The sequence below is a fragment of the Aquarana catesbeiana genome, linkage group LG03 (genome assembly GCF_042186555.1).
Source record: "Aquarana catesbeiana isolate 2022-GZ linkage group LG03, ASM4218655v1, whole genome shotgun sequence".
Lineage (NCBI taxonomy): Eukaryota > Metazoa > Chordata > Amphibia > Anura > Ranidae > Aquarana > Aquarana catesbeiana.
In genome coordinates, this window is record NC_133326.1 from 701,076,051 (window position 1) to 701,148,139 (window position 72,089).

The following is a 72,089-nucleotide window of genomic DNA, read 5'->3' on the forward strand; positions in this document are numbered from 1 at the left end:
CCTCCGGTTCAGAGTCTGATGTGACTGGCTCAGTGTTCTCTGTACAGCACTGCGGTATATGTAAGAGCTCTATAAATGTATAATAGTGTGTGATTATGGGGGGACATTAGAGTGTAAGCTCCTCTGGTACAGAGACTGATGTGACTGGCTCAGTGTTCTCTGTACAGTACTACGGTATATGTCAGAGCTATATAAATGTAAAATAGTGTTTGATTATGGGGCACATCAGAGTGTAAGCTCCTCTGGTGCAGAGACTGATGTGATTGGCTCAGTGTTCTCTGTACAGCACTGCGGTATATGTCAGAGCTATATAAATGTATAATAATAATAGTGTGTGACTGTGGGGGGGGGGGCATTAGAGTGTAAGCTCCTCTGGTTCAGAGACTGATGTGACTGGCTCAGTGTTCTCTGTACAGCACTGCGGTATATGTCAGAGCTATATAAATGTATAATAATAATAGTGTGTGACTGTGGGGGGGGGGGGGGGGCATTAGAGTGTAAGCTCCTCTGGCACAGAGACAGATGTGATTGGCTCAGTGTTCTCTGTACAGCACTGCGGTATATGTCAGAGCTATATAAATGTATAATAATAATAGTGTGTGACTGTGGGGAGACATTAGAGTGTAAGCTCCTCTGGCACAGAGACTGATGTGATTGGCTCAGTGTTCTCTGTACAGCACTGCGGTATATGTCAGAGCTATATAAATGTATAATAGTGTGTGACTGTGGGGGGGGGGGGGGGGGGACATTAGAGTGTAAGCTCTGGTTCAGAGACTGATGTGACTGGCTTAGTGTTTTCTGTACAGCACTGCGGTATATGTCAGAGCTATATAAAACTGGAAACCAATGATTAGTCAGAAGTGGAATGGAAGGGGGTGATTTGTTCTCACATGTCAATGCAGGAGTTCGGCTTGACCAGTCCTTCAGCATCCACTACTGTGTAGCGTAGGGGGGCCGTGGAGAGAACTGCCAGAGACAAGAGAAGAGCATTATGGGAGGATGGAGAACACACACACACACAATTCCTTAAAGGAAAACTCCACTTGTGTTAGAAATATGTATAAGGTTGCTACAAGACACAATTTTTTTTTTGACCTTGTAGTGTATATATATATATATACCCTGCTGTGATTGCTCCGGTAGGGACTTAGTGTCAGTTTGGTCTGTTTGCAGAACCCGGTCGCAGATTATTATCGCAATCTGTCACAATGTTGCAGATGTTACTGCGGATCAAATGCCCTGATCTGCAAAATTTTCAGTAATAGGAGGCGTGGCCTGTCGTGGCGTGGAGACGATCCGGAGCTGTAAACCTGGGAGCCGCCTACCACTGTGTTTAGCCAATCAGAACGCGTTTGGGAAGCAGGGCCACGCCTCCTTCATCGGACACTAACTCAAAGGGGTTCAAACCCTCTCCCCCTCCAGAACATTTTATCAAGATTTACTCTTTTTCATTATAACTTTTTTTTTCTACATCATTTATTCCTTTTATGTCTTTTTTTTATATTACTGACAAGACTGATGATTGTCTGTACACTATTGCTGCAACTATTAGTTTTTTAGCGCTGAATTCCACACTATCTTTGCGTGTGTTTTTTATCTTTATGCCAAATCGAAAACCCTGTAGTTTTGCATTGTAACACCTGGCCCATCCAATAGGGGTACACGGCTGCTAGTCCTAAAGTGCTTAAAGCGGAGTCCTACCCAAAAGTGGAAGCTTCACTTATCTGACTCCCCCCCTGCCACATTTGGCACCTTTCGGTGGGGAGGAGCAGGTACCCATCCCCACAGCCCAGCAGTGGACTGTTCCTAGTCTATGAAGTGTGCTCTGGCCGTGATGACATCCGGGACAGTCCACTATTCAAGACTGCTAGAGCTGGGGGGTGCCAGACCCGTTTTGTGCTGGGAGGATTGGAGGATTAGGTAAGTATATCTCTGCTCTCCTTTCATTGCATGGGGCAAAAAAAAAATTCTGCCCGGAGTTTAGCTTTAAAAACCTAGCTCTGGGCTCCATGCCCCAGGCACTCGCAGGCATCCAAACTAAGGCTGGGGGGTAAAAATCAATTTGAATCTTGAATCGAGTTGAGAGGTCAAATCGATTCAAAATTTCAGCAAATCGATTTTTTTTTTTGTTTTTTTTCAGCAGGACAGGCGCGGTGTCACCGCGCCGGTCCTGAGGAGCTGCGGGCAGGAGTTTTTAGGCGAGGCCTCGCCTAAAAACTCCTGCCCACAGCTTCTCAGGACCGGCGCGGTGTCCATCAAAAAAAAAACAAAAAAACTTGATTTGAATCGTGAATCTAGTTTTTTTTTTAAATAAAATCGCAGATTTTTTTTTTTTTTTGGAGAAAATCGCCCAGCTCTAATCGAAACGGAGCGGCACTGGGTGTTGCTTCCACCTGGAAGACTGAGGACATCAGTATGGCCAAGAAGAGGTATTGGGGGGAGGGTGTCATCAGCCATACGACATTACCCCCCCAAAAAAAAGCCGTGTTAAGAAACAAGATCTTCCTGGAGAGCACTGGTGGTGATGTAGTCTTCCCAGGATGCATCTGTGAATGCTACGTCACCAGTGCCTCACTCTACCAGGGAACGTGAAAAAAAGTTAAATGTAAAGAAAAACTCCAATAAAAAAAAAAAAATAAGCATTGACATACAGGGGGTTAAGAAAAACACAGATATATAGCGCAATTCCAGGTATAAAATAACAAAAACTCCCAAATTAGTCCATGTATTATAATAAGGGCTTAATCAGTCCATAATAATAGGTCCATCCTATTATTATTATTATTAGGGCCTACATCCTCTCACCCTGACCATTCACAGAACTCTTTGGATTGTGTGAATCAGTTCACAGGATGCAAAGTGCTCTGTGATTGGGCAAAGGAAGAGGAGGGGAAAACCACACCATGGCTGCCATGTAGGAGACCCATAGCTGGCGTGTCGGAGCACCAGAAGTAAGCAATGGCAACATCGGCACCCGGTGAAACAAAAAGGCTCCGTTCCCATGAGTGCAACTCCAAAGTTGAACGATTTGGGGTGTGACTTTGGTGCAACGCTACACTCTCCGGCACTCAAATCGCAAGAAAGTCGCATCAAAGTAGTGCAGGAACCCTTTCAAAGTCACTGCAACTTTAGGCCACATAGACTGGAACGGGTGCCATTGAGTTCAATGGACTGTGACTTGTCATGCGACCTCAGGTGTCCAAAGTTGCATGAGAAGTTGCACTAGTGCTCCCTAAATTGTAAATTTGTTGGCGGGAAAGTCAGACAACAATTATCCGATGGAGCGTAAAATCCGATCGTGAATACGGGGCTTAACAGCGGCCCTGTGTGGAGGTAGGAGCCTGGCTGACCACATCTTCCCCAGCATGTGGTAGATAGAGGCCAGCTTCTAGGAACCTCATATCATCTGGTGAGTATTTTTTAGATGGTCTCTTGTGTTTTTTTGAGCTGGTGGTGGAGGTGTGCGTGAGATTGAGGGTCGGACAGAGTGTACCCCAGCTCCCTCTCCCATTTCTTGAAGAAGCAGAGGCCTGCATCTTCTTGTTGGCCACAAATGTGTGTGCCCTTGCCATGAGACCTCTGGTGACTGAAGAGAAAGGGTTTCAAATCAGGTGAGAGGGTCTGCTGGTCTTATATCTGTCAAACAGATAAGTGTAAAATATTGTAGTCGCCCCATGTCCATGCACCCAATGTCCCATATGTGTTCCCCAGATTGTGTAACGATCGTAGCTCTCCACCATGGATCAATTGTCCCTACCGCCATCTGTTGTCCAAGATTGAAAAAATGAGGGATGTGCACTGAAGGGAAACCAATGGAACCCCCCCCCAATCGTCTTATGCCCCGTACACACGATCGGACATTCCTACAACAAAATCCATGGATTTTTTCCAACGGATGTTGGCTCAAACTTGTCTTTCTTGCATACACACAAAGTTGGTCGGAAATTCCGAACGTCAAGAACGCGGTGATGTACAACACGTACGACGAGCCGAGAAAAACGAAGTTCAATAGCCAGTGAGGCTCTTCTGCTTGATTCCGAGCATGCGTGGAACTTTGTGCGTCGGAATTGTCTACACACGATGGGAATATTACACGAACGGATTTTGTTGTCGGAAAATTTAAGAACCAGCTCTCAAACTTTGTGTGTCGGAAATTCCGATGGAAAAAGTCCGATGGAGCCCACACACGGTCGGAATTTCCGACAACTAGCTCCGATCGCACATTTTCCGCCGGAAATTCCAACCGTGCGTATGGGGCATTAGCTCTGAGAAAGGGGGTGCGCCCCCGAAACGCGTTAGCTGTACCCCGATTTTCTGTGCATGTCCATGCATTGTTTTTATGGCTTTTTGTCAGTTGCCTTTTGCGAGTACCCACTTTTATATAAAACATTTTTATTATTCAATTATCTTTGGTAATGCACTATGTGTGCGCGCCTTCCTATTCTGTTTTTTTTTTTTTTTTAATAAGAAAATTCCTATTCTGTTTTTTTTTTTTTTTTTTTTTTTTAACAAGAAAATTCCTATTCTGTTTTTCATCTCCGAAATGTGCCTGTGGGCTGGAGGGATTTAGGCGGCATGGAGCAGATTACATCTCGCCATGGTTTTCTCTAAAGCTACCGCTACATACGGGTGTATTTATAAAAAAAAAAAAAAAAAAAAACTGCATCAAATCCATCAAAACTGCAATGGTGCAAATGCAAAATTGAATATTCTCAGGCTATATTCCCTGTGGTGCGAATGTGTGAATAGGGAAAAAAAAAGGGCATTAAGGCCACTAGATGGCGCTATCATACGAAATAAGTGTGCTCCTCAGCTCCATCTAATGGCCATAATGCAGTATTTTCCCCATTCAATTTTTTTTCTTCACTAAATAACATTCGACCTGCAGAGAATAAAACCAGATAACCTTCAATTTTACCCCATTCACACAGAATTAATTTTACAAGAAGTTTCGATTGATGAACAGCTATCAGCTATTCTATCCTTTTTTTTTTTTTTTATATACGCCAGTTGAGTGTTCTTGAAAGTGCCACCAGCCAGCTCCCATATTAATTGAGGCTGATATTACTCGACAAAGGTCAGTGACACAAAAATGATATCTGTGATGGATACGGGGGATTGCACAGACCTGACAGTCTCATGTTTCAAGCAGTGGGGGAGGGGTTTACCTAGCACAGAGTTCAGGCGTGTGTCAGGTGCAGAGGCGATAAATAACCAGGGACATGCGTTACGGAGCAAGAACCTCACGGCATGGGGGGGGGAACACAAAAAAAGAGTCTACGGAGTCTCACCTTTGTAGCGGAGCACCCGGGGGAAGGGGTTGTACAGGGTCAGCACCTGCTTGTGGCTGGCCTGGTCATCGGCATAGAAGTCCAGAGCGGGTGGGAAGATGAAGACGGGGAGGGGGGAGCGGCTGCCGGAAGGCAAAGAGGCCTCGGGGGTCGTCCTCCTTTCATCTTCTTCCCCTCGGGCGGGAACCCTGTGCATGGCCGGCTACATACGCTGCACATTGGTCACATCACATCCCCGCTACCGGAGAGACGGGAGTGGCGGCTCACAGACAGGACACTGTACAGGAGAGAGAGAGGGGGGACAATCATTTAGTCACTGTACCAGAGGAGCTTGCACTCTAATGTCCCCCCAACAAGTCTCACACTATTATTATTATACCTGTTGAATGGGCTGCGTTAATCGTGACGCAGTGGGAACCGCGCAAAAAACACACGTGAGCGCCGTTGCGCCTGCATAGGTGCGAAAGAAGCCTAAAACACACGGTCGCTAAATGGGGAAAAAAAGGTGACCTCTGACCCACATCAACCCCCGATCTTGCTAATCTAATTTATTATTATATATTATTTTTATGTTTTTTATTATTATTAGATATATTATTATTATTTATATATATTATTATTACTATTAATTAATATGTATATATATTATTAAATATATATATATATATATATATATATATATATATATATATATATATATATATATATATATTTTTTTATGTATACACATTTCTGTAAATATTTTCTTCTATCTTTTCATGTGACAACACTGAAGAAATGACACTTGTCTACAATGTAAAGTAGTGAGTGTACAGCTTGTATAACAGTGTAAATTTGCTGTCCCCTCAAAATAACTCAACACACAGCCATTAATGTCTAAACCGCTGGCAACAAAAGTGAGTACACCCCTAAGTGAAAATGTCCAAATTGGGCCCAAAGTGTCAATATTTTGTGTGGCCACCATTATTTTCCAGCACTGCCTTAACCCTCTTGGGCATGGAGTTCACCAGAGCTTCACAGGTTGTCACTGGAGTCCTCTTCCACTCCTCCATGATGACATCACAGAGCTGGTGGGTGTTAGAGACCTTGCGCTTCTCCACCTTCTGTTTGAGGATGTCCTACAGATGCTCAATAGGGTTTAGGTCTGGAGAAATGCTTGGCCAGTCCATCACCTTTACCCTCAGCTACTTTAGCAAGGCAGTGGTTGTCTTGGAGGTGTGTTTGGGGTCGCTATCATGTTGGATTTTTTCCCTGCGGCCCAGTCTCCGAAGGGAGGGGATCATGCTCTGCTTCAGTATATCACAGTACATGTTGGCATTCATGGTTCCCTCAATGATCTGTAGCTCCCCAGTGCCGGCAGCACTCATGCAGCCCCAGACCATGACATTCCCACCACCATGCTTGACTGTAGACAAGACACACTTGTCTTTGTACTCCTCACCTGGTTGCCCCCACACACGCCTGACACCATCTGAACCAAATAAGTTTATCTTGGTCTCATCGGACCACAGGACATGGTTCCAGTAATCCATGTCCTTAGTCTGCTTGTCTTCACAAACTGTTTTTCGGCTTTCTTGTGCATCATCTTTAGAAGAGGCTTCCTTCTGGGACAACAGCCATGCAGACCAATTTGATGCAGCGTGCGGCGTATGGTCTGAGCACTGACAGGCTGACCCCCCACCCCTTCAACCTCTGCAGCAATGCTGGCAGCACTCATACGTCTATTTCCCAAAGACAACCTCTGGATATGACACTGAGCACGTGAACTCAACTTCTTTGGTCGACAATAGCGAGGCCTGTTCTGAGTGGAACTTGTCCTGTTAAACCGCTGTATGGTCTTGTCCACCATGCTGCAGCTCAGTTTCAGGGTCTTGGCAATCTTCTTATAGCCTAGGCCAGTGATGGCGAACTTTGGCACCCCAGATGTTTTGGAACTACATTTCCCATGATGCTCTACTACACTGGAGAGTGCCTGAGCATCATGGGCAATGTAGTTCCAAAACATCTGGGGTGCCAAAGTTCACCATCACTGGCCTAGGCCATCTTTATGTAGAGCAACAATTCTTTTTTTCAGCTCCTCAGAGAGTTCTTTGCCATAAGGTGCCATGTTGAACTTCCAGTGACCAGTATGAGAGAGTGAGAGCGATAGCACCAAATTTAACAAGCCTGCTCCCCATTCACACCTGAGACCTTGTAACACTAACGAGTCACATGACACCGGGGAGGGAAAATGGCTAATTGGGCCCAATTTGGACATTTTCACTTAGGGGTGTACTCACTTTTGTTGCCAGCGGTTTAGACATTAATGGCTGTGTGTTGAGTTATTTTGAGGGGACAGCAAATTTACACTGTTATACAAGCTGTACACTCACTACTTTACATTGTAGCAAAGTGTCATTTCTTCAGTGTTGTCACATGAAAAGATAGAATAAAATATGTACAAAAATGTGAGGGGTGTACTCACTTTTGTGAGATACTGTATATATATTATTTATTATTAGAAATATTATTATTTTTAATTATTATTTATATATATATATATATATATATAATAATTATATATATATATATATATATATATATATATATAAAATTTATATATTATTAGATATAATATTATTATATATTTTTATTTATTATTAGATATATTATTATTTATATATTATAATTTTTGGAGCAGACCTTTAAGCTCCGCCCACACCCTCAGCGTTTGGCCCCGCCCCTCCTGTGTAAGAGGGAGGGGACAGGGAGTGGTATTTGTAGGTGGAGGTCCCCTTTAAGTGATGACAAAGTGCTGGGTGAGAAGCCTCTGCTGGAAGCTGCCTGCTCCATGCTGTGATGGATACAGATGTTTATCAGGAAGTCCAGTTTAATGAGACTCCCCGGGTTGTGGGCGGAGCTGGGAACACTAACACAATAATAATAACCCCTCCACGCCCCGCCCACAGGTGGCAGACCATCAAGGAAGGTCTCTCTACACATGCCGGGATATGGGGTGACGTCACCGAGCTGACTCCCAGCATGCCCCGGGGCTATCACCCTAGTAGGGGAAGGTGTCGGGTCGGGGGTCCTCGCACTGTTACCTGCACCCTCCGCCGCCTCTTCCTGCTCTTCCTGCACTGTTTGCTGATTGGACACAGCGCTTGTCCGTCAGCGGCGGCACGGCAGGGGGCGGGGAGGAATACGAACATCTGATTGGAACAGGCCTCTCCTATCGGAGAGCGAAAAGCACCGCCCCTGTCGTGTCATGTGATCGGTCCTGGCTCGGTGGAAGACTTTTTTTTTTCCCGGAGACCAAACAGTAGAGGGCGAAGTGTGAAGGTCTCCAACAAAATGGAGGACAGTGCAGATACATTCTTGTCTTAGAGCGATCAGAGCTGGCTACATGATGTAATAATCCCCCTCATAGCTAGTCAGTGTCTCCCCCCCATAACATAATAGAGGAATGTCATCCAATGGTGTGACTACAGCATGTTATTCATGTGACTTTCCCCTATATTTGTAACATGTCAGTAAAATATTGTGCCTGTATCCTCACCCAACACCTCTGAATGTAATGTCAGTAAATCGTGGGCCCCTCCTCCATGTTTTCAGCATATCAGTAAATCATAGGATCCTTCTCAGTGTTTTCAGTATGTCAGTAAATCATTTTACCATCATCACATTTTTTGCACGTCAGTAAATCATAGCACCCTCTTTCATGTTTTCATGATGTCAGTAGATCTGGGGACCCGCACCCATTTTTTTTAGCGTGTCAGTAATTCTTGGGACCTTTGTCCAGGTTTTGAGCATGTCAACAACCCTTGTGACCATCCTCAATGTTTTTAGCATGTCAGTAAATCATGGGACCCTCCTCCATGACTTCAACTTGTCAGTAAATCATGAGATCATCCTTGATGTTTTAAGCATGTCAGTAAAGCATGTGACCTTCCTTCATGTTTTCAGCATGTCAGTAAATCACCTGATCCTCCTCCATATTTTCACTAGGTCAGTAAATCATGGTACCCTCCCTCCATATTTTCAGCATGTCAGCAAACATGGGATCCTTCTCATGTTTTCAGCATGTCAGTAAATCTTGTAACCCACCTTAATATTTTCAGTATGTCAGTACATCATGGGACCCTCCCCCCATATCTTCAGCATGTCAGCAACCATGGGACCCTCCTCTAATATTTTCAGTATGTCAGTAAATCATGTGACCCTCCTCCATGTTTTCAGCATGCCATTAAATCTTGGGATCCTTCTCATGTTTTCAGCATGTCAGTAAATCATCTTATCCTCCTCCATATTTTCACAATATCCGTAAATCGTGGTACCCTCCCTCCATATTTTCAGCATGTCAGTAAACCATGGAGTTCTTCACCATGTTTTCATTTTGTCAATAAATCTTGGAACTCTCCCTCAGATTTTCAGCAAGTTGGTAAATCATGGGATCCCCCTCCATGTTTTCAACATGTCAGTAAATCATGGGATCCTCCCCATATTTTCAGTATGTCAGTAAATCACGGGACCCTCCCCCATATTTTCAGGTTGTCAACAAACCATGGAATCCTTCTATATGTTTTTAACATGTCAGTAAATCACAGAACCCTCTCCCCATATTTTCAGCATGCCAAATCCATAGGCTCCTTCTCCATGTTTTAATTTTGTTAATAAATCATGGGATCCTTTTTCATGTTTTTCAGAGTGTCAGTAAATTGTGCGACCTGTCTCCATGTTTTCATCATATGTAAATCATGCGATCATCCTCCATATTTTCAGCATGTCAGTAAATCATGGGATCCTCCTTACTTTTTTCAGCATGTCTGTAAACCGTGGGACCCTCTCCTAATATTTTCAGTATGTCAGTAAATCATGTGACCCACCTCCATGTTTCCAGCATGCCATTAAATCTTGGGATCCTCCTCCATAATTTCAGTATGTCAGTAAATCATGGGACCCCCCATATTTTCAACATGTCAGCAAACCATGGAATCCTTCTAAATGGTTTCAGTATGTCAGTAAATCATTTGACCCTCCCCCATGTTTTCAGCATGTCAGTAAATTATGTGACTCCTGCTTCATGTTTTCAGCATGAAAGTAAATCATGGTATCCTCCTCCATATTTTCAGTATGTCTGTAAATCATGAGACTCTCCCCCTATATTTTCATGATATCCGCAAAACCATGGGATCCTTCTCCATGTTTTCAGCATGTCAGTAAATCATGTAACCCTCCTTCATGTTTTCAGCATGTTAGTAAATCATGGGATCCTCTTTCATGTTTTTAACATGTCAGTAAATCATGGCATCCTCCCCCATATTTTCATATGTCAGTAAATAATGGGGCCCTCCCCCTTGTTTTCAGCAAGTCAGTAAATCATGTGACCCACCTTCGTGTTTTCAGCATGTTAGTAAATCATGGGATCCTCCTCCATATTTTCAGTATGTTAGTAAATCATGGGACACCCCCCCATATTTTCAGCATGTGAGCAAACCATGGGACCCTCCCTTCATATTTTTAAAATGTCGTTAAATCATGGTATCCTCCTCCATGTTTTAAGCTTGTCAGTAAATCATGGGATTCTTTTCCATAATTTCAGTATGTCAGTAAATCATGTAACCCTACTCCATGTTTTCAGTATGTCAGTAAATCATGGGATCCTTGTCCATATTTTCAGCATGGCAGTATATCATGGGACCTTCCTCCATGTTTCTGTATGTCAGTTAATTATGAGACTCTCTTCCATGTGTTCAGCATGTCAGTAAATCACGGAACCTACTCCATGTTCTCAGCATGTCAGTAAATCACGTAAGCCCCATATTTTCAGCATGGCAGTATATCATGGGACCCTCCCCCGTGTTTTTGTAGCATGTCAGTAAACCGTGTGACCCCATGCTTTCAGTATGTCAGTTAATTATGAGACCCTCTTCCATGTTTTCAGCATGTCAGTAAATCATCGGATCCTCCTGCATGTTTTCAGCATGTCAGTAAATCATGTGAATCCCATATTTTCAGCATGGCAGTATATCATAGGATCCTCCTCCATGTTTTAAGCATGTCAGTAAGTCATGTGACCCCAATGTTTTCAGTATATCAGTTAATTATGAGACCTCCTTCCATGTTTTCATCATGTCAGTAAATCATGGGATCCTCCTCCATATATTTAGCATGTCAGTAAATCATCTGCCCCTCCCCCGTGATATAAACCAGCCCCCCTACAATTTGTCAATAAACAATGCGATCCGAATCTTCATCTCCATCTTCCTGTCCTGTGAATGGGATGTCACTTCCCTTTCCTGACCTAACAGAGGGACAGGTGAGTGAAGGGAAGATGAGTTTGGGCAGATGGTGGGGCCCCCCATTAAAGGGGAAACCTTTGAAAAGCTTCACTTTGTAAAGAATTTCCACTCGGGTGCAAAAAAAATAAAATAATACAGCATGTTTGCTTGTACGTGATTGGATGATGGAAGGCATAGGAACTTCCCCTCATTTACTAATCTCTCTAAGCAAAGTACAGTCTGTTTTCCTTTAGTAAATTCACTCCATAAAGGTGTATTCAAAAATTCCCATAATGTGTCTAACATGTGTATTTCCCATGATCCTCAGCTCCATCTACAGTAGTGGCAATAATGTGGTATTTCCCAGATTGAGGTGTTTCAGGAAAATACCGCACTATGACCACTAGATGGAGCTGATGATCATAGGAAATACACATATTAGTCACATTATGGGGATTATTCACAACGGTCTCAGATTTTATTCTGGTGAATTTATGTCTGAACTATGAAATCCTTCATTCATAAATTCAGCTCTCCACATTAATGTATACCTAAAGGCAAAACTTTTTTGTTCATTTTGGGTAGAGTGAAGAGGGATTAGAACCCCTGTTAGGTTTTTCTTACTGTCTGTGCCCTGTTAAGGAGATTCACCTCTCTATTTGTTCTATTTACCGTCATCACTCAGAGTGACACCAGAACAGTAATAGAGGGGAAATCTTCCAATGGAGACACTAGCTCTGCTGACAAAAGCCGCATTCCCTCACTGAGGATGGATTTCCTCTCACTTCCTGTTTCATTTATGGTACAAGATTTTCTCTCACTTCCTGTTTAATTTATGGGACAGGATTTCCTCTCACTTCCTGTTTCATTTATGGGACAGGATTTCCTCTCACTTCCTGTTTCATTTATGGGACAGGATTTCCTCTCACTTCCTGTTTCATTTCTGGGACAGGATTTTCCCTCACTTCCTGTTTCATTTAAGGGACAAGATTTCCTCTCACTTTCTGTTTAATTTCTGGGACAGGATTTCCTCTCAGTTCCTGTTTCATTTATGAGACAAGATTTCCTCTCACTTCCTGTTTCATTTATGGGACAAGATTTCCTCTCATTTCCTGTTTCATTTACGGGACAGAATTTCCTCTCACTTCCTGTTTTATTTATGGAACAAGATTTCCTCTCACTTCCTGTTTCATTTATGGGACAAGATTTCCTCTCATTTCCTGTTTCATTTACGGGACAGAATTTCCTCTCACTTCCTGTTTTATTTATGGAACAAGATTTCCTCTCACTTCCTGTTTCATTTATGGGACAAGATTTCCTCTCACTTTCTGTTTCACTTATGGGACAAGATTTCCTCTCACTTCCTGTTTAATTTCTGGGACAGGATTTCCTCTCCCTTCCTGTTTCATTTCTGGGACAGGATTTCCTCTCAGTTCCTGTTTCATTCCTGGGACAGGATTTCCTCTCACTTCCTGTTTCATTTATGGGACAAGATTTCCTCTCACTTCCTGTTTCATTTCTGGGACAGGATTTCCTCTCACTTCCTGTTTCATTTATGAGACAAGATTTCCTCTCAGTTCCTGTTTCATTTATGAGACAAGATTTCCTCTCACTTCCTGTTTAATTTATGGGACATGATTTCCTCTCACTTCCTGTTTCATTTCTGGGACAGGCTTTCCTTTCACTTCCTGTTTCATTTATGGGACAGGAAGTGATGGGAAATCTCCCCGGTGGGGTACAAAACCTGACAGGGCTTATAACCCTTCATTATTTGATTAAAAAAATGAAAAATGTTTTGCTTGTAGTTGTACTTTGTGTTGTTATATCCCTCCCACAGGTGGGCGTTTGTTGCGTTCTTTAAACATGGCGACCTGGATGGCGGTTTCGTTACTGCCGCTCCACCAATAACCACACAGAAGCCGGGGACACCAATACTCTGTTTATTGACATCACAGGATACAGGTTGGTGGGTTGGGGGAGGGGAGGCCCACACGGGCCGCCATCTTGGTTTGGTGCCATTTTGTTGGTGGGGTATATTGGCAGTAAATGATATCTATAGATTCGGTTATAGTTTTTCAGTGGGAGGAATTAGTTTCATTATATAAAATAAAATGAGAGAATAATCGGACGGAGACGCAGAACGAATGAAGGAAAAGCAGGACGACCACTAAGCAATCAAACAAAAATTGGTCACTACGACGTTAAGAATGCCAATACAGTGACCTGGCAGCCAGAACTGGGGATGTTGCTATAGCAACTAAGGCTCCATGGTGGCGTTCTGTTATTGCTACGGGCATCACATAAAAGCCGTTACTAGAGAGGTCACCATGGCAACCACTGCAATTGTATTGACTCAGCATTCATCATTCAGTGTGTTGCCATAGCAATGCGGCAGCCATCGCTAGAAACGTTGGCGTCTTCTAAAGGTGGCTACCATGGTGACGCAGCAGCAGCTCAGGAGCAGGGCTTCTTGGAGATGTTGGTGAGGATCTGGTGCTGAGGGGCTCTGTGCGCGATGACGAAACTGTCACCCACAATTCTGCCGCGTCCTTCGCCGTCCACCAATCCCATGAAGAGATAACTGGCACCTGCCAACGCATAAAACACACCCGTTATTATAGGACATTGTTACCGGACTGCAGAGCATTGCTCCATCCCAAGAACATCTCCCCCTACAGATCCATAGTGATATATTCTGCAGAGCATTGCTCCATCCCATCTCCCCCCTACAGATCCATAGTGATATATTCTGCAGAGCATTGCTCCATCCCAAGAACATGTCCCCCCCTACAGATCCATATTGATATATTCTGCAGAACATTGCTCTGTCCCATCTCCCTGACAGATCCATATTGATATATTCTGCAGAGCATTGCTCCGTCCCATCTCCCTCCTAACATCCATATTAATAAATTCTGCAGAACATTGCTCTGTCCCATCTCCCTCCTGACAGATCAATATTGATATATTCTGCAGAACATTGCTCCATCCCATCTCCCTCCTGACCTATCCTTATTGAGATATTCTGCAGAACATTGCTCCATCCCATCTCCCTCCTGACAGATCCATATTGATATATTCTGCAGAACATTGCTCCGTCCCATCTCCCTCCTGACCTATCCTTATTGAGATATTCTGCAGAACATTGCTCCATCCCATCTCCCTCCTAACAGATCCATATTAATATATTCTGCAGAACAATGCTCCATCCCATCTCCCTCCTAACAGATCCATATTAATATATATTCTGCAGAACATTGCTCCATCCCATCTGCCCCCTGTCAGATCCATATTAATAAATTCTGCAGAACATTGCTCCATCCCATCTCACCCTGACATATATACATACTGATATATTCTGCAGAACATTACTCCATCCCATCTTCCTCCTGACACATCCATATTGATATATTCTGCAGAACATTGCTCCATCCCATCTCCCCCCTGACAGATCTAAATTAATATATTCTGCAGAACATTGCTCCGTTCCATCCCCCCCCCCCCTCCCCGACAGATCCATATTGATTTATTCTGCAGAACATTGCTCCATCCCATCTCCCTCCTGACATCCATATTAATAAATTCTGCAGAACATTGCTCCATTCCATCTCCCCTTTGACAGATCCATAGTGATATATTCTGCAGGACATTGCTCCATCCCATCTCCCCCCTGACAGATCCATAGTGATATATTCTGCAGAACAATGCTCCGTCCCATCTCCCTCCTGACATCCATATTAATAAATTCTGCAGAACGTTGCTTCATCCCATCTCCCCTTTGACAGGTCCATATTCTGCAGAGCATTGCTCCATCCCATCTCCCTCCTGACAGATCCATATTGATATATTCTGCAGAACATTGCTCTCCATTTTCCCTGAATGATAAGTTCCTCAGTGTCCCCATATATTACCTTTCTTCAGTATGGGGCATCGGGGGCACTCGTTGACCACCTGGACGCTCATGGTTTTGCCGGCCTCTTGAATGGTCAGACCTTCCGTCTTGTAGGTTTGGATGATATTGATGCTGGCGAGCAGAGTGCCCTGCACCTCTCCTTTGGTCAGAGTCTTCACCGTCCCAGTCAGCACTAGGGGTTGGAGGACAGGTAATGGTCACCTTCATGGGTTAGGAGTATGTGCTTTTTTTAGTGGCCATAAGGTGGTATTTTCCTGATTGAGGTATTTCAAGATCATACCCCATTATGGCCACTAGATGGAGCTGATGAAAATGATTGTATGGCCTACACATGCTCCCACCTGTACAACCCCCAATATAAATCCAATAGAGCGCCTTTAAGATAAGGTGGAAAGAAGACATCAGAACATAACTAGGTGACTGGAGAACCTGGAATTGTATCTAAAGCCAGATCTTAGAACCCCTGTCAGGTGCTTTTGTATCCTTTAGGGGAGATTTCCTTTCACTTCCTGTCTAAGAGACCCAACAGGATGTGAGAGGAAATCTTTTCAAACAGGTAATTCTTGTGTTGGACACCTGTCACCAGAACAAGTGCCCCTATTGGAAGATTGCTCCTTTCCTTCTGTTTTGGTGGCACCAGGACCTATAATCATCTGACCATACCTAAGTGTATCCACAGGATACTATACATTGGGGGAAGGGGATATTCTTTTGAGTGTTCAAGGACAGAATACCCTGATGAGAATCACTCGATAGTGATAGATGACAGAGATTGACCCTATAGGTTAAAAACTTAATTCTCCCTGTTTCCTCCTACCCTTTTATCGCTTTCTTTCCCACTACATTTTCTTTGATAGCCATGGCCATCCTGGAGGGGAGTCAGCCAGAACCATCAAGATGACAACCCTTGGATTGTCTCTCATAGTTCCCCTATGCGCCACTGAGGATGGACATCTTTGTCCTGGAAAAAGATCCATTGACCTTCCTGAATGAGATTGCACCAAGACTGGAGATTTTGTCCATGGACAAGGAACCTTCTAACCCCCCCCCCCCCCCCCCCTACACACACACACCTTTTTTAAATAAGATTGTGCTGAGGATGGACATCTTGGCACTAGACAAGGAACCTTCTAACCACCACCTTCCTGAATGAGATTGTGCTGAAGATGGACATCTTGGCCCTAGACAAGTGAACTGCTACCTACCCACTTTCTTAAATTAGATCGTGCTGCTGAGGATGGACATCTTAGCTCTGGACAAGGAACCTTCTACCTATCAACCTTCTTAAATGAGATTGAGCTAAGGATGAACATCTTCATCCTGGACAAAGAACCTTCTACCCACCCACTTTCTTAAATGAGATCGTGCTGAGGATTGACATCTTGATCCTGGTGGACAAGGAACCTTCTACCCACCCCATCTTCCCTAATGAGATTGTGCTAAGTATAGACATATTGCCCACAGACAAGGAACCTTCTACCCGTCCACTTTCTTAACTGAGATCGTGCTGAGGATTGACATCTGGATCTTGGACGAGGAACCTTCTACCCACCCCATCTTCCTCAATGAGATTGCGCTGGGGTGGACATTTTGTCCATGGACACAAAACCTTCTACCCACCCATCTTCCTCAATGAGATTGCGCTGGGGTGGACATTTTGTCCATGGACAAGGCACCTTCTGACATTCCTTACCGAACTGGTTGGCGCAGTAGTGGGCTCCCAAAGTTCCCGTCTTCCGGCACTTCTCTGGGCACTTGGAAGGTGAACCTACAATTATCCAAAAGATTAACAAAATGGTATAGTAAGGCGAGCCATACCTGGAAAGGTTTTAGATTTCAGTGATAGATTAACGACTTGTCCCTGGTTCATCCACCCAAACATTTTATTTTATTATGTTGAAAGTTTAAAACCTTGACAGTCTCTTGGGGACTCTGTTGGTGAGATCTCTGGGTCTTCACACCTGCGGTATCCATTCTAAGGGTTTCCCACCATCCCTATCTGTGTTTCAGAGCCTGTACACTTGTTGTGCCCATTAGGAAGAATTCTCACTATCCCTGTGCTGAGTTCCCAGGTCTGTACACCTGCTGTTCTCTATAAGCCTGTAGGTGGTGTATAGCGTGCGCGGCAGCAATAATACACAAAGATGGGTGCAATGTAATTCTTGTATTGAGGTAATGCAGTAACAGATCACAACAAACCCAGTGGGAAAATTACCCAACCGGGCACACTCATAGTTTCCAACAACGTAAAGGAGCGCGTTCCAGCTGGACTGACAGCGTCTGTTCAGAGGGGGCAGAATGCGGCCTGGCCGCCTTGTGCCCATTCGGGAAGGTGTCTACTAGAGATGCGAACCTATGCTTCCCTCCTCATCAGGAACCTTTCTCTAGAACTAGTACTGTCACTCACAGGTAAAGAACCTGTCCGTACTGTACTAAAACTGTGCCAAGCCTGGGAGCCAGAGCCTTAAAAAGAGTCTGCCTGACCCAAGATGGTTGCCAGAGTCACATGGGATGGCGGCATCCAAACGGATCGCTTCCCCAGTGACCAAGGAAACCGTAGGGGAACCACGTTCCTCCTGACTTCTTCTCCATCTGCAGTGCAGCTTTGGATAGCGCCACCTGTAGTGGAGAAAGTAGACTGCGCCTGCCTACAAGCGTGCCTGACATTTGTTTAAATGTTATATATGGAGAACATAAGAGAACAAACTGGAACTACACTGAATACCTACCAGGTGGAGGAACAAGAACACCCCAAGGTGCAGGAACACACAATCTCTGGAGTACTGAAAATACCCCAAGGTGGATGAAAACAAAAACAGGTGTCAGAGCAGAAACACCCCAAGGAACAGAAACACCATAGGGTAACCAAGAGATCCCCAAGAGGAAAAGCAAGAAAAACCCAACATAGGTAGGAACACCTTAACCTCCCAGATGAAGTATTGGGAACATCTCAAAATAGGCAGGAACACCCACAATACCTAGATGAAGGACTAGGTCTAGGATTACCACACGGTGAGCAGAAACGCTCCAAGGTGAGTGGTAACACATAAAACTCACAAGTGGAGCAGCTGGAACATTCCAAGGTCTTGAAGGGCATAGCCATTAAAAATACATGTGGAGATCTTACTGTAGAAGTCCCCAAAAGATCAAATCGGATAATTATTTTATCAGCCTCCACCTGCAATTGAATTTCTGCCTTGGGTGGATCGAACCATTAATCTTAAAGTTCAGCCCAGAAATGTTAGCTCTTTAGTCACCTGCAGGAGCTGGCAGATCGTCACGTTTAGGTTTTGCAACCTTGGTGGGTCTGGGTTTTGGGGTGGGCTTAGCTGTGGCCGGCTTTGAGCTGGGCTTGGGTGTGGTTGGTTTTGGGGTGGGCTTAGCCGTGGCCGGCTTTGAGCTGGGCTTGGGTGTGGTTGGTTTCGGAGTGGGCTTGGGTGAAGCTTTGGGAGTCGGTTTGGGTTTAGCTGGCGGTTTAATTCCATCTGGGCGGCTCACTGTGCCCACACTGGTTGCTTTGGTTTTTGATTCGGGGTCCACCTTCGGGACTTCGGACGCATCCTTCATTCTGTAGGTGACATCAAATCCCCCCGCCGTCACACTGAGGTCAGATATGAACTGCACCAGCATCTCATTGCCTTCGGAGTAGACCGTCCTGAAAGAAACAAAAATAGCATGAAACCATTGAAAGGGCCAGTCCACCAAAAACTGATAACTTCACTTCTGGCTGGAGAGTAGGCTCACCAACTGGGACCTAAGATCTCCTGAGGACAAAAGTATGGACACCTCTGCATAAATATATAGCAAGCTCCTCTGGTAGAGACTGGTGTGACTGGCTCAGTGATCTCTGTACATCACTGCGGCATATGTCAGAGCTATATAAATGTATAATAATAATAGTGTGTGACTGTGGGGGAACATTAGAGTGTAAGCTCTTTTGGTACAGAGTCTGATGTGACTGGCTCAGTGTTCTCTGTACAGCACTGCGGTATATGTCAGAGCTATACAAATGTATAATAATAATAGTGTGTGACTGTGGGGGGACATTAGAGTGTAAGCTCCTCTGGTGCAGAAACTGAAGTGTCAGTGTTCTCTATACAGTACTGTCAGAGCTATATAGCTGTGATGGGTACATTAGAGTATCAGCTCCTTGATATCTAATCACTGCCCTCACTTTGGTGGGGTGTCTCCACAGTATTTTCCGATTTGATGGTTGTTGTCCATCTGTCCTCCATTGAACACGGCCAGGTAATCGTAGCGGCAGTAACTGTCCTCTTCGATGTCAAACTTTCCAAATGTTAGCTCAATCACCTGACAAAGAGAAGATATGAAAAGTGAAAAGTTTACCTTTTGTTCTGTGCCAGTTTAATGCTTTTCATTGTGTTAAAAAGGAAAATACTGCATTTTGGCCACTAGATGGAGCTAAGTGTTATAAGGATTTCATATAATATTTAGTGCCATCTAGTGGCCAAATGTGACATTTTAATTTTTAAATGAATGAAATATGAATTAGCAGGTTCATTATTTCCCTTTTGATACAGAAGGAATGTACAATTATCTTCATTGGGTTAACTGCTATGTTTTATACGTTTTTTTTTTTTTAATACACTCCTATGTGCAGCGGCAGTAACTGTCCTCTTCAACGTCAAACTTTCCAAACCAATCACATGAAAATTAAGAAGATTTTGGGATGTATTTTTTAATATAAGCAATTCGTCCGTCCAGTGAAACTGTACCTTTGTTCTTGTGCTAGTTTAATGCTTTTCATCGCATTAAAAGGACAATACCGCATTTGGCCACTAGAGGGAGCTATTATAGAAATTTCATAGTATACTTGGTGTCATCTAGTGGCCAAATGTGGTATTTAAAACTGAAAATACCACATTTGGCCACTAGATGGAGCTAAGTACTATAAAGATTTCACATAATATTTAGTGCCATCTAGTGGCCAAATGGGTCATTTTAATTTTTACATGAATGAAATATGAATTAGCAGGTTCGTTTTTTCACTTTTGATACAGAAGGAATGTACATTAACTTCATTGGGTGAACTGCTATTATACGTTTAAAAAAAAAACAACACTCCTATGTGTAGCGGCAGTAACTGTCCTCTTCGACGTCAAACTTTCCAAATACCAGCTCAATCACATGAGAATTAAGAAGATATTGGTATGTATTTTTAAAAAAAACAATTCGTCCGTCCAGTGAAAGTGTACCTTTATTCTGTGCTAGTTTAATGCTTTTCATTGCGTTAAAAAGGAAAATACCGCATTTGGCCACTAGGGGGAGCTAAGTATCATAGAAATTTCATAGTATACTTGGTGTACCTAGTGGCCAAATGTGGTATTTAAAGCTGAAAATACAACATTTGGCCACTAGATAGAGCTAAGTATTATAGGGATTTCATATAATATTTAGTGCCATCTAGTGGCCAAATGTGACATTTTCAATTTTAAATCAACGAAATAGCAATTAGCAGGTTAGTTTTTTTCCCTTTTGACACAGAAGAAATGTACATTTAAATTTAATTGGGTGAATTGCAATTTTTTATACGTTTTTTTTTTTTAAATATGTTTTTTCCCTTTTGATACAGAAGGAATGTGCATTTATCTTCATTGGGTGAACTGCTATGTTTTATACATTTAAAAAAAAAATACAACCCTATGTGTAGCGGCAGTAACTGGCCTCTTCGACGTCAAACTTTCCATATCACATGAAAATTAAGAAGATATTGGGATGTATTTTTTAAAATAAGCAATTAGTCCATCCAATGAAAGTGTACCTTTATTCTGTGCTAGTTTAATGCTTTTAATTGCGTTAAAAAGGACAATAACGCATTTGGCCACTGGAGGGAGCTAAGCATTATAGAAATTTCATAGTATACTTGGTGTCATCTAGTGGCCAAATGTGGTATTTAAAACGGAAAATACCACATTTGGCCACTAGATGGAGCTAAGTACTATAGGGATTTCATATAATATTTAGTGCCATCTAGTGGCCAAATGTGTCATTTTAACATGAGGGCAGACAGTACAATTACAATACAATTCAATACAGAGGGGATCACAGAGATATTACAAGAATGGGGTCACAGACAATCACTTACCTGGTCTTTTGGGGCGACGATATGCCAGGAGCAGCTGATACCACCGGGGTAATTGGTTTTGGGCCAGTTTGGGCTTGTTATACTTCCCTGAGGCTTCTCCATCTTCCCTCCGCAGAAGAGATTCTCTAACCCGACAAGGAGAGTTATTACCATTGTACACAAATCAGACCAATAAATATAACAGTATATGTAATGTGTGCGTGTCACCCAGCAGGAAGAGGTGAGCAATTTACTACTCCGGTGTCACCGTCTCACCGTTAAGTGCTGGTGCTCCTGCTGAGTACCAGGCTATGAAGCCGCGCCCTCCGGTCTCCTCGTCCGATCCCATCTCCAGCATCATCTGAGGTCCGGTAGACATAATGGTGCCGGGTCGGAAGGTTCCGCAGACTCGCGCCAGCCTCTGGGAATTCTCGCTGTGCCCGTTGTAGATGTTGAGGTAATCGTACCGACAGCTGGGGTCTGCCTCCATATCCAGAAGTCGGAATGACAGGATCACGATGTTACCCTCTGGAACCTGACATGAGCAAAAAAAGGTTGGCGCTTAAAGGGTGACTCCTCTCTGATTAAAAACCAACAACTGCTAATGTGTTAATCATGTGTCCAGCTATGCATCTGCATCCATTCTCTTTACTAAGGGGGTCTATTTTGGCCACTAGAGGGCTCTGAGATTGTCAGCTCCATCTAGTGGCCATAAGGCAGTATTTGCCTGAAATATTAGATTTTGGCCACTAGAGGGCTCTGAGATTGGCAGCTCCATCTAGTGGCCATAAGGCAGTATTTGCCTGAAATATTAGATTTTGGCCACTAGAGGGCTCTGAGATTGTCAGCTCCATCTAGTGGCCACAAGGCATTATTTGCCTGAAATATTAGATTTTGGCCACTAGAGGGCTCTGAGATTGTCAGCTCCATCTAGTGGCCATAAGGCAGTATTTGCCTGAAATATTAGATTATGGCCACTAGAGGGCGCTGACAATCAGCATTTTTATTTTTATTTTATTTTTTATAGATAGACCCCCACCTCTTTTTTTCCTGCTTCCCCCTTCTCTGTCCCCCTACACAGCAGTCACTGGCAGGAACATTCAGATTTTTGGGACTCCCCCCCCAAATAGGGTCATATGATGGGTGGAGCTTAGTTGGATCATGGGATGAACTTAAAGCTGAACTCCAGGTAGATATAAAAGACAATTTATTGCGTCTTTGAATAAATAATGAAGGGGGTCTATTTATAAAATGTTCGCTGAGCGAATATTACAAAAATCTGCACAATTAGACAGAGAATTGCCGCATTATCTCTCCTATGTGTAGTTCCTATATCATCAGCGCCATCTAGTGGCTATAGGTTTTGGCCACTAGAGGGCTTTGAGATTGTCAGCTCCATCTAGTGGCCATAAGGCAGTATTTGCCTGAAATATTAGATTTTGGCCACTAGAGGGCTCTGAGATTGTCAGCTCCATCTAGTGGCCATAAGGCAGTATTTGCCTGAAATATTAGATTTTGCCCACTAGAGGGCTCTGAGATTGTCAGCTCCATCTAGTGGCCATAAGGCAGTATTTGCCTGAAATATTAGATTTTGCCCACTAGAGGGCTCTGAGATTGGCAGCTCCATCTAGTGGCCATACGGCAGTATTTGCCTGAAATATTAGATTTTGCCCACTAGAGGGCTCTGAGATTGTCAGCTCCATCTAGTGGCCATAAGGCAGTATTTGCCTGAAATATTAGATTATGGCCACTAGAGGGCGCTGACAATCAGCATTTTTATTTTTATTTTATTTTTTATAGATAGACCCCCACCTCTTTTTTTCCTGCTTCCCCCTTCTCTGTCCCCCTACACAGCAGTCACTGGCAGGAACATTCAGATTTTTGGGACTCCCCCCCCAAATAGGGTCATATGATGGGTGGAGCTTAGCTGGATCATGGGATGAACTTAAAGCTGAACTCCAGGTAGATATAAAAGACAATTTATTGCGTCTTTGAATAAATAATGAAGGGGGTCTATTTATAAAACGTTCGCTGTGCGAATATTACAAAAATTTGCACAATTAGACAGAGAATTGCCGCATTATCTCTCCTATGTGTAGTTCCTATATCATCAGCGCCATCTAGTGGCTATAGGTTTTGGCCACTAGAGGGCTTTGAGATTGTCAGCTCCATCTAGTGGCCATAAGGCAGTATTTGCCTGAAATATTAGATTTTGGCCCCTAGAGGGCTCTGAGATTGTCAGCTCCATCTAGTGGCCATAAGGCAGTATTTGCCTGAAATATTAGATTTTGGCCACTAGAGGGCTCTGAGATTGTCAGCTCCATCTAGTGGCCATAAGGCAGCATTTGCCTGAAATATTAGATTATGGCCACTAGAGGGCGCTGACAATCAGCTTTTTTATTTTTATTTTATTTTTTATAGATAGACCCCCACCTCTTTTTTTTTCCTGCTTCCCCCATCTGGTGGCTAGAATGCCCCCCCCCCCCCAGAAATTCATAAATCAGGAAAAAATAAAAATAAAAAACAAGTTGTGGCCACTAGATGGCGCTGGTGATACAGGAACCACACATAATAGGGGAAGTATGGAAATTTTCATCCTGTTTGTGCGGATGTTTGTCACATTCGCTCAATGAACATTTTTCTTACATAGACTCCATGATATTTTTATTTAATGCAAGCAGTGTACATATCTGCATTTTACTTGGCATCATACTTTTGCAGCCACTGTACAGCTGAGCTGAGAGAGGGAGAAGCAGCACAAGGAGCCAATCAGTTGTGTTCATGTGTTAACACGGAGCATGCCGATAGAAGGAGAGAGCAGAGTGACAGACAGATGAGCCCATCAGTTTTGCCACTTCTCCTTTCTCTTTTCAATCACAGGCTGGGGGGGGGGGGGGGGCAGGACCTGAAGCAGAGAAAAAAAAACTGTACTCCTGCCCTACCAAGGCAAGGCAAGGCTGTGCGGCAGGGCTGTGTAAATCTCAGGACTGGATGGACAGGGCTAAAAAAAAAAAATCCTTTAGCAGATAAAGCAGGATCTGGATAAAGAGGAGCACAGGCGTCGTCCTTACCGTGATCTTCCAGGTGCACTTCTTCTTGTGTGGGTAGTAATTTGGGAACCCCTCGCTGGCCACATACCCAGAATCCCCGGTGAGTTCTCCTCCGCACAGGAACACGGGCCTGGGGGTGGAAGGAGGGAAAGGTTATCAAATCTCGATGAGTCAAAGTGAGAAATTATTTTCTGGAGGAAAATGAAGGCATTTTGGAGAAATTTGATTGTTCTGCTCAAGAGATTGGAGTCAGCGGGCACAGGGGGCATCAAGGTGGGGAACGAGCTGCCTACTGCAGAATGATTCAATGAATGAAAATGTGTGCATGGCATGTGATGTGAATGGATCCTTAGTGTTAGGGTTAGCAGTAAGGCTAGTGATAGCAAAAAAGGTTAGTGTTAGGGGTGAGGGGTAATGTTAGCATTAGTGTTAGGGCTGGCAATAGGACTAGTGTTAGGCAAGGCTTAGTGTTAGCATAAGGGTTGGCATTAGGTGTAAGGGTTAGTGTTAGGATTAGTGTTAGAGATAGGTTTAGCATCAGGGTTAGTGTTAGGATAGTGTTAGGGTTACCAATAGGGATAGTGTTAGAGTTAATGTTAGGGTTAATATTAGGGATAGTTTTAGGGTTACAATTGAGGATAGAGTTAGGATCAATATTAGAAATAATGTTAGGGTTACCATTAGAGTTAGTGTTGGGGTTAATATTAGGGATAGCGCTAGGGCTATCAATAAGGATAGTATTAGGGATACCATTAGGGATAGTGTTAAGGTTAATATTAGGGATAGTGTTAGAGTTACCATTAGGGATAGTGTTAGGGTTACCATTAGGGATAGTGTTAGGGTTACCATTAGGGATAGTGTTAGGTTACCATTAGGGATAGTGTTAGGTTAATATTAGGGATAGTGTTAAGGTTAATATTAGGGATAGTGTTAGGGATACCATTAGGGATAGTGTTAGGTTACCATTAGGGATAGTGTTAGGGATACCATTAGGGATAATGTTAGGGTTACCATTAGGGATAGTGTTAGGGTTACCATTAGGGATAGTGTTAAGGTTAATATTAGGGATAGTATTAGAGTTACCATTAGGGATAGTGTTAGGGTTACCATTAGGGATAGTGTTAGGGTTACCATTAGGGATAGTGTTAGGGTTACCATTAGGGATAGTCTTAGGGTTCAAATTAGGGATAGTCTTAGGGTTACCATTAGGAATAGTGTTAGGGTTAATATTAGGAATAGTACTAGGATTATCAATAGGGATAGTGTGAGGGTCACCATTAGGGTTATTATTAGGGATAGTGTTAGCATTAGTGTTAGGGTTAGCATGCGGTTTAGCTTTGGTGTTATTTATCAACAGCAGTATTTGTTTCTAGATTACGTATAGCATCATTCTTAGCATAATAGTTAGAGATAGAGTTAGGGTTACCATTAGAATTTGTGCTAAGGTTAGTGTTAGTGAGTTATTGTTAGGGATAGAGTTAGTGTTAGCATTGGGGTTAGGGTTAGCACTAGGGGTAGAATAAGCATTAGGGTAAGTATGAGAGATAGAGTTAGCCCTAGGGGGGAAATGTTAGGGATTGGGGGGGGGGGGTAAGAGAATTAGTGCTAAGGTTAGCACTAGGGTTAGGGTTAGTGTTGGGGTTAGCATTAAAGAAAAATGTTAGAAGTAGGGTTAGCTCTAGGGGTAGTGTTAGGTATTGGGGGAGTAAGAGAATTAGTACTTAAATGTTATAGGTAGTGTTAGGGTTGGCTTTGTTTATAGTTTTAGGGTAAGAGAGTTAGGGCTTACATTAGAGTTAGAGTTCATGTTAGGGTTAGTTCTAGGGGTAGTGCAAAGGTAAGAGAGTTAGTGTTAGGGTTATCATTAGGGTTACAGTAATTGTTAGCTCTAGGGAGAGAGTTAAGGGTAGCATCAGAGTTATTGGTAAGATTAGCATTATCGTTACTGTTTGAGTTAGGATTAGTATTAGTGTTATACTTAGGTGATACTGGGGTGAGAGGATGCGAAAAATCATATTTGTTTCCTTAACCCCCCTGTACTGATATCATATGTAGTGTGTCAGGGGTCCAACAATAAGTGCAGGGTGGAAAACCTTTCACTGCAACTCCACCTCTGCACACCAGAGGGGGCTAAATACACAGACAAATTCTTTCTTTCCTTTCCTTTCCTTCCGTCCACCCTTCCTCCTCTCCTTCCATCTGTCCTTCCTTCTGCCTTCCCTTACTTCCTTGTTCTTTGTCTTCCTTTCTTCTTTACTACTTTTCTTATTTTCCTCCTTCTTTCTTTACTCCTTTCTATTCCTTTCCTTTCCTTGTATTGCTTTTCCTTTCCTTCCTTTCTTCTTTACTCCTTTCTCCTTTCCTTCCATCCTTCCTTTCCTTCCTTTCTTCTTTACTCCTTTCTTTCCTTCCTACCTTTTATCTTCTCCTCCTTTCCTTTCCTTTCCTTTCCTTTCCTTTCCTTTCCTTTCCTTTCCTTTCCTTTCCTTTCCTTTCCTCTTTCCTTCTTCCCTTCCTCCTTTCCCTGCTTCTGTCTTTCCTTCCTCCTGTCCTTCTTTCTTCTTTTCCTGTTATCTGCCCCTTCTTCCTACTTTCCTTCCTTTCTCCTTTCCTTCCTTTCTTCTTTGCTCCTCTCTTTTTTCCTTCTTTTCTTTCATCTGCCCCTCCTTCCTCCTTTCTTTTTCTTTCTTCTTTCCTTCCTCCTGTCCCTCCTACTGTCTTTCCTTCCTCCTGTACTTCCTTCTGTCCTTCATTCTTCCTTTCCTTCCTTCCTTGCTTCTTATCTTCCCTTTTAATTTCCTTTCCTTTCTCCTTTCCTTCCTTCCTTTCTGTTTTCCTTTCTCCTTTCCTTCCTCCTTTCCTTTCTTATTTCCTTTCTCCTTTCCTTCCTTTCTTCTTTCATTTCTCCATTCCTTCCTTTCTTCTTTCCTTTCTCCTTTCCTTTCTCCTTTCCTTTCTCCTTTCCTTTCTTCTTTCCTTTCTCCTTTCCTTCCTTCCTTCTTTCCTTTCTCCTTTCATTTCTCCTTTCCTTCCTTTCTTATTTCCTTTCTCATTTGCTTTCTTCTTTCCTTTCCTTCCTTTCTCCTTTCCTTCCTTTCTTATTTCCTTTCTCATTTCCTTTCTTCTTTCCTTTCTCCTTTTCTTTCTCATTTCCTTTCTCATTTCTTTCCTTTCTCTTTTCCTTCTTTTCTTCCTTACTTTCTCCTTTCTTTTCTTTCTGCTTTCCTTTCTGCTTTCCTTTCTCCTTTCCTTCCTATCTCCTTTCCTGCCTTTCTTCTTTCCTTTCTCCTTTCTTTCATTTCTTCTTTCCTTTCTCCTTTCCTTTCTTCTTTCCTTTCTCCTTTCCTTTCTTCTTTCCTTTCTCCTTTCTTTCATTTCTTCTTTCCTTTCTTATTTCCTTTCTCCTTTCCCTCCTTTCTTCTTTCCTTTCTCCTTTCTTCTTTCCTTTCTCCTTTCCTTCCTTTCTTTTTTCCTTTCCCCTTTCTTTCCTTTCTTCTTTACTTTCTCCTTTCATTTCTCCCTTCCTTCCTTCCTTTCTCCTGTCCTTTCTCCTTCCTACTTTCTTCTTTCCTTTCTCATTTCCTTCCTTTCTTCTTTCCTTTCCGTCCTTTCTTCTTTCCTTTCTCCTTTCCTTCCTTTCTCCTTTCCCTCCTTTCTTCTTTCCTTTTTCATTCTTTTTCTTACTTTCTTCTTTACTACTTTCCTTCTTTCCCTCCTTCCTTTTTTAATCATTTTTTCCTTCCTTGCCCTGGGGTGGTGGGCTGAGGGCATATTAGCCCCCCATAGTTACTCTGCATAAAGCACAGTGGGCGGGGCTGGGAACAAGATCTCCAGTTCAGAAAGGATGATGTTCCCAGGACACTAGATGATGAAGTTATCGGTGAGTTAAAGGTGAGTGAATAATCGGTGAGTTAAAGACCAGCTCCAGCCAATAAGCTAATTACACATGTGAGACTCATATACAGAATCTGTCTACATAAAGTAATAATGATACACTTGTGATCTGATCCGCCTCTCAGAGTTAGGGGACTGTAAAAAGTTAACAAGGGGGACACCATCTTTCTGATGCTGCAATTGTGCCATTGCCCCGCCCCCTTCCAGCTCATAGCATAACGAGAGAACGTGACCAAACTGGCCACACCCACCCAACTCCCTCCCCTCTCCTAATCACACACGTTCCCCCTCTTGCTACATGGCTTACAGAGAAGACACGCTCACTGCAAGCCTGATTTTATCTGTCAGCTAGTGTGTGAAATGAAAAGTCATCTGTAACTTTGGAAGGAATACACGAGAGAACTAGCGGCTAATCTGTGGTCACTGAGCCCGGGATGTTTGTGGAGGGAAGATGGAGAGATGAGCAGAGCTGACATCTGGTAACACTTCATGATGAGAATTCCAAACATTGCTGGTTTTACTTCAACCTGTCATTTTATAGACTCTGCTATCTAAATTTATATATCACATTGTGAAATAGAGGTTGTGGGGGGGGGGGTGTTACACTTCTAGATTATAGAACTTGTTTTCATAGCGCTGACATATACCGCAGTGCTGTACAGAGAACCCTGAGCCAGTCACATCCGTCTCTGTACCTTAGAAGCTTACACTCTAATCCCCCCCCCCCCACAGTCACACGCTATTATTATTATACAAACAACATCATGAAGACCAGGGAACACACCAGACAGGTCAGGGATAAAGTTGTAGAGAAGTTTAGGGTCGGGATTAGATTATAAATAAATATCCCAAGCTTTGAACATCTCACGGAGCTCTGTTCAATCCATCATCTGAAAATGGAAAGAGTATGGCACAACTGCAAACCTACCAAGACATGGCCGTCCACCTAAACTGACCAGCCGGGCAAGGAGAACATTCATCAGAGAAGCAGCCAAGAGGCCCATGGTAACTCTGGAGGAGCTGCAGAGATCCACAGCTCAGGGGGGAGAATCTGTCCACAGGACAACTATTAGGCCTTGTACACACGGTACGATTGTTGGACAACCGAGCGTCTGATTTTTTTGTAAAAAGGGCGTGTGCCAGGATCTTGTCTTGCGTACTAACGTTACACAAATTGTCGTGCAACAAACACGAACGTAGTGACGTACTACGAGGAAGCTTCCTCTAAAAGGGTTGGGACTTTTAATGGAGGAATTTCAGCTCTTGAGCGCCACCCTTTGGGCACCTTCTGCCAATTTCGTGTTTGGTGAGCACTGATTCCGAGCATGCGTGTTTGTACTTTCGACTTTTGTGTGACGGATTTTTGTGTACTGACCAATCCGAAAATCTGACGTGGAGCTGTCGTTTGACAAAAATTTACTAGCCTGCCATCCAACATTTGTTGGCCGAAAATTGGAAAACAATTGTTGAAAGGAGCGTACTAACGGTAAGAACTTCAGAAAGACAGCCTGTCAAACGACAATCCCCTTCTGATTTTCGTACCGTGTGTGCGAGTCTTTAGTGGTGAACTCCACAAATCTGGAATTTATGGAAGAGTGGAAAGAAGAAAGCCATCTACACCCTTAATACTCCAACACATTTCACCCCCTGAATCCCCCACATTCTGCAACCCCTGCATCCCCAAAACTAACCTACATTCTGCACCCCTAGCATCATTACACCTCACTGTGCAAACCCTGCATCCCCCCTATTAAACCATCTATATCCTCCATTATTTGCTGTACCTGCATTACACCTAACTCTGTACCCTACATCCCCCTTTACTTGCACTAAAACTCCTTCTCCACTTGCACCCCCTTGATGCAAATGGGCCCAAATGGATTGTTTCTCAGGCTTTATCCGAATGATATTCCTTGAAGAAAAGCGTAAATAATGAAAATATCACCTTATGGCAACTAGATGGTTCTAGGAAGCGTACTTATTCCCTATGATACTCAGTGCCATCTAGTGGCATAATGTGGTATTTTCCCCATTCACACTGTTTGTTCTCAATGAATAACATTTAAACTGCTGAGAATATAGCGTGAGAACATTTGATGTTGCCCTATTCCTACAGAAGTTTCAATGGAAGAACAGCTATGCGATTTCTAAAACGACTTCCCTAAAGGGTTGATTTTGTGGAAGGGCATGCACAATCGCTCTGTGAGAATGGGGCAAAAAAAACAGATGTTATTAGGCTATATCCACTACAGATTGAATGTTATTCATTTAAAAAAAAAGTGAATGGGAAAATTACAGAATTATGGTCACTAGATGGTGCAGAGTATCATAGTGAATACGTATGCTCGTCAACTCCATTTAGTGGTCATAAGATGGTAATTTATTAATTTTAAATGGAAAATACCACATTTGGCCACTAGATGGTGCTGTGTATCACAGATATTAAAGAGGAGTTCCACCCAGGGGGGCCGTCAAAAAAAAAAAAAAATTAAAAGTCAGCAGCTACAAATACTGCAGCTGCTGACTTTTAATTGGGCACTCACCTGTCCCTGGGTCCAGCGATGCGGGGGATCGAAACCCCAGCTCGTCCCCCCCTCCGCTCGTCGGCGCCGGCATTTCAACTGTGGGCGCCAGGCTGTGGCTTCACAGCCTGGCACCCACTGCGCATGCGCGAGCGGCGCCACGCGCCATGATTGGCCGCTCAATCATCTGGGACCTGTAATGGGTCCCAGATGATTGACAGGAGGGAGGGAGCAGAGCTGAGCCCTTCCTGTGCCTGGGGGGGAAGTGATGTCACCAGCCCAGGCAAAGGAACAGGCAGACTACGAGGGACCACCTAGCAACAAGCATTTAGAGGTAAGTAAAAAAAAAAAAATATCCAAATTTTTTTTGTTTTTTTTTTAGAATTTTTCCAGGAATTTTTGTTTTTTGGGTGGAACCCCACTTTAAGTATTATCCTTGTGCGGGTATCTACAACTGCCATGATGCTTCCCATGTGATCAGTTATGACACCAGCCATTGGATGGCTTGACAGTTTGGTTGAGAGCACAACCAATGGGAGTGTTACATTTCCGGCACGTGCCGGAAATGAAACAGTTTTATGGATGGGTTTACTTCCGCTTTAAGTAGGGTCCTCAGCTCCATTTAGTGGCCATAAGACTGTAAAGCATTGATTTTAAATGTAAAATACCGCATTTGGCCACTAGATGGCGCTGAGTATCATAGACAATAAGTATGTTCCTCAGCTCTATCTAGTGGCCATCAGGTTGTAAACCATTGATCGTAAATTGAAAATACCACATTTGGCCTCTAGATGGTGCAGAGTACCACAGATTATAAATATGCTCCTTAACTCCATGCAGTGGCCATATGGCCGTAAAACATTGATTTTAAATGGAAAATACCGCATTTGGACACTAGATAGCGCTGAGTATGACAGATCCTACACCTTTCTGGTGGCCACGCGCATATATGTGGCCATACCTGCAGGTGGGCTTTAACGTTGAGTGGGCGCATATATGAGCATATGTATGTGTAAACAGTTTACTGTGCTGTAAGCTTGCTCCCTGCATGCTCCCAACACATTAGGTAAACTGTCATGGAAAACTTGTGATCAGGAGCTTCCGATCATGTGACAGCCAGTCACATGATCGGAATGCCCGCCTCTGGGGGTAGCAGTCAGAAGGGGGTTAAGTATGCTTCTCAGCTCCATCTAGTGGCCATAAGGCTTTTTTAAACTATTGATTTTAAATGGAATAATACCGCATTTGACCACTAGATGGTACTGAGTTTTACAATTATTAAGTATGCTCCTCAGCTCCATCTAGTTTCCATAAGGCTTTAAACTATTGATTTTACATGGAAAATACCACATTTGGCCACTAGATGGTACTGAGTATCACAGATATTATGTATGCTCCTCAGCTTCATCTAGTGGCCATAAGGCTTTTTTAAACTATTGATTTTAAATGGAATAATACCGCATTTGTCCACTAGATGGTACTGAGTTTTACAATTATTAAGTATGCTCCTCAGCTCCATCTAGTGGCCATAAGGCTTTAAACTATTGATTTTACATGGAAAATACCACGTTTGGCCACTAGATGGTATTGAGTAACACAGATATTATGTATGCTCCTCAGCTCCATCTAGTGGCCATAAGGTGGTAAATCACTGATTTTACATGGAAAATACCACATTTGGCCACTAGATGTAGCTGAGTATCATAATATGTATTGATACTCATCAGCTCCACCTAGTGACCATAAGGCTTTAAACCATAAGGTCCTCAAACTACGGCCCTCCAGTTGTTCAGGAACTACAAATCCCATCATGGCTAGGCATGTCTGTGAATGTCAGAGTTTTACGGGACGTGTAGTTCCGTAGCAGCTGAAGGGCCGTAGTTTGGAGATCCCTGCTTTAAACCATTGATTATTAATGGAAAATATCACATATAATAGGTATGCTCCTCATCTCCATCTAGTAGCCATAAGGTGGCAAATCCTTGATTTTAAATGGGAAATACCACATTTGGCCACTAGATGGAGGTAAGCATTATAGGAACTACCGTCTAGTGACCAGATATGGTATTTTCTGTTTAATGCTTACCTCCATCTAGTGGCCAAATGTGGTATTTCCCATTTAAAATCAATGAGTTACATTTGAATAGCCCAGGATATAGCCTAATAACATTCGCACAGAACAAACGTACATTCACTTTCACCGAGGCGAATGACTAAGCAATTTTTAATTTTTTTTTATTAATCAACCTTTAAGTGTTTCATAAAATCAGCTTTCTTCTGAACGTTTGACTAGATGTGCCCAAGTGTTTGTAAGTCCTACAGAAGAATTATTTCCTCTACAGGGTCACTTCAGACATCAAATAAAATTCTTATTTTCACCAGACAACTTGTAAAAAAAAAAAAATGAAATAAATGAAAGGAAAAAAAAAAAGTTCCACTCGAAGTTTCTGGAAATCCATTGTGCCTGCCAGTATCACAGCGAGCGCTGCTGGGGAGAAGATTTGGCGGCCGTGCGCAGTCTGGATGCCTGCCACTCGCTCAGAGGTTAGGAGGGCAGTGCCTGAGAGGCTGATTGTAATCCTTCCAGTAACCGTTCGTTGATCGACGACTTGGCCCCAGAGCACGCAGGAGCCGTATTCGGTCGAGGGCGATGACGTTAGTCCACCGCCCCCCTCTGTATCTGCAGCTACTGACCCTCCCAGGGACAATCTGGGGGGGCTATAAAAAAAAGTTGAAATGTTCTCATTGATCCATCGGAACTACCAATTTGATAGGCCGGGTTCACGCCAAACAAGTGCGACGGAACACGCGCTCGTTCCCACGCATCGTGTGTAGGGCAGACTATTCATTTCAATGGGCTGTCTTATGCTCAATAAATGCGCAAAAGAAGTCCCTGCCCGCGCCACGTGGGCGCTGCGGCACCATGCGGTTTGGTGAGCACGTTAGCAGATGCGCATATCTGCCAAAGGGCAGCGTGTTTCTGTATGCGTCGGGGAAGCTCACAATCACAAGGTGTGAACCTAACCTAGTTCGATCACAAATTGCAGGTCGGTTAGTCCCTGGTCACAGGGCGTACGTACGCATACGCCAGTCGGAGGGCCGTCCCGTACAGGGACGCACAGGCGTTCCGCGCATCCCCGTGCAGACAGTCCCATTCGTTTCAATGGGGGAGGCAGCGGCTGCTCCCAATTTGACACGGGAGAAGAAAAGGTTTTCTATGGGAGCAATTCATTTTGCTATAGCGGTAGGTTATGGGGTCTTTTCTCTATTGGAGCAATTCGTTTTATTTCAGCAGTACGCTATGGGGGCCTATTTATTTTTTAAAAATTGCTGTTCGAATGTCTCAGCGTTTACACAGCCATTGCTAACAATCCTTTGTAAATTGTCTGGTATGTTCGTCATCGCCATCTAGTGGCCATAATGTGGTATTTTCCTGAAATGTGGCATTATGGCCACTAGATGGAGCTGACAATCATAGGAAATGCATAATAATATGTAATACTAATATCTATCTATCTATCTATCTATCTATCTATCTATCTACATATACATATACAGCAAAAGCTTGGATTGCGAGTAGCGCTTTTTACGAGCATTTCGGAAATACGAGCTGTTTTTTTTTTTTTTTAATACTGACTCGATTTGCGAGCATTGTCTCACAAGATGAGCAGCCTCTGGGGTGTGCAGTACTACACTTGGACAGAGGTGCGGGGGGCGTCGGTGATGCTCGGAGCCACTCTTAGTCGCTCTGAGACACTCGGAAACACTCAGAGACCCTCGGAAAAACTCAATTTCCGAGGGTCTCCAAGCGTTTCTGAGTGGATCCGAGTGTTTCTGAGTGTCTCCGAGCTTTTTCAAATGGCCTGGTCATTCAGCAGCCAAATCTTCTGGGGTTGAAGCAGTTAAACAGGTTTTTCATTAATTCGGATATTAATTTGTCAAAATTAGTTTTAAAAAACCAATTTGGAACAAAATATGTCTAGTGAAAATGATGGTGGCATTTTAATTTTTTGTAAATTAAATCCCCTATGCTTCGGGTCAGATGTTTAAAAATCCGAACAAAATAAAAACATGACACCAAAATAAAATAATTAAAATAAATAACATGAAAACAAAATAAAAACATGAAAACATTGTAGAGGTCAAACTGGGCTTTCCTCTGTAATCATTAAAACCACACTCCAGGCTTCCCTCCCCTGGAGGTTGAAAAAAAAACAAAAAAAAAAAAAAACAGCTCAGTCCAGGGCTGTCCATGCAGTAACTCTTCATTGCAACAAGATGTCCTCAGTCTTCTGGGCTTAAATTACGTTGCGCATCACCAAACCTGGAACGCTGTGAGTGCAGGCTGTCATGTCCCCGCCCCCTGAGCACAGGCTGTCATGACCCTGCCCCCCCTGAGCACAGAGCCCTGCATTACCAGTGTATTGCTGTAGAGGGCGGTGCTGACGTCATCACGTCAGGATTAGCGAGAAGTGCTCACCACTAGGAACAGCCGGAAAGGTTGTTCCTAGCGGTGAAAAGAAATCTGAAATATGTACGTTAAAAAAAAAAAAAAAAACATACTACTGGTGGGGGCCTCATGGAGGGAGTGTTTCTTTGGGAAAGGGGAAAGCCCAGAGCCTAGTACCCTTGCCTGATATACAGATCACCACTGGAGGGAGCATTTACAGACTTGCAATATAAAAGACAGAAATGGAAATATGGAACAAACAATTGCAAATGATTAAAATGTTACTCTATGCTAGTGTGGAGTTGGTGCTTTTAAATGAATCATGACGCCTGAGGCAGATGGGCTCCTGTGATTGGTTGAACAGTGCTGGCGTTATCAGGCACCCTGCTATCCGATCGATGGTGATAAGCTCATCACAGTTCTGGAGGCGCCAATGGAGAACGATGCATATACAGGAGGGGGGAAATCTTCAATAAAGACACCTACCCTGGGGGGGTGACTAAGGGGGAACTTCCACTCGTGGACACAGGAAGTGAAGTTAAATCTCCCCGTTGGTGACACACACACACAGCAAATAGAGGAAACTGGAGGGGTTCCAATAAGTCCTTACCCTATTCAAAGCTCCTTAAAGGGTAGGGATCGATGTGAATGTACAATGTATGTGTAAAGTGCCGCGTAAATTGACGGCGCTATATAAGTACCTTAAGTAAAAAAAAAATAATAGTAATTCAAATCAAAATAAAAAATTAAATCAATAAATGAAAATGCATGAATAAGGATCTTTATTATTTTTTAGCCATTGGACCGTCATTTTCAAATCTCACTGAACACAGCTGAAAATAACTGACCTCTTTTGAAAATAAGAATCCTTATCATTGGGGTGTATTTATTAAAAAATATATATATATTAATAGAGCTATTTATTCTGTGAAACTGCATGTATATTCGTTATGAGCAAATGGAGGTATAAGTGAATGTACGGCTATTTAGTTAAAAAAAAATGTATGAAAGGGGAAATTACCACATTATGGCCACTAGATGGAGTTGAGGAGCATACGTCGTGATACACAGCACCATCTAGTGGCCATATTGCTGTATTTCCCCCATTCACACTTTATTTTTCAGAGCAAAACATTTGATCTACGGAGAATAGATCCCGAGAACATTTGATTTGCCTCATTCGCACACAACCAATACACATGCGGTTTCAATAGATGAACAGCTACACAACCTTAAGGGGTTGATTTAAAAATAACTTGCATAGCAGAAGAAATATTTTGCTAATCATCTAATACAAATGCTGCACTACATCCCTTCATAAATATATATACATTTGGAAGGTGTATTTGGGATTTTCCCTATGACTCTGGAGCCTCAATTTACATACAAAAAGTTTTTGGACATACAGGTAATCAATATGACCAATTGCGATTCTGGTGCTATGCATTTTGCCAACTCATGAATTTTTTCAAATCTGTAAATTGTTGTTATATTTTTGTTATATTTTTGTGATTGTTCATTCTATTTTTCTAAAAAGTCTTTTTATCCTTAGTGCTTACTATGCCTGATATCAATAAATTCTCCTGAAGAAGCCAATTACCAAGGTGAAACATGTAGAGATGAAATCAGTCTGCACCTGTATCAGTACTATGCAACCTTAAGGGGTGGATTTATAAATAACTTGCATAGCAGAAGAAATATTTTGCTTATCATCTAATACAAATGCTGCACCACATCTCTTAATAAATATTTAAAAATTTGGAAGGTGTATTTGGGATTTTCCCTATGACTCTGGAACCTCAATTTACATACAAAACGTTTTTGGATTACAGGTAATCAATATGAAGAATTGTGATTCTGGTGCTATGCATTTTGCCAACTCATGAATTTTTTCAAATCTGTAAATTTTTGTTATATTTTTGTGATTGTTCGCTGTTCTATTTTTCTAAAAAAAATCTTTTTTATTCTTAGTGCTTACTGTGCCTCATATCAATAAATTCTCCTGAAGAAGCCAATTACCAAGGCGAAACATGTAAGGATGAAATCAATATGCACCTGTATCAGTACTGTAATATCAATACTTACCTCTTCGGATGTTTTGTTTTTAACACTGTTCTAATAAATTCCCTTTGATACACAGCCCCATCTAGTGGCAACATTGGGATTGATTTATTAAGGGGCTGATTGATAAATAACTTGCATAGCAATTTGTCCTGTGTAACTAAATGTACATTCCTTCTGGGCGCATGGGGGACATCATTGAATGTTAGGCTATTCATTAAAAAAAAATAAAAATGTGAAAGTGGAAATCACCACATTATGGCCACTAGATGGAGCTGAGGAGCATACTTATTCCCTGTGATACACAGCACCATCTAGTGGCAATCTTGGGATTGGACCTTACTTACATTTAATATTGGGATTGGACCTTACTTACATTTAATATTGGGATTGGACCTTACTTACATTTAATATTGGGATTGATTTATTAAGTGGCTGATTTATGAAGAATTTGCATAGTAATTTGTCCTGTGTAACTGCATGTACATTCATTCGGTGTGAATGGGGGCAAAATTGAATGTTAGGCGATTTTCCCTCCAGGTCGATTGTTATTCATGAGTGGTGGGGGAAAAATACCTAATTTTGGCCAGTAGATGGAGCGGGCGATCATAATAAATAAGTATTTATTTCCTCCCAGCTATCTCTAGTTGGCCATAACGCGGTATTTTCCACATTCACTGTATTGTGTATGAATGAAGAACATTCGACCTGGAGAAATTAGCTCCTTTTGGCATTTGATTTGCTCCTGTTGGCACAGAATGAACGTACATGCAGTTGCAGAGGCATATTTGTTACAAATACACCCCTCTGTGTTTTAGCTTTGTGAATGGAGCATCATACATGGCAGTTCCATGCCAAGGAGGTCTATCGGAGGAAACGTGGAGGCGGCTGTGATTTTGGAGACATGGTAGGGTGATATCTCTGCCCGGGGCTGGAGCGCAGCGCGGTGTGTGACGTCCGCAGTGGGTGAATGAGAGTTTATGAGGGTTCCTATATAAACATATAGCCATGCGTCTCTGTGTTTGCTCTCCTGCACTGTATACAGGGGGAGGTTTGTATACAGAGGGATAAGTGTGGACACACACAGAGGGCTTTTATACCAGAACACCGAGTGTATTCACTGCCCACCCCCCAACTCTGTCCCTTCAAAGACCTTTCATTAGGTGTATGGAGGGAAAGCTGGTGTTACTGTAACTACATCCGGAGAGAAACCGCACTGAGATACTGTATGCTCTGGTGTTTGTGTTTGTTCCTTACAGTACACAAGTGTTTATATTATCATACATATATATATATATATATATATATATATAGATAGTATATGTATGTACATACTGTCCAATATATATATATATATATATATATATATATATATATATATATATATATATATATATATACAGTATCTCACAAAAGTGAGTACACCCCTCACATTTTTGTAAATATTTTATTCTATCTTTTCATGTGACAACACTGAAGAAATGACACTTTGCTACAATGTAAAGTAGTGAGTGTACAGCTTGTATAACAGTGTAAATTTGCTGTCCCCTCAAAATAACTCCTTAATGTCTAAACTACTGGAAACAAAAGTGAGTACACCCCTAAGTGAAAATGTCCAAATTGGGCCCAATTAGCCATTTTCCCCTCCCCGGTGTCATGTGACTCGTTTGTGTTACAAGGTCTCAGGTGTGAATGGGGAGCAGGTGTGTTAAATTTGGTGTTATCGCTCTCACTCTCTCATACTGGTCACTGGAAGTTCAACATGGCACCTCATGGCGAAGAACTCGCTAAGGATCTGAAAAAAAGAATTGTTGCTTTACATAAAGATGGCCTAGGCTATAAGAAGATTGCCAAGACCCTGAAACTGAGCTGCAGCACGGTGGCCAAGACCATACAGCGGTATAACAGGACACCACTCAGAACAGGCCTCGCCATGGTCAACCAAAGAAGTTGAGTGCACGTGCTCAGCGTCATATCCAGAGGTTATCTTTGGGAAATAGACGTATGAGTGCTGCCAGCATTGCTGCAGAGGTTGAAGGGGTGGGGGGTCAGCCTGTCAGTGTTCAGACGATACGCCGCACACTGCATCAAATTGGTCTGCATGGCTGTCGTCCCAGAAGGAAGCCTCTTCTAAAGATGATGCACAAGAAAGCCCGCTAATAGTTTGTTGATGACAAGCAGACTAAGGACATGGATTACTGGAACCATGTCCTGTGGTCTGATGAGACCAAGATAAACTTATTTGGTTCAGATGGTGACAAGCGTGTGTGGCGGCAACCAGGTGAGGAGAACAAATACAAGTGTGTCTTGCCTACAGTCAAGCATGGTGGTGGGAGTGTCATGGTCTGGGGCTGCATGAGTGCTGCCGGCACTGGGGAGCTACAGTTCATTGAGGAAACCATGAAGATACATAATCACACATAGGTTGGACTTGATGGACTTGTGTCTTTTTTCAACCTCGCCTACTATGTAACTATATATGAATGCCAACATGTACTGTAACATACTGAAGCTGAGCATGATCCCCTCCCTTCAGAGACTGGGCCGCAGGGCAGTATTCCAACATGATAATGACCCCAAACACACCTCCAAGATGACCACTGCCTTGCTAAAGAACCTGAGGGTAAAGGTGATGGACTGGCCAAGCATGTCTCCAGACCTAAACCCTATTGATCATCTGTGGGGCATCCTCATATGGAAGGTGGAGGAGCGCAAGATCTCTAACATCCACCAGCTCTGTGATGTCATCATGGAGGAGTGGAAGAGGATTCCAGTGACAACCTGTGAAGCTCTGGTGAACTCCATGCCCAAGAGGATTAAGGCAGTGCTGGAAAATAATGGTGGCCACACAAAATATTGACACTTTGGGCCAAATTTGGACATTTTCACTTAGGGGTGTACTCACTTTTGTTGCCAGCGGTTTAGACATTAATGGCTGTGTGTTGAGTTATTTTGAGGGGACAGCAAATTTACACTGTTATACAAGCTGTACACTCACTACTTTACATTGTAGCAAAGTGTAATTTCTTCAGTGTTGTCACATGAAAAGATAGAAGAAAGTATTTACAGAAATGTGAGGGGTGTACTCACTTTTGTGAGATACTGTATATATGTGGTTTTGTGTAGGTTTGGGTTCCGAAAATAGGGGAACACCCTCAGAGTAGGCACTGTATATGTGGGCTAATTACATTGCAGCCCTCAATCACTACATTGAATTCCTTATTATGTTACTACACATGCTTAATAATTCAAATAAGGTTGGCACGGGGATTCCGGGACATAGCCCTGGACACAGCGTCATCGGGACCAAAGTCCAAGATCCGGGACGGTTGATATCTATGTTCATATTATCATAGAGCCTTATATTATATGTATGTGAATGTGCAGCACAGCAGCTTGGCAGTTAACAGATAATTACTGTTTTTGTGCTTTATATCCCCCCTCCCCTCCCCCCATCCCATAGCAGTATACGCAGCACTGCTACATCTGTGATGATCTGCATACTATATGTGCTCCTGAAACCTCAGCGCTGCACAAGCCAGACCACTTGGAAGTCATCAGTCACAACTCATGGAAAATCCTCTGCAGAAAATGGGAAGGATTATGCAATAAAGAAAAATGTCCTCACACGCACAGAACGCTGGCTAATACCCCTACAGTTCTTGGGATCTGGGTTCAATCCCTATGATGGGTGCCATTTTCATGGAGTAGAGGAATTGGCCCCATAGAAACTTTAAAGAGCAGAGATGTGCTTGCCCCGGGTCCAGCTTAGCACCAGATCTAGTGCTGTGCCGCACTGGGGCTGGCGTTGTGTTGGACAGGGAGGGAAACCATCCGCAGATGTCATGGCAGGTCCCTTTAAAGGGTATATAAACCACACAATAGATGTGTAAATGGGCCACCTGTCCAGGATTCACTCGGACAGTCCAGGTTTTAAATCCTGTGTCCAGGTTTCAGCCCACCTGAAACCCAGACAAATTGAAGGCAGTCCTCCTGACACCCTCTCCCGTCCTGTCAGTTTCCATAGCTTTTAATTATATTGATAGGGGGGACGCTTTAACTGCGGTACAGACTGACCTAGGGGGATAATACTGGGGGACAAACTGACCTCTGGGGATTATACTGGGGGACAGACTGACAGGGGAGGATTATACTGGGGACAGACTACCTGGGGGGATTATACTGGGGGTAGACTGACCTGGGGGGATAATACTGGGGGACAGACTGACCTCTGGGGATTATACTGGGGGACAGACTGACAGGGGAGGATTATACTGGGGGGCAGACTGACCTGGGGGGATTATACTGGAGTACAGACTGACCAGTTGGGGGGATTATACTGGGGGACAGACTGATCTGGAGTGATTATACTGGGGGGCAGCCTGACCTTGAGGAATTATACTGGGGGGATTATACTGGATGACAGACTGACCTGGGGGGATTATACTGGGGGACAGACTGACCTTGGGGGATTATACTGGGGGACAGACTGACCTAGGAGGATTATACTAGGGACAGACTGACCTGGGGGGATTATACTGGGGACAGACTGACCTGGGGGGATAATATTGGGGGACAGACTGACCTCTGGGGATTATACTGGGGGACAGACTGACCTGGGGGGATTATACTGGGGACAGACTGACCTGGGGGGATAATATTGGGGGACAGACTGACCTTGGGGGATTATACTGGGGGACAGACTGACCTGGGAGGATTATACTAGGGACAGACTGACCTGGGGGGATTATACTGGGGACAGACTGACCTGGGGGGATAATATTGGGGGACAGACTGACCTCTGGGGATTATACTGGGGGACAGACTGACAGGGGAGGATTATACTGGGGGACAGATTGACCTGGGGGTATGTACTGGGGACAAACTGCCCAGGGAGAGATTATACTGGAGTACAGACTGACCAGGGGGATTATACTGGAGGAGAGACTGACCTAGGGAAATTATACTGGGGGACAGACTGACGTGGGAGGATTATACTGGTGGCAGACTGACCTGGGGGATGTACTGGGGACAAACTGACCAGGGAGGGATTATACTTGAGTACAGACTGAACTGGGGGGAGGGATTATACTTGGGGACAGATTGACCTGGGGGGATTATACTGGAGGACTGACTGACCTCGGGGATATACTGGGGACATACTGACCAGGGAGGGATTATACTGGAGTACAGACTAACCTGGGGAGAATTATACTGGGGGACAGACTGACATGTGAGGATTATGCTGGGGGACAGATTGACCTGGGGGTATGTACTGGGGACAAACTGACCAGGGAGAGATTATACTGGAGTTCAGACTGACTTGGGGGGATTATACTGGGGGACAGACTGACCTGGGGGTATTATACTGGAGTACAGACTGACTTGGGGGGATTATACTGGGAGACAGACTGACCTGGGGGAAGTACTGGGGACAGACTGACCAGGGAGGGATTATACTGGAGTACAGACTGACCTGGGGGGATTGCACTGGGAGACAGACTGACCTTATATGATTTAACTACACTCCTTAAGCTTCTCCCATTATTAACATCATTTGGCCACACCCACTGTTCATCACGAGACGTTACATGGTCCGCAATGCTACTCAAAGGTGTCCTAGATCGTTTACAATCCTATAATGCATACTGCAACAAAAAAAATTGCAGTGCGCCGCTAAAGTGTTAGGGTTTGGCTTGATGAAAAAGTGCCAACCCTAGCCTAGGCTCCTAACAATGATCTCCTCTTATTTGCTCCCTTACACACAGAGTTCACACTGACACAGGTGTGACCAAGCACACGTTTTTCCGTGCATCATGACTTGACAAAGAGGCTGGGTGGCCTTGAAACGCGTAGCTGTGCCATCTCATGCCTCCCGGTGTGTGACATCACTCAATGCTGTTTCCCACGCTGTCAAAGACTCTATACATCCCTGGCAGACCTGGCGGGCGGCAGTATTTTCTTCCTGGTCTAAACTACTATTGCATTGCCTGGGATGAAAGCTGCCTCTTATCTATAGATATGTGAGTTGTCATTTGTCTTTTTATTAATACATTTATTTTATTGCTACACTTAGAGTGTGCCCTCTGGTGTTCTCTTTTCTAATTGTTGGTCCAGAGATTTTCTTCAGTCCCTATGAGGAGCTGCCACAAGTGTATTGGATCCAAAATGGAGTTAACCCTTGGTGTACTGAACAAGTCTTGAACAGATTGCCTTTGCATTCATTTAGTCTGTAATTGTGAAATACACATTACACTTTTCCTGCGCCATTTTTTTTTTTTTTAGTTATTTGGTACAAGGGCCTGCTTTATTGCATACAAATTTAATGGATAGTTTAGGTAGGTCCTCATATCACATGGTTTTGATGAGATTGTACAAAGATAGAACACATTGTACAATACATAATGAGCTTTATGCATGCATACAAATTGGCCGCATGAGACAGTGATTGGATAAAGCAGAGGTCCCAACCCCCGGGACAAGGACTGGTACCAGTCTGTGCCTTGTTAGGAACTGGGCCTCACAGCAGACTTGATCTGTATTAGTGAAGTCACATGGGCATACCTCCCAATCTTTTGAACTTGAGAATGAGGGACATTTCAGGGAGATGGTGACCTATGTAGGTGTGGCCAAACGTGATAGCGGGAGGGGCTTAAGGGCAGGGGATAAACAAAACCCAGGCTTCCTTGTACCTATAACATTTGGTTTGCTTGTTGTGCCACACACATACTATGGTACATGGAAGGCAGGAAGAAAGGATCACTATGGCATATGGAAGGCAGGAAGGATCACTATGGCACATGGAAGGCAGGAAGGATCATTATGGCACATGGAAGGCAGGAAGGATCACTATAGCACATGGAAGGCAGGTAGGATCACTATGGCACATGGAAGGCAGGAGGGAAGGATCATTATGGCACATGGAAGAAAAGAAGGAGGGATCACTATGGTACATGGAAGGCAGGAAGGAAAGATCACTATGGTACATTGAAGGCAGAAAGGATCACTATGGCACATGGAAGGCAGGAAGGATCACTATGGCACATGGAAGGCAGGAAGGATCACTATGGCACATGGAAGGCAGGAAGGATTACTATGGAACATGGAAGGCAAGAAGGAAGGATCATTATGGCATATGAAAGAAAAGAAGGAGGGATCACTATGGTACATTGAAGGCAGGAAGGATCACTATGACACATGAAAGGCAGGAAGGATCGCTATGGCACATGGAAGGCAGGAAGGATCACCATGCATATGGAAAGCTGGAAGGATCACTATGGCACATGGAAGGCAGGAAGGAAGGATCATTATGGCATATGGAAGAAAAGAAGGCAGGATCACTATAGTACATGGTAGGCAGGAATGAATGATCACTATGGTACATTGAAGGCAGGAAGGATCACTATGATACATGGAAAGCAGGAAGGATTACTATGGCACATGGAAGGCAGAAAGGATCACTATGGCACATGGAAGGCAGGAAGGAAGGATCATTATGGCACATGGAAGGCCGGAAGGATCGCTATGGCACATGGAAGACAGGAAGGATCACTCTGGCACATGGAAGGCAGGAAGGATCACTATGGCACATGGAAGGCAGGAAGGAAGGATCATTATGGCACATGTAAGGCCGGAAGGATTGCTATGGCACATGGAAGACAGGAAGGATTGTGCTTTATATCCCCCCTCCCCTCCCCCCATCCCATAGCAGTATACGCAGCACTGCTACATCTGTGATGATCTGCATACTATATGTGCTCCTGAAACCTCAGTGCTGCACAAGCCAGACCACTTGGAAGTCATCAGTCACAACTCATGGAAAATCCTCCGCAAAAATGGGAAGGATTATGCAATAAAGAAAAATGTCCTCACACGCACAGAACGCTGGCTAATACCCCTAGTTCCGGGGATCTGGGTTCAATCCCTATGATGGGTGCCATTTTCATGGAGTAGAGGGATTGGCCCCACAGAAACTTTAAAGAGCAGTGATGTGCTTGCCCCGGGCCCAGCTTAGCACCAGATCTAGTGCTGTGCCGCACTGGGGCTGGCGTTGTGTTGGACAGGGAGGGAAACCATCCGCAGTCTTCATGGCAGGTCCCTTTAAAGGGTATATAAACCACACAATAGATGTGTAAATGGGCCACCTGTCGAGGATTCACTTGGACAGCCCAGGTTTTAAATCCTGTGTCCAGGTTTCAGCCCACCTGAAACCCAGACAAATTGGAGGCAGCCCCGCAGCACCAGTCCTCCTGACCCCCTCTCCCGTCCTGTCAGTTTCCAGAGCTTTTAATTATATTGATAGGTGGGACGCTTTAACTGGGGTACAGACTGACCTGGGGGGATAATACTGGGGGACAGACTGACCTCTGGGGATTATACTGGGGGACAGACTGACAGGGGAGGATTATACTGGGGGGCAGACTGACCTGGGGGGATGTACTGGGGACAAACTGACCAGGGAGGGATTATACTGGAGTACAGACTGACCAGTTGGGGGGATTATACTGGGGGACAGACTGATCTGGGGTGATTATACTGGGGGACAGCCTGACCTTGAGGAATTATACTGGGGGGATTATACTGGATGACAGACTGACCTGGGGGGATTATACTGGGGGACAGACTGACCTGGAGGGATTATACTGGATGACAGACTGACCTGGGGGGATTATACTGGGGGACAGACTGACCTGGGGTGATTATACTGGGGGACAGACTGACCTGGGGGGGATTATACTGGGGGACAGACTGACCTGGGGAGATTATACTTGGGGACAGACTGACCTGGGAGGATTATACTAGGGACAAACTGACCTGGGGGGATTATACTGGGGGACAGACTGACCTGGGGGGATTATACTGGGGGAGAGACTGACCTGGGGGATGTACTGGGGACAAACTGACCAGGGAGGGGTTATACTGGAGTACAGACTGACCTGGGGGGAGGGATTATACTTGGGGACAGACTGACCTGGGGGGGATTATACTGGGGACAGACTGACCTGGGGGATTATACTGGGGGAGAGACTGACCTGGGGGGATTATACTGGGGGAGAGACTGATGTAGGAGGATTATACTGGTGGCAGACTGACCCGGGGGATGTACTGGAGTACAGACTGACCAGAGGGGAGGGATTATACTTGGGGACAGACTGACCTGGGGGGATTATACTGGGGGACTGACTGACCTCAGGGATATACTGGGGACATACTGACCAGGGAGGGATTATACTGGAGTACAGACTGACCTGGGGGGATTATGCTGGGGGACAGATTGACCTGGGGGTATGTACTGGGGACAAACTGACCAGGGAGAGATTATACTGGAGTACAGACTGACTTGGGGGGATTATACTTGGGGACAGACTGACCTGGGGGACCTGTAATACCTGTAATACACATTACACTTTTCCTGCGCCATTTTTTTTTTTTTTAGTTATTTGGTACAATGACCTGCTTTATTGGATACAAATTTAATGGATAGTTTAGGTAGGTCCTCATATCACATGGTTTTGATGAGATTGTACAAAGATAGAACACATTGTACAATATATAATGAGCTTTATGTATGCATACAAATTGGCTGCATGAGACAGTGATTGGATAAAGCAGAGGTCCCAACCCCCGGGACAAGGACTGGTACCAGTCTGTGCCTTGTTAGGAACTGGGCCTCACAGCAGACTTGATCTGTATTAGTGAAGTCACATGGGCATACCTCCCAATCTTTTGAACTTGAGAATGAGGGACATTTCAGGGAGATGGTGACCTAAGTAGGTGTGGCCAAACATGATAGCGGGAGGGGCTTAAGGGCAGGGAATAAACAAAACCCAGGCTTCCTTGTACCTATAACATTTGGTTTGCTTGTTGTGCCACACACATACTATGGTACATGGAAGGCAGGAAGAAAGGATCACTATGGCATATGGAAGGCAGGAAGGATCACTATGGCACATGGAAGGCAGGAAGGATCATTATGGCACATGGAAGGCAGGAACAATCACTATAGCACATGGAAGGCAGGTAGGATCACTATGGCACATGGAAGGCAGGAGGGAAGGATCATTATGGCACATGGAAGAAAAGAAGGCGGGATCACTATAGTACATGGTAGGCAGGAATGATCACTATGGTACATTGAAGGCAGGAAGGATCACTATGATACATGGAAGGAAGGAAGGATTACTATGGCACATGGAAGGCAGAAAGGGTCACTATGGCACATGGAAGGCAGGAAGGAAGGATCATTATGGTACATGGAAGGCCGGAAGGATCGCTATGGCACATGGAAGACAGGAAGGATCACTCTGGCACATGGAAGGCAGGAAGGATCACTATGGCACATGGAAGGAAGGAAGGAAGGAAGGAAGGATCATTATGGCACATGTAAGGCCGGAAAGATCGCTATGGCACATGGAAGACAGGAAGGATCACTCTGGCACATGGAAGGCAGGAAGGAAGGATCACTATGGCACATGGAAGGCAGAAAGGAAGGATCACTATGGGACATGGAAGGCAGGAAGGGTCACTATGGCACATGGAAGGCAGGAAGGAAGGATCACTATGGCACATGGAAGGCAGGAAGGATCACTATGGCACATGGAAGGCAGGAAGGATCACTATGGCACATGGAAGGCAGGAAGGAAGGATCACTATGGCACATGGAAGGCAGGAAGGAAGGATCACTATGGCACATGGAAGGCAGGAAGGATTACTATCGAACATGGAAGTCAAGAAGGAAGGGTCATTATAGCACATGGAAGGCAGGAAGGAGTTCACTCACCCAAGGCTGGCTGTTCTCCAGAGGCTCAGGCAGTGACATTGTGTGCACTACTTCACAATGTCTGCCCACACAACCCCTTCACAGGCACAGGCTGGGCTTTGTGCGCAGACACAGGGGGACATGAGGGGGTGGAGCAGATCTGCCTCCCCTCCTCTTCAATTCTGTAGACCAGGCGGGCAATTTGGCAGGTGGGTGAGAGGGCGGGGGGAAGTGGAGAAGCTGTTCTGGCTGGGCACTGAACTAGTCTCAACTGCAGCGTGGCGTACACTGACCGGTGGAGTCAAGTGCCGGAACTTGTTTGCATAGCTGTTTGTCCTTTTAAACAGTATGTAAATTAATTCAATTAATCAGATTCTGTCTAAATTGGCCCTAGCATATGTATGAATGTGTGTTAGGAACCTTAGGTTTTAAGCTCCTTGAGGGCAGGGACTGATGTGAATGTACAATGTATATGTAAAGGGCTGTGTGAATTGACGGCGCTATATAAGTACCTGAAATAAAATAATAAATAATAATAAATAATTCAATGGGACAAAATCGAATGTGCTCAGGATCTATTCTCTCCAGATCTAATGTGTACACGGGGAAAAAAATACCACATTATGGCCACTAGATGGTGCTGAGGAGCACACACGTTTGTTGTTTTCATATGATAGTCAGCGCCATCTAGCGGCCATACCACATTATGAATCAGTATGAATGGAACTTAAAGCGGAGTTCCACCCATTTAAAAGTCAGCAGCTACAAAAAGCTGGATTCCTCTAAAAACAGGGTTCCCCCCCCCCAAAAAAAATGACATTCCAAATGTAGCATGTCAGGGGGTCACCAACACTTAAAGCGGAAGTTCCAAAAAACGGCCCCCTCGAAATCGGGAACAGTTGGGAACTATGCAGAGAGCAGACCTGTGGGAGGGGACAAATCGGACGGGGCTGCCTGCAGCAAACTTCAGGAGGGGTGGAGACAAAAGCCTGTGCGGAGCAGAGCTGTGGGAGGGGACCCAGCAGGCCACACCCACTACAGGCTGCCTGCAGAAAGTTATAGGAGGGGGCGGAGACAAGAGCCTGTACGTTGCCTGTTCAGAGAACAGAGTTGTGGTGGGAGGGAACCCAGCAGGGCACACCCACTACAGGCTGCCTGCAGAAAGGTATAGGAGGGGGTGGAGACAAGAGCCTGTGCGTTGCCTGTTCAGAGAACAGAGTTGTGGTGGGAGGGGACCCAGCAGGGCACACCCACTACTGGCTGCCTGCAGAAAGTTATAGGAGGGGGCGGAGACAAGAGCCTGTGCGTTGCCTGTTCAGAGAACAGGGCTGGGGTGGGAGGGGACCCAGTAGGCTCCACCCACCACAGGCTGCCTGCAGAAAGTTATAGGAGGGGGTGGAGACAAGAGCCTGTACGTTGCCTGTTCAGAGAACAGAGTTGTGGTGGGAGGGAACCCAGCAGGGCACACCCACTACTGGCTGCCTGCAGAAAGGTATAGGAGGGGGCGGAGACAAGAGCCTGTGCGTTGCCTGTTCAGAGAACAGAGTTGTGGTGGGAGGGGACCCAGCAGGGCACACCCACTACTGGCTGCCTGCAGAAAGTTATAGGAGGGGGCGGAGACAAGAGCCTGTGCGTTGCCTGTTTAGAGAATAGAATTGGGGTGGGAGGGGACCCAGCAGGGCACACCCACTACTGGCTGCCTGCAGAAAGTTATAGGAGGGGCGGAGACAAGAACCTGTGCGTTGCCTGTTCAGAGAACAGGGTTGTGGTGGGAGGGGACCCAGCAGGCCACACCCACTACTGGCTGCCTGCAGAAAGCTACAGGAGGGGGCGGAGACAAGACCAGTCACCCCACACAAGGGAAGAGAGCAGCAGTGAGTGGTCTTTATTATTTATTGGTGATGCTGGCCGCCCACAGTCTATTACAATATGATTGGACAATATGATGAAGATCAGTCGGCCTTTCTTTATGACACAACAAAAAAAGCATTGCACACAGAGTAATACCTGCTGGCACTTTAGCAAGCATTTTACAGCGCCACGGTATATGATAGCACTATATAAAGCCTTAGCATTGCACGCAATAGTGACACCTGCTGGCACCTTGCTGTGCACTTTAACAGCGCCACGGTATATGACGGTGCTTTATGAAGCCCTAATAATGAAAAGCTTTGCACACAGAGCAATACCTGCTGGCACTTTATCATGCATTTTACAGCGCCATGGTATATTACAGCGCCACGGTATATGACAGCGCCATATGGAGCATTAAAGGTGAAAAGCACTGCACACTGAGTAACACCCGCTGGGTCCATTCTTGTGCACATTTACAGCGCCATGGCATACGATGGCACTATACAAAGCATTAATAGTAAAAATCAAGGTGCTGTCCTTACCTGGTATTATTGGGGGTTGGCTGAATCGGTTCTTGACCCCAGGAGACCCCCAGACAGAGAGTGAGAGCGAGGAGAAGAGCGAGGAGCATCTTGCTGTGTGAGAGGGATTAGAGTGCGGGAAGTGTACAGGGAGGAGGGGGGTCAATGGCTGGATTTCAATAGAGGAGGAGAGCAAAGTCTGTGTGGGGGAACAAGTGGCCGGAGTCCAGTCCCTGTGCACACGGCAAGGGGGGGGGGTCAGTGTTCAAAGTCTATGACTGGGGGAGGTGGTCAGTGATTGGTATTTGCGTCCAGGCTAGGGGGTCACAGTGTCTTGTCCCAGGGGAGGTATTCAGTATTTAATCCCTTTGCCCAGGCTAGGGGCCACAGTGACTGCTGCTAAAGGGAGGTGGTCAGTATTTAGTCTCTGCGTCCAGGTTAGGGACCACAGCACCTGGTCCTAGAGTAGGTGGTCAGTATTTAGTCTCTGCGTTCTAGGGGACACAGCGCTTGGTTCTAGAGAAGACGGTCAGTATGCAGTCTTTATGTCCAGGCTAGGGACCACAGCACCCGGTCCTAAGGGGAGGTAGTCAGTATGTGGTCTTTGTGTCCAAGCTAGGGGCTACAGCACCAGGTCCTAGAGGAGGTGGTTAGTATGTGGTCTTAGCATCCAGGTTAGGGACCAAAGTTCCTGGTCCTAGGGAAGGCAGTCAGTATTTAGTCTCTGCGTCTAGGCAATGAGCCACAATGCTTTGTCCTGAGGGAGGTGGTCAGTATGAGGTCTTTGTGTCCAGGCTAAGGGCCACAGTGCCTGGTCTTAGGGGAGGTGGTCAGTATGGGGTCTTTGTGTCCAGACTAAGGGACACAATGCCGGTCCTAAGGGAGGTGGTCAATGTTCGGTCTCTACGTCCAAGTTAGGGGCCAAAGTGCCTGCTCGTATGGAGGGTGGACAGGATGTAGTCTTTGTGTCCTGGTTAGGAGACACAGTGGCCGCTTCTAAGGAAGGTGGTCAATGTTTGGTCTCTACGTCTAGGTTAGGATCCAGTTGGGTGGCCAGTTCGCGGTTCTCTTTATCCGTCGCTGAGGGATGCAGATGTGAATGAGTGTGCTGGAATGGTCTATCGGCGTCTGAACCTTCCCATCCAGTGAGTACAGATGAGGGATACAGATGTCAGTGAGTGCTTTGGAGAAGAGTCAGGACTGGTAGTCAGAGGGGGGGAGGAGGAGGAGGAATCTATGAAATAGAATCCAGATGTTGCACACTCAGCAAACACGCAGACCCCCCCCCCCCCTCCCACCCTATCCCCTTCCTTCACATTGTCAGAAAACGTCAGCACACACCGACCCCTTTAAAGTCATGGCACACCTGGCCGCCAAGTGTCCCGGCATGGCCTCATCCCACCTCCATGCCATCCAGATGCTTTGTCACATTCGATTGGAAAAGCCACGTGGAATGGCTGGCCCACCATAATTATTCCTGGCGATGCAAATACTCTGATGTGAAGATTCCCATGGATGTGATATATACATCACCCAGGAACGTGGAGAGTCTTGGGGTCACATTTACAGTGTATCTATTGCCAGGGGCGTAACTACAGATCACGGGGTCCCATAGTGATGTTTTGATGCCCCCCCGGTGAACTCCCTGCTGTCACTAATTAAGTATGTCTAATCCAAGGACAGGTAGCAGGAGAGCTGTCAGCGCAGTCATTAGTAGGGAGCAGAGCTGTGGATAGAAGTTGTGAGGGGAAAGAAAGGGAAAAACTGCACGGAATGAACTTTAAGCGTTCATTTTACAGCCAACCATTCCATCCCCAGGAGCTCCCCAGACTTTTCCATCATCTCAGATCTCAGAGCCTCACTGTAAATCCTAAGTCCTTCCAACCCTTCCATTGCCACAAGCGAGAGCTGAAAGAGGTGGTGTAGTAGTCAGTAAAAAGGAAAAAAAAAAAAAAAACAAGTGTTGTGATAGCAATAACTCTTCTTCTATAGTAATTCTTCTTTTGTTTCATTGCAGGTTAATAATGGATTCCAAGCAGAAGCAACACGAGGTCATTGAGTTCTTGATGAAGGAGGAGTGTAGGCTGTCCACTGAAGTCATCCGTAGAAGGTTACAGAATGTTTGCTAAGATGACACCATTGACAAGAGCAATGTGCACAGATGGGTGAAAACGCTTAAGTTTAGGTTGTTTAGTAAGTAGACTAACTCATCCTCTAGACCAGGGGTCTCCAAACTTTCTAAAAAAAGGGCCAATTTACTGTCCTTCAGACTTTAGGGGGGCTGGACCTTAGCCAGTGAGAGCAGAAAATGCCCCAGCATCAGTGGGAATAGACCATGTCCCAGGCTTGGTGGTCAGTGGGAGTAAAAATTACATAGCACCTTTGGCCAATAGGAGGAGGAATACTGCCCCATCATTGGTATTAGTGGGAGGAATTATGACTTGTCATTGGTGTCAGTGAAAGGAATACTGCCCAATCATTGGTGTCCATGGAAGAAATAGTGCCCCAATGTGAGCGTCAATTTGAGGAATGGTGCCTCATTGTTGGTGAGAGTGGAAGTATTAGTGCCTCATAACAGTGGGAGGAAAAGTGCCCCAAGGGCCTGATAAAGGTAATTAAAGGGCCATATCCGGCCCGTGGGCCGCAGTTTGGAGACCACTGTTATAAACAAAGGTTCTACCTAATATAGTCTCGACCACAGGTGATGCATTTGCGCCATCATTGAACCCAACTTTTGAATCCACTTTGAAAAAATTCAAGTGTGCACTCTTGTACCCACTTCTTCAGAGCCACTTTTACCTCATCATTTTTATCAAATCATTGTCCATAAAACACTGTTCTTCATTGGATCGAACAAGTGGAAATCAGAGGGTGCAAAATCTGGGCTGTATGGTGGATGGGGGACCACTAACCAGCCAAATTTGGAGACTGCCCAATTTGTTTCCATAGTCGCGTAGGATACTAATTAAATTTCATTTTAGGCTCTTTTTTGAATTAAGGGAGCAGTGATCGTTTCTGCTGGTCTGGTTCAGGTTTGCACAGGCTGGGAGTTTGATTGCTTCCCCCTAGCTCTGGAAGAGGCTGTGTTCTCTCTCCACAGGAGGGTTCCAGAGGCTGAGGGGCTGCTGCATTCAGGCAGCCCATGGACTATGCAGCTGTTTAGAGGCCTCAGTGGTGTCCAGGCTGGCAGTCTGGATGGACCTTGTTAGAAGCTTGTAGGTGGGGTGCTGCGGTAAGAATTCACACAGTCAGGTGCAATGGAAAACTTATGTTAAAATAGTACAGCAACAGTTCACAAAAAACCCGACGGGAAGGCTGCCCAACTGGGTGCACTCATGGTTTCCAGTAGTGTGAAGAGATTGGGTATCAGCCGCATTGACAGCATCTATAAAGAGAGTCTGGCCATCTCGTGCCTAACTAGGATGATGTCCAAAGTAGTTGGGACTCTACGCTTTCCTTCCTCTTCATGAACCTTTCCCTAGCGCTAGTGCTGTCCTTAAAGCAGAGTTTCACCCAAAAATAGAACTTCCGCCATGCCATGTTTGGCATGTCATTTTTTGGGGGGGGGGGGGGGGAGCGGATAACCTCTTTTCAGAGGGTTCCAGCTCCCACTTCCTTCTGGCGCAAGTAAGATCACCTCTCCCCCCTCCCTCTGGGCAATCATTTGGGGCCCGCCACACAAGGAAAGAAATGAAGAAAGAAAAGAAAAGAAAAGAAAGAAAGAAAGAAAGAAAGAAAGAAAGAAAGAAAGAAAGAAAGAAAGAAAGAAAGGAAGGAAAGAAAGGGGGCAGATGGAAGGAAAGGAAGAAGGAAGGACAGAAAGAAGGAGGGAGGAAGGACAGGAGGAAGGACAGGAGGATGGAGAGGCAGAAAGAAAGAAAGAAAGAAAGAAAGAAAGAAAGAAAGAAAGAAAGAAAGAAAGAAAGAAAGAAAGAAAGAAAAGAAAATGGTAACATATGGTATGGAATGGTAGGATATAAAGTATAGTATAGTATGGTATGCTATGGTATAGTGAGGTATGGTATGGTAGGGCACAGTAAGGTAAGGTATGGTACGGTATGCAGTGGTAGGGTAAGGTATGGTAAGGTATGGAATGGTAAATTATGGTATTGTAAGGTATAGTATGATATGGTATGGTGAGGTATGTTTTGGTATTGTATAGTATGGTATGGTATGGTATGCTATGGAATGGTATGGTATGCTATGGAATGGTATGGTAAATTATGGTATGGTATGGTAAATTATGGTATGGTAAGGTATGCTATGGAATGGTATGGTAAATTATGGTATGGTATGGTAAATTATGGTATGGTAAGGTATGCTATGGAATGGTATGGTAAATTATGGTATGGTATGGTAAATTATGGTATGGTAAGGTATGCTATGGAATGGTATGGTAAATTATGGTATGGTATGGTAAATTATGGTATGGTAAGGTATGCTATGGAACGGTATGGTAAAGTATGATAAGGAATGGTAAACGTGCTGTTTTCTAAGATTGGTTTGTTATATGTGCACCAATTCTTGGGCAGAAAGATCAATGTTTTTCTATTTTTTCCTTTTTCTTTTCTTTTTTTTGTAGCACTGCATTAAATAAATACACCAATTTAAAGAAAGGCCTTAAGTTTAAAACGCCTTCTACCAGAATAAAATGGTCCATTCATAACAAGGACATTTGGATACACCCACAAATTGCATAACTATTTGTCCATGAAAGCTACATGTAAAATTGTTTCTGTGCAAAAAGGACAAAACCAAATGTTCTCAGGCTACATTCTTTGCAGATCTAATGCTATTCTTTGAAAAAAAACAGCGGTGTGAGTAGAGAAAATACAGTATAATGGCCACTAGATGGTGCTGGCTATCATAGAAAATAAGCATGCTCCTCAGCACCAACTAGTGGCCATAATTAGGTATTTTCGACATTCTCTTTGAACTACAGAGAATATAGCCTGAGAGAACATAACATTTTGCCCCAGTCTCAAATAATGAATTTGCATGCAGTTTCCATGGAAGAACAGCTATGCATTTTTTAAAATAAATACACCCTTTAGTATTCTTATTAACATATTAATAATGCATTCCCCCTTCTCCTGCATGAGACCAGACCAGACAGGCCGGTATCCCCAGATCTAAGTCCCTGCTATCTGATTACACAAATATTTACTATCTCTGCCCCCAGGATGAATGATTCACACATTACAGCATCCCGGGACATTATGTGTGATTCGCCAACATTCCAATGCTCCATCGTCATTGGTTATTTAAAATGTATGTCCTGCCAAAAAAAAATTTTTTTCTGCTTTTGGCATAAGCAGGGGAAGGAATAAAAGCCCTCCATTATAGACATTTCCCCTCACTTCCTGTCCCGGTGACTACACGTTCATCAGACAGGAAGTGAGAGAAAATTTTCAAGACGGTCATAGACAGCAGTAAACATCAGCAAACGGGCATTGACCTCCGCTCATCATATCAATGATGTCTACTGACCTTGTAAAAAAATACAAAAGATAAAAAAAAAAAAAAAAAAAAAAAAAAAAAGATGTCTACTGACAAATGACGGTGATTTGGTGCAGGACACAGGCATACAGGTGCTCTTAAAGTAGTATTTTTATTTTAATTTTAATTTTATTTTATAAGTGTTACCTGTAGGTACGGTGAATAAAACATTCTATAAACTTTACTGCCGCTATAAAGCTCCCCCCTGTTGTACGGTTTTATTTGTACTGCTGTAGGTGACATTTGCCATCTTGAATCCTCAGCAAAGAAACTTGACAACGCTTTTATTTTATTTATTTTTTTTATTTGTGTGTTGCTGCCATCTAGTGGTGAAAAAGTAATACTGCAATATTCTGCCCCACTGGCCACTTTATTAGGTACTGTACTCGTGTTCAATTGCTCGGTAACACAAATTGCTAATCAGCCAATCACACGGCAGCAACTCAATGCATTTAGGCATCTAGATGTGGTGAAGATGACTTGCTGACATTCAAACCGAACATCAGAATGGGGAAGAAAGGGGATTTAAAGCGTAAATCCACTTTTGTTGAGAAAAAAAAAAAACATTCCCCTCTGGGTGATCGATGTACACTGCAAGGCAGTGGCGTTGGGAGGGGGGGTTTGGGGGGCTGGAGCCCCGAATGGGTCCCTGAAAAGCTCCAGGTCTCAGGTATGCACCGTTGTATTGTTAGCCCCCCGAGCGCCGCCGAGTGGGGACCGATCTGATCCTGAGCGCCGCCGAGTGCGGCCGAGTGACATAGCAGGTCCCGCCTTCTGGAGCCTGCAGCGCCTATGATGGACGTCCCACTGGTCCAATGCCGGGACCGCCTCTGTACTGAGTGTGTCTATTGGGAGTGGTTTCATAATTATCAGTCAGCTGTGGCAGCTGCAGGGCACTAATGAGGAAAGCTGCTGGGTCTGCATCCCTGTAGACGTGTTCCTATTGGCAGTATCTCACCAAAAGTGACATTTTTGTTGCAGGGGATGCCTGAAATCTGACTTGAATCTTAGTACAGACTTCTGGGAAAATTGGTGAGCCAATCACACAAGCAGGAAATTATGTTTCTGGGTGGTGGTCAGTACACACTCTGTATACAGAACAGCTCCATGTAGCCATATACATACAGCGGCTGCAGATTGAAAAGGAAAGGTTATTTTTAATAACATTCAATTACAATATGACTTGTATCGCATTTGTATACGCTATATTATTTTTTTCTTTATTTGCTATATTTTTCCCCCCACGAAAGTGGAGTTACCCTTTAAGTGACTTTGAACGTGGTATGGTTGTTGGTGCTAGACAGGCTGGTCTGAGTATTTAACCACTTCAATACAGGGCACTTAGACACCTTCCTGCCCAGACCAATTTTCAGCTTTCAGCGCTGTCGCACTTTGAATGACAATTGCGCGGTCATGCTACACTGTACTCAAACTAAATTTTTATCATTTTGTTCCCACAAATAGAGCTTTCTTTTGGTGGTATTTGATCACCTCTGCGGTTTTTATTTTTTGCTAAACAAATAAAAAAAGACCGAAAATTTAAAAAAAAATAAAAGTTTTGCTTTTGTTTCTGTTAAAAAAAATTGTAAATAAGTAAGTTTTCTCTTTCACTGATGGGCACTGATAAGGCGGCACTGACAGGCACTGATACGGCGGCACCAATGAGGTGGCACCAATGAGTGGGCACTGATATGCGGCACTGATGGGCACTGGTAGGCGGCACTAATGGGTGGCACTGATATGCAGCACTGATGGGCATTGATAGGCGGCACTGATGGGTGGCACTGGGTGGCACTGGTTGGCACTGATGGGCACTGATGGGAGACACTGATGGGCAATGAAAGGCGGCACTGCTGGGCACTGCTGGCCACTGATAGGGTGGCGCTGATAGGCGGCACTGATAGGCGGCACTGCTGGCACTGATGGGCACTGATAGGCAGCACTGCTGGGCACTGATGGGCACTGATACGTGGCACTGATGGGCACTAATATGCGGCACTGATATGAGGCACTGATGGGCATCCCTGGTGGCACTGGCAGTGGTAGGCATTGAAGTGGGCACTGACTGGCAGCTGCCTGGGCAGAGATTGGCAGCTGCCTGGGCATACAGTGGCATTTCCCTGGTGATCTAGGGGCATACCTGATGGTCCTGGGTAGGATCCGAGTGGGGGCTGTGCTGATAAACAATCAGCATAGACCCCCCCTGTCAGGAGAGCAGCCGATCGGCTCAGACACGAGCCAGACGTGAGTGAGGAAAAGCCGATCACCGGCTCTTCCTATTTACATCGTGATCAGCCGTGATTGGACACGGCTGATCACGTGGTAAAGAGTCTCCGTCGGTGACTCTTTACCTAGATCGGTGTTGCGGGGTGTCAGACTGACACCCCGCAACAACGATCGCTGTGATGCTTGCCCCCGGGGCGCGCAGCGGCTCGATATTCCTGATCACGTCATAAGACGTCCGGTCAGGGATATCAAACCACTTTGCTGCCGTCATTCTGTAATAGGGCGGGCGGTAAGTGGTTAAAAAAGGAAAAAGAGGTTTCCCCCCCTATATAATGGGACTTTAAAGGCTCAAAGAGTAAACATATATATTTAAAATCAGTAATTTTATTTTCCAAAAAAAGATTACATACAACTAGTGTTCATTTTGGCAGCAAAATTCAATTCAGTGTTAGTCTAATGCCCCGTACACACGGTCGGATTTTCCGATGGAAAATGTGTGATAGGACCTTGTTGTCGGAAATTCCGACCGTGTGTAGGCTCCATCACACATTTTCCATCGGATTTTCCGACACACAAAGTTTGAGAGCAGGATATAAAATTTTCCAACAACAAAATCCGTTGTCGGAAATTCCGATCGTGTGTACACAAATCCGACGCACAAAGTGCCACGCATGCTCAGAATAAATAAAGAGATGAAAGCTATTGGCCACTGCCCCGTTTATAGTCCCGACGTACGTGTTTTACGTCACCGCGTTCAGAACGATCGGATTTTCCAACAACTTTGTGTGACCGTGTGTATGCAAGACAAGTTTGAGCCAACATCCGTCGGAAAAAATCCTAGGATTTTGTTGTCGGAATGTCCAAACAAAGTCCGACCGTGTGTACGGGGCATTAGTCTTTTGACTAAAATGGCATTTTAGTTTTAGTCCTGTTTTAGTCTTCTGCAATTGTTTTGGTTTTAGTCGTATTTAGTCGACAAGATCTCCGGTAAATTTTAGTCGTCTAAAATCTAATTAGTGTAGTTAAATTGTAATGCATTATTTAAGCATTTCTCTACAATTTCCAAACTTATTATATACTGCTGGAGTGAAAAATCTAATATTTTTATTATATATGGTATTGAGGTATGAACATGCACTACAGACCAGTGTTCATTTTGACGTCAAATTTCAATTTAGTTTTAGTCTTAGTCTTTTGACTAAAAATAGGATTTTTTAAAACAGCTTACCTGTAAAATCCTTTTCTTTCGAAGGACATCACGGGACACAGAGCCACAGTAATTACTGATGGGTTATATAGGTATCACTGGTGATTGGACACTGGCACACCCTATCAGGAAGTTCAACCCCCTATATAATCCCTCCCCCTTGCAGGGATACCTCAGTTTTGTAGCCAAGCAATATAGTGTATTAGAAGAGGGGTGGGACCTCTGTGTCCCGTGATGTCCTTCGAAAGAAAAGGATTTTACAGGTAAGCTGTTTTAAAAAATCCTATTTTCTTTCTCGAACATCACGGGACACAGAGCCACAGTAATTACTGATGGGATGTCCCAGAGCAATGCTACCTGAGGGGGGGGAACCACGACCAAGTAGGGTGCTATCAGACCTGAGGACCCTGTACCGCTGCCTGCAGCACACTACGCCCAAAGGCGATATCCTCATGCCTTCTCACATCCACCTGATAGAATCTGGTGAATGTATGGACTGAAGACCAGGTTGCGGCCTTGCAGATTTGAGCCATAGAGGCCCGGTGATGCACTGCCCAAGAAGCACCAATAGCCCTTGTGGAATGTGCCCTGATCTGAAACGGAGGAATCTTCTGTTTCAAACCGTAAGCTTGAATGATCAATTGTCGAATCCATTTAGAAATGGTAGCTTTTGACGCTGCCTGTCCTCTATTGGGACCCTCTGGCAGCACAAACAAAACATCCGTCTTGCGGATCTGAGTAGTTGCCCCTAGATAGGCCTTAACTGCTCTTACTACATCCAACGAATGTAGAGATCTCTCTTCCGGAGAACAGGGATCTGGAAAAAAGGAAGGTAGTACAATGTCTTGGTTTAAATGAAAATCAGAAACCACCTTCGGTAAAAAACTAGGATGAGGGCGTAGTACCACTCTATCCTTGTGTATAATCAAATAAGGCTCCTTACAGGAAAGAGCTGCTAATTCTGATACTCTTCTAGCAGAAGAGATGGCCACCAGAAAAATTAATTTCCTTGTCAACAAGACCAAAGGAATCTGACTTATTGGTTCAAAAGGCCGTTTCTGTAACACAGCCAGGACCAAATTCAAGTCCCAGGGGTTTAGGGGCGCTTTAACCGGAGGATTAAGACGCATCACCCCCTGCATAAAGTTTCGGACCAAAGAATGCGAAGCAAGTGGCCGCTGAAATAATACTGATAAAGCAGAGACCTGGCCCTTGATGGTACTCAAGGCCAGCTTCATCTCTAATCCCATCTGTAGAAAATCAAGGATTCTACCTATGACATATTTCCTGGGATGCCAACCTCTGGATTCACACCAGGTTATATAAGCTTTCCAGACTCTATGATAAATCATCCTGGAAGCTGGCTTCCTTGCATTAATCAAGGTAGATATGACAGGACCTGAGAGCCCACGACTCTTCAGAACGTGGGTCTCAATAGCCAAACCGTCAAATTTAGCGTTTGTAAGGCAGGATGGAACACTGGACCTTGAGATAACAGGTCTGGGCGTTCCGGTAGTGTCCACGGGGAACCTACCGTCATCCTTACTATTTCTGCATACCAAGTCCTTCTGGGCCAAGCGGGGGCCACCAGAAGTACCGACTTCCTTTCCTGCCTGATCCTGTGAAGGAGTCGTGGTAGTAGCAGAATAGGCGGGAATGCGTAAATCAGTGAGAACCGATGCCACGGAATCACCAACGCATCCGTCCCGCATGCAAGAGGATCTTTTGTCCTTGCCACAAATCTGTCTATCTTTTTGTTGAATTGGGATGCAAAGAGATCTACATCTGGAACCCCCCATCTTTGGCATATGGCCCAAAAGACGTCGGGATGCAGAGACCACTCCCCTGGAAGTAACTGCTGGCGACTTAGATAGTCCGCCTGCCAATTCTCTATTCCCGGGATGAAAACTGCCGATATGCATGGCACATGCATCTCTGCCCAGACTAAGATCTGGTTCACCTCTTTTTGAGCAGCTCGGCTCCGGGTGCCTCCCTGAGGATTGACATAAGCCACTGCTGTGGCATTGTCGGACTGGATCCTGACCGGACAACCCTGTAGCCTGATAGTCCAGGCTTTTAGAGCTAGATGTATCGCCCGGATCTCCAGAATGTTGATGGGTAAGGTCCTCTCTGTCTTGGACCATATTCCTTGGACCGCAGCCTGTTCCAGAACTGCTCCCCAACCTGACAGACTGGCATCTGTTGTTACCACCGTCCAGGTAACCGGTAGAAAGGATTTCCCCTTCTGCAGGTTTTCGGGTATGAGCCACCAATTGAGGCTCTGACGCACCGCATGCGACAGGTGCATCGGAAAGTCTAATGCCTGAACCTTCTTGTTCCAGGTCGACAGAATACTGTGTTGCAGCATTCTTGAGTGAAACTGAGCATAGGGAACTGCTTCGAATGAAGACACCATCTTCCCTAGTAGCCTCATACAAAGGCGGACTGAGGGACCCTTCTTGGTCCTTACTGTCAGAATCAGCTCTCTCAAAGCAGTGATCTTTGCCTGGGGTAGAAATATTTTCTCCTGGCTTGTATGTATAATCAGACCTAAATATTCCAGTCTTCTTACTGGTTTTAGGAAAGACTTTTCTAAGTTGAGGATCCAACCCAGGTGTTCTAGATACCTGACCGTGGTCCTCAAGTTTCCATTCAAAGAGGCTACCGACCGGTCTATCAAGAGCAGGTCGTCTAGGTATGCTATGACAGCTATACCCTGAGCCCTTAATCTGGCCAGAGGAGGAGCCAAGATCTTTGTGAACACTCGAGGTGCAGTGGCTATCCCAAAGGGCAGAGCCATAAACTGGAAATGGCGCCCTCCTACCTCGAAGCGCAGAAACTTCTGATGAGCAGGAAAAATGGGCACATGCAGATATGCATCTCTGATGTCTATTGATGCCAGAAATTCTCCTCCCTGCAGGGTGGGAACTACTGTTCGAATTGATTCCATGCGGAAGGATTGAATCCTTAGGAATCGGTTCAGATCCCTTAAGTCCAAAATGGGCCTGACATCCCCATTTGGCTTTTGGACCGTAAAAAGGTTGGAATAGAAGCCCAATCCCTGGTCCTTTGCGGGAACTATCATAATGACCTCCTGCGACAAAAGTCGCTCTAACGCTAGAAGGAGCGACTGCTTCTTCTCTGGGTCTCTGGGAACATTTGATCTGAGGAACCGAGGAGAAGGGAATTCCTGAAACTCCAGCTTGTACCCTAAGGTTACCGTGGAGACTACCCATCTGTCCTGGAAGTCCTCCTGCCAGAGCTCTGAGAATTGTCGCAGTCTTCCCCCCACTCGAGTGAGCGGGGGCGCCCCCTCATGCAGAGGTCTTAGTGTTTTGCCTAGTAGGCTTCTTTCCCCAGGACTTCTTTTGTCCCTGGGGTTGACTCTTGTCTCTGGACCCCGATGGAGGCGGCCGTCGAGACTGCCTGGAGGCTGAAGCCCCCGGCGCTGGGGAAAGAGTCCGTTTGAAAGAGGGACGCTTACTCTTCTTCTTGACAGGTAAGAGAGTGCTTTTCCCACAAGAGATTCTCTTGATATAGTTATCCAAGTCCTCTCCAAACAACCTTGCACCACGAAATGGAAACCCAGCCAGTAGCTTCTTACATGGTGCTTCGGCTGACCAATTTTTCAACCATAGGATTCTACGTATATGCACCAACCCCAGTGAAAGACGGGAGGTTTGCACGATAGAATCTCTAATGGCGTCAACCACAAAGCATAAGGCCGCTGGAAGGTTAGCAAACCCCTGGGCCTGCTGTTCAGGTAATACTTTGATGACCTGCTTAACATGGTCTCTTAAGTATTGACAGACTCCAATCGCTGCTATTGCAGGTTGGGCCACTGATCCTGCTAAGGAGAAAACATCCTTCAATAGGGATTCCATCCTTTTATCTACAGGATCCCTGAGCATCTGAGCATTGTCTACAGGACAAGTCAGGCTATTATTTATGGAGGAAATGGCGGCATCAATAGCTGGTATTCCCCACATTTTAATAAACTTTTCTTCCATCGGATAAAGTGTTGAAAACTTTCTCGGCGGAAAAAAACGTTTGTCTGGGTGATCCCACTCAGAATAAATAAGCTTTTCAAGTAAAGTATGAACAGGAAAAGCATGTGCTGCTTGGAAAGGTTTCAGTGACCCTAAAGCAGAAGAGGATTCTTTAGCAGTTTCAGGTATGGGCAACTTAAATGTGGAGCGGACCAATCCAGTGAGGATCTGCACTAAGACTTTCTCCTCTTGGGAAGTCGCAGAGGGTCCCTCTCCACCTGAATCCTCCGAAGAGGAATCATCCATCCCATCCTGATCCTCTGAAAGGGATTCATCTCCTTTATCCCAGAGCTCCTCTGTCTGAGGGTCTTGGGGAACAGAGGAAGGCCTAGTGCGTTTTCTTCCACTGAGTGAAGACGTAATCACGGCCATTAATCTTTCCTCTAGACCATTAATGGTTGAGGAAAAAACCTCTTGTGTAATATATACAGGGGCTGAAGTGCCAGAAGCAGGTGTAGCCCCTGACCCCGATGGCTCTCCCTGGCTAGCCGTCCCTGGCCCATCTTTAGGGGGGAAGGATGCTGCCGACAGGGGGCCCTCAGAACCTGAACGAGATCCCCTAGTGTCTCTGGTTCCTGGGGTGCTTGAACCTCTTCTACCCATAGTGCAAAGCAACAAGGTGTGAGGTATACAAATGAACACTGTCCGCTGAGCGATGTAGTCTGGCTAAAAGCCTTGCTACCCAATGCTCAGTCTGGTGTTACTTCAGTAAATGCTGCCTAGGAGAATGCCTGTGTCCCACCTTACATGCGACCGTCAGCTCTGTGTCTCTCAGAAGGCTGAGTGCACCTGTACAGAGTGCCTCTAATAGCCTGCAGCTGGCCTGAGTGGGAGTCTAAACACTCCGTGCTGACATCCCGCCCCCTCCTCTACCGCCCCCCCCCCCCTCGAGTTTTGAAAAAAAAACGAGCGCTTCCCGCACTGCCGACTCTCCTGTCATGCTCTGGAGAAAAGGCTGGGGATGGGGGGGGGGAAGGAGGGAGACTGGTAACAAGATTTGCCTGAACGGCTATCTTCAGAGATGGTGGCCATTAGGCCACAGAGCCCGGGTGGTATAACCACTTTCTAGACCCCTGTGGCCCCTCTCTAGCCTGGGGGGGAACATTCAAACATGAGAAATCCCCCCATCCACCTTACCTGCTTGCAGCCTGCTTGATACGCTGGGACATACACAGCGATTACAACACCTGAGACAGACATTCAGCATGTGTAGGTTTGTGCTCTTGGCAGCCCCCGGTGGTCACAATAGGCATAGCATGCATTTACCTTAAAGGAGAAAAGCCACTAGAACTCAAAAATTCTGTGGAATCTCCTCTTACCTTATCCAGCCGCAGGGTGCCGTTTACACAGACCCAATCTTCACCTCTCACGGTGGGCTCCGTTTGAAAAAACCGTCAGAGACTGGGGCCCCCATCAGTAGGGGGATCTAACAGTTCTGGGACCGTAAAGCACCTCGCCAGAAATTAGGAAGTTTAAAGCCATTTTCTGATCTGCGGGGTCCAGCTCTCTAAAAAGAGAAGCATTACGGGTGAAACCTCGTTTCTTCGGACACGAGGCCCGGGTACCATTCAATTCGGCCATGAAAAGACACTTTGAATGGATCCGGTTCGCCTGGCTTGCCCCAGTATAGGATCTAGGATATTCCCTTTGGAGCTCAGCACAGGACATCTTTACACGTCCATCACCTAAGACACTGGCGTAAAAACTGAGGTATCCCTGCAAGGGGGAGGGATTATATAGGGGGTTGAACTTCCTGATAGGGTGTGCCAGTGTCCAATCACCAGTGATACCTATATAACCATCAGTAATTACTGTGGCTCTGTGTCCCGTGATGTTCGAGAAAGAAATGCCATTTTAGTTTTAGTCGTATTTTAGTCATCTCAATTGTTTTCGTTTTAGTCATATTTTAGTAGACTAAAATAGTATTATTATTATTATTATACAGGATTTTTATAGCGCTGACAGTTTGTGCAGAACTTTACAAAATTAGGGCAGACAGTACAATTACAGTTTAGTCGACAAAATTAACACTGAATTCAACATACTGTAGTAGCAAAATGTATCAAAAATGTGATGCATATAAAATAGGGGGCACACGTTACCACATAGGGATTTTGCAAGAAAACGAATTGGTATCTACAGTTCTAAAGGATCACATCAATAAAAACATAAAAGAAACATGCAATGCCATCTCATCAGGCGAACATCTTGATCCCATTGAAAGTGGGTAGGGGGTGTGCAGTGTCGGCTGGGGTGCAAACAAACTGAAAAATTGTGAAACAAAAACATCAATTGCAGCCTCACTGTGCCCATCAAATGCAGCCACTGTGCCCATCAAATGCAGCCACTGTGCCCATCAATTGCAGCCACTGTGCCATCAAATGCAGCCACTGTGCCATTAAATGCAGCCACTGTGCCCATCAAATGCAGCCACTATGCCATTAAATGCAGCCACTGTGTCCATCAAATGCAGCCACTATGCCCATCAATTGCAGCCACTGTGCCCATCAATCGCCGCCACTGTGCCATCAAATGCAGCCACTGTGCCCATCAATTGCAGCCACTGTGCCCATCAATTGCAGCCACTATGCCATCAAATGCAGACACTATGCCCATCAATAGCAGCCACAGTGCCCCTCAATCGTAGCCACTGTGCCCATTAATCGCAGCCCCTGTGCCCATCAATTGCAGTCGCTATGCCATCAAATGCAGCCACTGTGCCCATCAATTGCAGCCACTGTGCCCATCAATGGCAGCCACTATGCCCATCAATCGCAGCAACTGTGCCATCAAATGCAGCCACTGTGCCATCAAATGCAGCCACTGTGCCATTAAATGCAGCCACTGTGCCCATCAATCGCAGTCACTGTGCCATCAAATGCAGCCACTTTGACATCAAATTCAGCCACTGTGCCCATCAAATGCAGCCACTGTGCCCATCAATTGCAGCCACTGTGCCCATCAATTTCAGCCACTATGCCCATCAAATGCAGCCACTGTGCCCATCAAATGCAGCCACTTTGACATCAAATTCAGCCACTGTGCCCATCAAATGCAGCCACTGTGCCCATCAATTGCAGCCACTGTGCCCATCAATTGCAGCCACTGTGCCCATCAAATGCAGCCACTGTGCCCATCAATTGCAGCCACTGTGCCCATCAATTTCAGCAACTATGCCATCAAATGCAGCCACTGTGCCCATCAAATGCAGCCACTGTGCCCATCAATTGCAGCCACTGTACCCATCAAATGCAGCTACTGTGCCATCAAATGCAGCCACTGTGCCATTAAATGCAGCCACTATGCCCATCAATTGCAGCCACTGTGCCCATCAATCGCAGCCACTGTGCCATCAAATGCAGCCTCTGTGCCCATCAATTGCAGCCACTATGCCATCAAATGCAGCCACTGTGCCCATCAATCGCAGCCACTGTGCCCATCAATCGCAGCCACTGTGCCATCAAATGCAGCCACTGTGCCCATCAATTGCAGCCACTGTGCCATCAAATGCAGCCACTGTGACCCCCCGCCCGCCCGCTCACTGTCTGACCGGGCACTTACCCCATCTTGGTGGCGGGTCAGGCAGTGGGTGAAGACAGCGAGCTGTGGGATGGGCAGCGGGTCAGGCAGCGGCGAGCTGTGTCCTCCATGCGTCTCGTCTTTCTTCCTGCTAGGCGTCCAATAGGAGCACCTGTCCTTTCAGCCAATCAGGTGACAGCTATTAGACCCGTGCTTCCTGATTGGCAGAGAGGCAGGTCAGTGTTAGAAAAGTGAATATTCATTTGCTTTTCTAATACATCTGGGTGGGCTCCAGACGCAATGCTCTGCGCTCTGAGTCCCCCCCTATTTTGAAGCCTATTAGAGCCTATGGCTCTAATCAGGTGCTTAAAAAAACACCCCTGCCGCTGTAATTCGTGCACCCGGCGTCCTAAAAGGGGCCGGACGCCTGAATAGGGGGCGGCCGCGGCAGCCATGGATAGGTTCATGTTATGCATGAATCTATCCATGATACATATAGGGGGGTGGCGTGATAGAGGGGGCACCGCCTGTGCGCCCTTAATGGACAGGCCTCCACTGGAGAGGTGGACGGGGGCCTCAAAAACCGAGGGAGCCAAGTAGGCATACACTGGGACCACCTAAGGTAACTGTGTCTATCCAATCCCAATGGGTTAGATCAGGCTAATCAGGGATATGACATTAGCTGCCCACGTGCCGGAATAAGTGGACACCTCAGGTCCATCCAACACAGATTCTTCTTGGACCTCCTGCACTCTGTCATGCCATTGGGATTCAGGACTGACAAGCAGGATATCATCAACAGCTGAGTAACTGTGGAGAGAGATAGATAGGAGCTGACAATTGTCCGACAGCTGAGTGGCCAGCTCAGAGAAGGAAGGGCTGAGCCCAGTCCTGATAGGGAGGATAATGTACAGGTCATATGCAGAGAAAGGATGGAGATGAGGGTATGAATGGGTTAGTATGCAGGACGCAGGGGGTGATGTGTTAATATACACTATATTACCAAAAGTATTGGGGCGCCTGGCTTTACACACACGTGAACTGTCATCCCAGTCTTAGTCCGTAGGGTTCAATATTGAGTTGGCCCACCCTTTGCAGCTATAACAGCTTCAACTCTTCTGGGAAGGATGTCCACAAGGTTTAGGAGTGTGTCTATGGAAATGTTTGACCATTCTTCCAGAAGAACATTTGTGAGGTCAGGCCCTGATGTTGGACGAGAAGGCCTGGCTCGCAGTCTCCCCTCTAATTCATCCCAAAGGTTTTCTATCAGTTCTGGTGATAGACTCTTCATAGAAAGTAAAAATGTCAGTAATCTTCCTGTCCAATCAGAGATTTCCATGACAGCCAGAAATGATTTATTTCAAGTTCTTTACGTTGGTCTTCAAGGAATAGACATGGACACAAACAAAACACGGTGTAAAATGAATATCTTTACTGATTTAAAGAAAGAAAATACAGCATGCCAGTTACATTATAAACAGGGTAAAAAAAAAACTCTACAGAAAAGAAAGTGATCTATACACACCCACACAATCACCACTTATATACCACTTATATACACAATGTTTTACGCTTCCAATGAAGTAATAACCCATTCAATGAAGGATTACAAAATCTAGATGTATTACCCTCCTAGTATAGGGTGCTAGGGAAATTCAGTGCATGGCTCTTCTGCAGTCATTGGAGTAGCTATTGATTTCTTTGGGCTGTTCTGGATTTCACAAGCTGCTGGTTTGACTGTTTCCACCTGCATTCTGGAGGCTTCCAGGACATAGGTTGGGAAAGTCAAATGGGCAACCTGAATATTTATGGTTCCCTCAGCCAATCCCTGGGGAGGTGTACCCAGTAGGTGGCTGGAGTGGGACATAAACAGTCTGAGGACTGGAGCAGTCCTGCTCTGGAGCTGCTGGAGGAGTCCCCAGCCTTGGGGGCTGCTGACCATTTGGGGGGCGGTCCCGATAGAGTCGGCTGATAGTCATCAAGGTCTCAGCTGTGGCAGAGCTAGGATGGCCTATTCCTAAATTTATCTGGAGATGAAAATTCGGTCTGGATAACTCACAGAGAAATGGCTGGTGAAAGCTCGGAGATGTGCAGCTGCCCAGGATTTTGTGAGTACTGACCCAAGCTCCAAGTTTAGTGATTGAGTCCTTCTGGGGTACCAGCTGTAGCTATTCCTGTTTCCGTTGAGTCTCCATTCTGGTCTTCCCCTTTGCTCCTGGCTTAACCACTTGCCTACCGGGCACTTTCGCCCCCCTCCAGCCCAGCCCAATTTTCAGCTTTTAGCACTGTCGCACTTTGATTGACAATTGCGCAGTCATACAACACTGGACCCATATGACATTTTTATCATTTTTATTCACACAAATAGAGCTTTCTTCTGGTGGTATTTAACCACTTACGGACCACCCGCCGTCGGCTGTTTGAAAAGGGATATCGTTGTTATTGCCGCAGCTAGCTACCACAACCCCGGTATCCTCTTCTTCAGCCAGCAGTCCGCTTTCAGATAAAAGTGGTCTCTGCGGCAGATTCGCCGAAGATCACTTTTATCGGCAGCGGGCCCCTCCCCTCCCGCCTCTCTCCGGTGCCCTCCGACGCTTACCGAAGCCGCAGGCAGTGGCGCAGGCGATCGGGTCTTGTCACCTGCTTGATATGGAGATGAGTGAGGGGAAGATGGCCCCCACCCATCTCCGTACCATTGCAGGGCGGAAGCAACGTCTAAACGTCACTTCCGCCCATAAAGGAACATTTTTTTTAAATTCTTTTTTTAGATGACAATTTTTTTTTTTATTGCATTGTAGTGTAAATATGAGATCTGAGGTCTTTTTGACCCCAGATCTCATATTTAAGAGGTCCTGTCATGCTTTTTTCTATTACAAGGGATGTTTATATTCCTTGTAATAGGAATAAAAGTGATACATTTAAAAAAAAAAAAAGAACAGTGTAAAAATAAAAACTAAAAGGTAAAATAAATAAGAAAAAAATAAAATATTTTAGACGCGCCCCGTCCCGCCGAGCTCGCGTTCAGAAGCGAACACATACGTGAGTAACGCCCGCATATGAAAACGGTGTTCAAACCACACATGTGAGGTATCACCACGATTGTTGGAGCGAGGGCAATAATTCTAGCCCTCTACTTCCTCTGTAACTCAAAACATGCAACCTGTAGAATTTTTTAAACTTTGAAGCGTGACATGTTGGGTATCAATTTACTCGGCGTAACATCATCTTTCACAATATAAAAAAAAATTGGGCTAACTTTACTGCTGTCTTATTTTTACATTCAAAAAAGTAATTTTTTTCCAAAAAAAGTGCGCTTGCAAGACCGCTGCGCAAATTTGGTGTGACAGAAAGTATTGCAACGACCGCCATTTTATTTTCTAGAGTGTTAGAAAATAAATAAATAATATATATATATATATATATATATATATATATATATATATATATATATATATATACATATATATATATAAAATGTTTGGGGGTTCTAAGTAATTTTCTAGCAAAAAAAAATGATTTTAACTTGTAAACAAGTTTGAAAAATAGGCCCGGTCCTTAAGTGGTTAGTCACCACTGGAGTTTTTCAATTTTTGTTAAACAAACAAAAAAAAGTCAGAAAATTGTGAAAAACAAAAGAGTTTCTGTTATAAATTTTTTCAAATAAGTAATTTTTCTCCTTCACTGAAGTGCACTGATAGGTTGCAATTGATGGGCACTGATAAGGTGGGCACTGATGGGCACTAATGAGGAAGCACTGATAGGTTGAAATTTATGGGTACTGATGAGGTGGCACTGATATGCGGCACTGATAGGTGGCACTGATGGGTACTGATAGGTTGCAATTGATGGGCAGTGATGAGGTGGCACTGATGGGCACTAATGAGGAAGCACTGATAGGTTGCAATTTATGGGTACTGATGAGGTGGCACTGATATGCGGCACTGATAGGTAGCACTGATGGGTACTGATAGGTTGCAATTGATGGGCAGTGATGAGGTGGCACTGATGGGCACTAATGAGGATGCACTGATATGCGGCACTGATAGATGGCACTGATGGGTACTGATAGGTTGCAATTGAAGGGCAGTGATAAGGTGGCACTGATGGGCACTGATAGGTTGCAATTGATAGACACTGATAGGTGGCACTGATGGGTACTGATAGGTGGCACTGATGGGTATTTATAGGTGGCACTGATTAGGAGGCAAGGATAGGCGGCACTGATGGGTACTAATAGGTGGCACTGATGGGCACTAATAGGCGGCACTGATAGGCAGCACTGATGGGCACAGATAGGCACTATTGGCGCTGCACTGATCAAGACACTGATAATCAGTGCCCTGATTGACAGCGTAGATGTCCCCTGTCACACTTGTCGGTTACCGAAACGTAAGGAAAGAAATGCCGATAACCAGCAAGGGTGTTTACATTGTGATGAGCTGTAATTGGACACAGCTGATCACATAGTAAAGGGCTACTGTGATTGGCCCTTTACCCTGATCTGTGATCAGCTGTATCTGAAGGACACAGCGATCACAGAGTGCACCGGATGCATGCTACAGCGGGCGCGCGGTTTTGGCAGGACGTCAATAGACATCCTCCCAGAACCAGACCACCATGTTGTAGCTGTCATTCGGCTATAGCGCGGTCGGGAAGTGGTTAAAGACTGGTCAAAAAAGTTCCATCTAGCTGAGTCTGTGGTTCTGGAGTATCCGATACACCCCCAACTCATCTCCTGCTGCAAATAACTACAAGCAAATAAGATTTTAAAAATGACATCCCCTAGACCAGGGGTCTCAAACTGGCGGCCCTCCAGCTGTTGCGAAACTACAAGTCCCATGAGGTATTGCAAGGCTGACAATTACAAGCATGAATCCCACAGGCAGAGGCATGATGGGACTTGTAGTTCCGCAACAGCTGGAAGGCCAC

At 44.9% G+C, this 72,089-nt stretch overlaps 2 protein-coding genes across 2 annotated transcripts in view; both read right to left on the reverse strand.

Moving 5' to 3' along the window:
* The window catches only part of LOC141133600 (motile sperm domain-containing protein 1-like), a 10,659-nt gene extending 2,133 nt beyond the window's left edge, over positions 1–8,526 (reverse strand). Inside the window, exons 1-3 of the mRNA XM_073623069.1 lie at positions 8,375–8,526; positions 5,292–5,568; positions 891–966 (exon numbers count right to left, since the gene is read on the reverse strand). Of these exons, the coding sequence (XP_073479170.1) occupies positions 891–966; positions 5,292–5,487 (272 nt within the window). The 5' untranslated portion in view covers positions 5,488–5,568; positions 8,375–8,526. The remainder of the gene's footprint in view (positions 1–890; positions 967–5,291; positions 5,569–8,374) is intronic.
* A 4,951-nt stretch (positions 8,527–13,477) lies between these two features.
* On the reverse strand, positions 13,478–51,825 carry LOC141133601 (procollagen C-endopeptidase enhancer 2-like). The gene is made up of 9 exons (XM_073623070.1): positions 50,682–51,825; positions 24,621–24,729; positions 21,826–22,084; positions 21,571–21,695; positions 19,639–19,775; positions 18,722–19,119; positions 17,158–17,232; positions 15,463–15,636; positions 13,478–14,139 (listed from the first exon to the last, which is right to left on the reverse strand). Exons 1-9 carry the CDS (start codon positions 50,768–50,770, stop codon positions 14,006–14,008), a joined length of 1,500 nt encoding a protein of 499 aa, XP_073479171.1. The 5' UTR covers positions 50,771–51,825; the 3' UTR covers positions 13,478–14,005.
* Positions 51,826–72,089: the final 20,264 nt, after the last annotated feature.

Bases quoted from the DNA above. Each gene is read 5' to 3' on its own strand.
- LOC141133601 (XM_073623070.1), bottom strand. From the start codon at position 50,770: ATGCTCCTCGCTCTTCTCCTCGCTCTCACTCTCTGTCTGGGGGTCTCC. The intron at 19,120-19,638 runs GTGAGGGCAGTG...TGTTTCTTTCAG, and splicing joins TGTGGAGACACCCCACCAAA to GACGGTCTACTCCGAAGGCA. The intron at 15,637-17,157 runs GTAAGGAATGTC...TCCAACCCCTAG, and splicing joins CTACTGCGCCAACCAGTTCG to TGCTGACTGGGACGGTGAAG.